The 62,197-nt window shown below is 43.6% G+C and overlaps 1 protein-coding gene across 3 annotated transcripts; it reads right to left on the bottom strand.

The window, feature by feature from the left end:
• Positions 1-1,480: 1,480 nt before the first annotated feature.
• On the bottom strand, positions 1,481-55,729 carry LOC117356888 (sialic acid-binding Ig-like lectin 15). Of its 3 annotated transcripts, none has more exons than XM_033936759.1 (9): positions 55,608-55,729; positions 32,547-32,963; positions 24,970-25,335; positions 16,017-16,047; positions 11,181-11,239; positions 7,043-7,102; positions 5,055-5,093; positions 4,864-4,939; positions 1,481-3,734 (listed from the first exon to the last, which is right to left on the bottom strand). In XM_033936759.1, exons 1-8 carry the CDS (start codon positions 55,666-55,668, stop codon positions 4,899-4,901), a joined length of 1,074 nt encoding a protein of 357 aa, XP_033792650.1. In that variant the 5' UTR covers positions 55,669-55,729; the 3' UTR covers positions 1,481-3,734; positions 4,864-4,898. The 3 variants fall into 3 exon arrangements, with proteins under 3 accessions (XP_033792650.1, XP_033792660.1, XP_033792670.1); XM_033936769.1 differs by lacking the exon at positions 55,608-55,729 and adding an exon at positions 33,843-33,952; XM_033936779.1 differs by lacking the exons at positions 1,481-3,734; positions 4,864-4,939; positions 5,055-5,093; ... (1 more) ...; positions 11,181-11,239; positions 16,017-16,047 and adding an exon at positions 23,063-23,186.
• Positions 55,730-62,197: the final 6,468 nt, after the last annotated feature.

The raw sequence follows: 62,197 nt of genomic DNA, 5'->3' as shown, positions 1-62,197 counted from the left end.
TCTCTGAAAGAGATGAGTTTTCAGATTTTTCCTAAAAAGTGATAGAGATAATGACGTTCCGATAATCGAGGGAAGATCGTTCCAAACTTTGGAATGTGAGAATTTACCTAGGGTTTTAATCCCTTTAACAGGAGGGAAGAACATTTTAAATGTATGTGTATTCCTGGTAGTGTGAAACCGAAGAGAGTTAAATGATAGAGGTAATAAAGGTGAAAAAATTCCATGTAAAATTTTTAAAATGACATTGGCACACTTAAATTGAATTGGCCAGTAAACAGGAAGCCAATGAAGTAACCTCAACAATGGAGAGGCATGATCACAATTATGTCTTCCAAAAATTAATTTGGCCGCAGTGTTCTGAATGACTTGTAGCCTCTTCAGATTAAATTTGGTTAATCCAATATACAGGGAATTAGCATAATCCATAGGCAGGTAAGGCTAGACTCTGGTCTTTGACCTAAGGGCCGCCATGGGAGCGAACTGCTGGGCACGACGGACCACTGGTCTGACCCAGCAGCGTCAATTCTTATGGTCTGATGAAATGAAAAAGCATTACTACGAAAGCGTATCATTCCCAACAACTCATTCTAAAGTAGCTGAAAAAACATCCAGCAACATTCTCTTCTCTGATCTCAATATACTATTCAGTTTAGATATTTTCAAACATTTGAACAGATAATCTGGCAAAATATCATATATCCCTTGATGGACTATTTTCAGAATCTTAAATTGCACTCGACAGCAGATTGGAAGGTTTATTTTCTTTGTTGTCGGGTTCTGTATGAGAGAAGAATGCTCAAGGATTTATAGGGTTACCATATGGCTCCAGAAAAAAGGGGATGGATTGAGACATCCGGGTTTTACTTCCATTGAAAGCAATGGATGTCTCGATCCATCCTCCTTTTTATGGAGTCATATGGTAACCTTGTTAAGGATTCTCAAAACTTACCGTTCCCTTTACACTGCTTCCAGCTGGTTTAGCGTGCCAGTGTTTTACCGGCCTTTTCGGAGCTTCGTAGCAGTCTCCTACTCAAATGTAGTACAAGGAGGTCATTACTATTAAAATGGTAGTAAAATGGGCTCCTCAATATTTCCAAGTACCTAATTTTTTCTACTTTTACTTTTATTTTTATTTTATTGTAACCTTTTCTGGGCTGTTGGGAGGACGGGCTTTAAAAATAAACAAATAAATAAATATTTAAAGGAACACTTTGGGCGATTAACTGTCATCACCAGGTGATTCCCTAAATTTGTTGTGCCACATTTGCGGCCAAAATGTTCCGACAGTATCTGAGCTGTCGTAGCCTTACTTTCCAGTCAGTACCTGAACACTGATTGGCTTAGTTCAGACCCCCGCCCCTCACAAATAAAAAAAAAAACCCACAAACACAAAACCCCGAATTGAAGGATGGCAGGAGGTATGCCCAATCCCTCCCATGGCCAGGGTTCCCGTGTCCCTGACAACCCCAACACCCCCAGCAGAAGAGATGCCTGCTCACTCCCAACACCAGTGATTCCGACCTCGCTAACAACCCCCCCCATCAGGAAGGATGGCCACTCACTCCCGCCGCAGGGGTCCCCCCCTCCCCACGGTACCTTTCTGACGACAGCCAGAAGGAGGGATGCATGTTCCCTCCAGCTGGCAGGCCCACCTCTTAAAACTGGCAGATCTTCTCCTTCCTGATGCATCCTTAGGGGAGGGGCCTAAGGCGTTTGGGCCAATCAGGGACTTAGGTCTCTTTCCAGTACATCCTGGGATGTGTTGAGGAGGGACCTAAGGTGCTGATTGGCCCAGGCACCTAAGGCCTCTCCCATAGGAGTTTTGAGAATCTCTAAGAGTCCAGTCTGATAATGTTATGGAGACAACAGTGCTAATGAGTTTAAGCTCACTGATATCCTCTGGAAGAGCCAGTGACACATCCCAGTGTGAAAAGTTGTTAGACACATCTCCTAAGATTCATGGCTGTTATTGATGCTAAAGGGCTTCCACCAATTACGGTATCAAAGGCTGTAATGTCTTATGCAAAATGAATTTTCCTTTCATGTGGCACTGTAACAATTCCTACTTTAATGCATTTTGAATTATAGTTTTGTTAGACAGAAGAAGGTGAAAAATGTGCAATGGTGTGAAGGTTTTTACAAGGCCCTGTAGATGAGGTCTGTTGGAAAGTCCAGCGGTCTTCCAGTTTGAAATCCAACAATGGCGTAACACAATCCAAGACTAGACACTCTAGGACAAAAATCGGGGCTTGGCTTTGGAAGACAGAAAATGCAGGAGTGGTCACAGGTCTGTGGTCAACCTGCCCCCCTGATGTCATCCATCTGTTGGGAACGGAGACTTGTATCTCTACTAGGGTAGAGAAGATGATGAAGTTAGGTAAAATGAAATCTTCCACAAATATAAACGAGCCCACTTCTGAGTGGACTGTAAGCAGGAGGGGGGCCAATATATGTATATATAATGTTCAAGTTCAAAGGGTTGATATCTTATTGTTTAACCCTTAACACCAACGCCTCCTAGATGTTGTGCAAAATTCTTACTGTTATCTATTAACTGCACAGTTAAATTTTGAATAAGACATGGTCACAGTAAGTTTTGTCACTTTTATCTTTATTATGCAGCATTACTAGCCAGCCACCTTTTTTGTGGCTTTGGCACTCAAAGCTGACGTTCAAGGCATTGGGCACTGGAGGATTACGTGACTTGCCCAGGGCCACAAGGAGCAGCACTGGGATTTGATCTCGCAACCTCTACAAGCGAGCCACACCTTCCCTGTTCTGGGGTGGGGGACCGGCAGAGCTGACGTTCACGCACAAGGGAGTGCTTTGGCCAGAGGAGGGGATTCTCCACCCCAGGTACCCACCCAGCCAGGTACACCACTGCTAATAGTTCAGAATTTCCATGGGGGAGGGGGGGGGGTTGAATGCATAAGTGGAAGTTAACACAGATGAATTCTGGTAAGTTATCCCGAACACTTTCACATGGTGTTTCCATACAGTGCTTGTTAGATGGTCAGAGTAAGTGTGTTTGTGTGATTTTGGAGAACTGGGATGTTAGTAGACCTGTTGAGTTTCCCACTTCCAGAGGGAGATTCCTGATTTTGTGGGCCATCTCCTACTTTCCTGCCTAGGAGCTGGGATCTCCAGCTTTGCAGCCTCCCCTTCCAGCGGCAGCATGAAAGGCCTTCCTAGAACATCATGTCCTGCTGCCACAGGACCAGCGGCAGTAGGAGACGACAGTTTAGGAAGGCCTCCCCTGCAGCCACTGAAAAGGGAGGCTACCGCTGGTGTAGCTGTAGGCAGGGCTGGGTGGAGCAGGCCTTAAACCCCTATATAGGAGGTTGGGCCCCTTGGCAGCTCTGTTTAGAGCAGGGGTGTCCAACTTGCGGCCCCATGAAGCATTTTGTGCGGCCCCGGTCGAGGGCGATGCAGTGTTTTCCTCTACTGCCCCCGGGTGTTTACTGTCTTCCTCCTCTGTCTTGCTGCAGCGTTTGCGGCCCCAGAAAATTTTTTTTCAGCGAATGCGGCCCAGGGAAGCCAAAAGGTTGGACACCCCTGGTTTAGAGGATGGAAATAAATGATTCTGCTCCTCTGCAGACAGAAAGTCATTTCAGATTACTAAATGCGTCCCACAGCTTCCACCTGGCTCGCAGATGCTAATACCCTCCTGCTTCTTCTCTGCTAGCTCCTTCAATATACAAATCATTTCTTCTGGAAATTCAGCATGCCTCCTGCTGTGGAAAGAGAAATCCTACTTGTGATACCAGTACAGACTTCCTTCCTCCCCAGCTTAAAATTGGCTTTGTTGGTTCTCCTTTCTTTCGTAGTTCAGACCTGTCTAAAGAACCCCAGGCCCTGCAGGCACTGCAATAGCAGGCATTTGGTCAAATAGTCAGGTAAGGAACCATAAATGCTCTGCTGGACAATTTTCAAAATTTTAAACTGAATTGGAAAATGAGTCGGTACTTGTGGCCTGGGTTGGCCACTGTTGGAATTGGGATACTGGGCTTGATGGACTTTCGGTCTGTCCCAGTATGGCAGCTCTTATATAGGACATGTAGTAACCATATGCAAGGGAGTTGTAGGCCTCGTTTCAGCAAGGCTTCAGAGCTGGGCACACTAGCCCTGCAATGTGTTTGCTGAAAGCTTTGGGCCTTGGATTTTAGAGAGAATCCTGGGAAAGGGGTTCTGCTGAGAACCTGAGGTAGCAATTGGGCTCCTCTTCCATATAAGTCAGGTGTCGGCCACTTTGCTTCGATTTGCATATTTTCCTATCATCTCTCATTATAGCTTCTTCCAGTCATGCAACCTCTGTGTATCATCTCTACAGATTGCACTCATCTGTCTCTTTCTACAGAGCCCTGAGACTTAGTTGTACCTTTCTGTGGGGCCTTCTCTCTTTCCTACTTCTCTGACAGCCAGGCATTGCTCTCTGTCCATGCAGCATTTTCTCACTCATCGGCCTTTCACTTGAGTGCTCAGTGCAGGGTCTGCAGAGACAGGTGAGTGAGCACTGGAGTTCTCAGTGCTCACTCAGCTGTCTCTGCAGAGTCCCAGCACTGACTGGTTTCACTATAATTCACCCACTTTTCTGTAAGGCAGCTGAACTCACCTGTTTCTTTGGAAGATGCCTTCGCTCATTTACATGTCTCTAAGGCTGTCTCTGTGTAGGACCTCGTCACTCATTCACATGTTTCAAGGCTGTCTCTGTATAGGATCCCGTCACTCATTTACATCTTTCTAAGGCTGTAGTACTTATCTGTGCCATCCACCTCTCTATGAGACTTCTGCACTCACCTTTGGAGAGTCCCCCCCCCTCCCACCCCTCATTTAAATACATTTCTGCAGAGTCCCATCACTCACCAGCTTCTCCCAGCAGTTCCCAGAGGCACCAATTTCTACTTTTTGGTCTGGGTCACCACTGTTGCATAGGTCACATCTAAAGAGAGGAAGACAAAGGAGGAATCCTGATGAGACACAGCATCTCTCCAAGGAGAAACTTTCGTTCTTGGAGGAAGGAAGCTGGCAGGAGAAGATGCACTGTCTGTGCTTACCTTCTTTCGTGGGAATGGGGGTTCTTCTTTTCTCATTACCTTAAAGGTAAGAAAGATTAAAATCATTAAGAAGTGGCATAATCTTGGGTGAAGATAAGGAAACCTAGGAAATGTCCAATAGATCAATATAAGACGCAAGATAGTGAGGACAAAACCTGCATCAAGTGAATTTTTTGCTAGATCTCAAACATCCAAGGCACTACTTTTTGACTCTATTCGTGCCCTTACTGGAGTGGTGTTCTCATCATTGGTCTTAGCAAATGACATATGCAAAAAAATTATTTTGTGTGAATTAATTTCAAACAAGCTCTATATAAATTATAAAGTGCACTTTTTTATGTATTATTATATTAAGAATGAAGATGAGGAAGGGAGAAAATGATTGTTTAATGTAATAATTGTATAGTGAATAGTGTGTTTTGTGCAGTTTTTCTGATTTAGCATTTGTATTGCATTATCGAAGTTTGAAAATCAATAAAGATTTAGAATAAAAAGAATTTTTTTATGAGATCCCAGGAAAACAATATTACAGTAGTCCAAAATAGACAGAATTGATGAATGAACCAGTAACCTACGCCACTTCGCATGGCCTTTAATTCAGGAAATGGGAAAATCTGCCATGGCACAAGTGCCCTTAGCACACTGGAATGACCCATGTAAGTGTAGTGTTTGGTTGAAACAAATATATATACAGGCTATCTACCTGCCCCCTAATTCTTCCATACACTCCTCAGTTCTTAATTCTATCTCAGGGGAGATCAGATAAAGAAATCTCTCACAAAGTTGTGGTTAATTTAGTCAAAGCTTTGAGAAACGTTTCTGCATCCTCCTAAAGACAATTTGCTACAGCTTTAGTAAGAGCTCTCTATTGGACTGGTGTCAAAGTCAAGACTGATTTCTGAGACTCTAAGCCAGGGGTGGGTAACTCTGGTCCTCGAGGGCAAGAATCCAGTCGGGTTTTCAGGATTTTCCCAATGAATATGAATTGAAAGCAGTACATGCAAATAGATCTCATGCAAATCCTGAAACCCCGAATGGATTCTTGCCCTCGAGGACCGGAGTTGCCCAGGTTTGAGCTCCCACTCCAGGCTGCAAATCTCTATTCCGGCTGTCAGGGTGACAAAATGCTCTTAGGTGGAGAAATAACTGGTTTTTGGGCCTTCGTGAAAATGCCACAGCACTTGCAGTAGAAAAAGCAGCAGAGCTTTAGCCCCCTGAGATTGTGCCTCCACTCATGCCAGGTAATCTTTGCCACAAAACAAGGCGCAGAATTTTGAATAGATGAGAAAACAAGAAGGCAGCTGGTCTACTAAGGGAAAGCAAAGAAGCAGACCAATCCTCAGGGACATCTGAATTTGCAGCTTTGATGTTTTAGCATTTCATTCACCAGCTAGTTTGCCCATGAGGCAGCCATATAGGCAAAACATGGCCATGTTGGGCACATCATTGTGTTTCTGGGAGGACTTCTGATCAAGATTTTATATTTGGATTTTGAATAGCCAACACTCCTTCCTCTTTTGCGTTCACCTTCTTCTCCCCACTCCCCAGAACAGGGTTGCCATACATCCGGGAAAACCCGGACATGTCCTCTTTCTGGAGGACTGTCCAGGTGCCAGGAGGGATTTCCAAAACCTGGAAGTTTGTCTGGGTTTTGGAAATCCTGAGCTCAGAGGCTGCATCTGGAAGCCTTTGTGCATGCAAAGCCATCACCGTGATGATGTCATACGCACGCATGTGATATCATTGTATTGACGTCCGCGCATGCACGAAGGCTTCTAAATGCGGCCCTCAAACTCAGGGAGGTTTGCGTGGGGGCGGAGCTGGGGAAGGAACAGGGCGGAGTCAGAGGCGAAACGGGGTGGGACTGGGAGTGGAAGGGGGCGTGGCCAGGTGACCTCTTTTTCTCAAAGAGGAAATCTAGCAACCCTACCCCAAAACACCTAATACACGGCCAGACGATGAAAACGCGCACTTTCCAAGTAACTTACCTTTCTTTTCTTCGGGGCTGAACTGGATATCTGCGTAGGTACAGCTGTCTTCACTTTTTCCTATTAGACAAAAGGAAAAAAATGGGGATGGGCTTTCAGAAATCTCTAATGATAAATCAGGTAAGCTTATAGGCTAAGAGTTTTGTTTCTCATCCAGAAGCAGCACAATTTTTTTCCCTCTGATTCAGAGAAGGAATTGCAAAGTGACCAGAAAATAGTGGAGTGAATTTTGTACGAGAAAGAGGGAGCTGGAGAAGAGGTCATCGAATAAGGTCTTTGACAGGTCTCCTCGGATTAAATGTTCCTGTTTTGGACACCATGCAGAGAGCAAAATTAGCGAAATTGGGACTTGGCCTAGTGTGGGAACAGATTCTTCAACTGGACTAAAAATGTCCAGATCAGTGGCAGCGAATTTTGTATCTGGGATTCTAGAAACTTGTTACTCTCTGGGATTCCAGAATCTTACTATTGTTTGGGATTCCGTATGGAACGCTGCTATTATTTGAGAAGGTCATGGAATAATTATAAAAACTCATTATTCCCAAAAGTTAATAATTGCCCCAAACAATTTCTGGTTTCATAACTTCATCTTAACATCCAAAAGGATTTTTATCCTACTACACTTAGATTTTTCTATAAACACCAAATTTTACTAAGGGAGATGAGCATATCATAAGATTTAGGAACTCAGATCATAGGACCTCCTAGGATTAAATACCATCCTGTGCTCCATTTTTTATTCATATATGCTCACTCCTCCCACCCTACCTTATAAATTAATTGTGTGTGCTATCTGTGTTATTAAAACATTCATTTTTATCAAACCACTGGTTTCTTGCATAACATTAGGTTCTTTTTTTTTAATCTTTATTAAATTTTCAAACTACAATTATGCATGCAAATAATTAATGTAGATATAATATTACAAGAAAAGCACAATAAACTTACAGATATTAATAAGCAATTATTCCCCCCCCCCACCCTCCCACCTAGTAATCAAGAAAATAAATACCCACAAGAAACTGCCTAAAATAATCCCCAAATTAATTCCAATGCAAACCCCTCCCCCTTCCCTCCCACCCTGGATGGGTATGTTTAAAGGTCAGTAAAATAAAATCCGTTATCATTCCTTACAGAACTTAGTCAATGGCTCCCAAACATCCATAAATTTCTTATACCGTTCCTGTTGTACAGCCATCAAACGTTCCATTTTAAAAGTATAACAAAGAGATTCCCACCAGAAAGTGTCATTTAACCTATCCCAGTTCTTCCAATTCTTCAATATAAGTCATATGGTGAAGAGAAGTTTGTTGTTCCTAGCATTAGTTTCTGTCAGAACGCTGCTTTTTTGAATGTCACCATAGCAAAGGTAAAGGAAGCCAGACATAATCTTATGGTAGAACCAGCCACGATCAGGGCTGAATCTATTATATATAGGGAGAAACATAGAAACATAGAAATAGACGGCAGATAAGGGCCACGGCCCATCAAGTCTGCCCACTCCAATGACCCTCCCTATCTATCTTTGCGGATAGATCCCACATGTTTGTCCCATTTGGCCTTAAAATCTGGCACGCTTCTGGCCTCAATAACCTGAAGTGGAAGACTATTCCAGCGATCAACCACCCTTTCGGTGAAGGAGAACTTCCTAGTGTCACCGTGCAGTTTCCCGCCCCTGATTTTCCACTGATGTCCCCTTGTTGCCACGGGACCCTTGAAAAAGAATATATCCTCTTCCACTTTGATGCGACCCGTGAGGTACTTGAAAGTCTCGATCATATCTCCCCTCTCTCTACGTTCCTCGAGTGTGTAGAGCTGCAACTTCCCTAACCGCTCCTCGTATGGGAGCTCCTTGAGTCCCGAGACCATCCTGGTGGCCATTCTCTGGACCGATTCCAGTCTCAGTACATCCTTGCGGTAATGTGGCTTCCAAAATTGCACACAGTACTCCAGGTGCGGTCTCACCATGGATCTATATAGTGGCATAATGACTTCAGGTTTACGGCTGACGAAACTCCTGCGTATGCAACCTATGATTTGCCTTGCTTTGGATGAAGCTTGCTCAACTTGGTTTGCAGACTTCATGTCTTCCCTGACAATCGCCCCTAAGTCTCTTTCTGCTTCAGTTTTTGTCAAGATCTCGCCATTTAGGGTGTAAATCTTGCATGGATTTCGGCTTCCCAGGTGCATGACTTTGCATTTTTTGGCATTGAAACTGAGGACCTAAAGAAAAAAGATCTGAAAAGTCCATCCAGTCTGCGCTTTCCTGGTTTTCCCAGTTCACGTTTTATCAAGCAAATACATCGTCCAACAAGATGAATAAAATATTTATCTTCAAACTCTAGTCGAAACTGTCCTTGATCCTTCTTGACAAAATATCCCAATTCTCCAAAAAAGCTGCCCCAGAAGACCAAAACGTTACTTTTCACTCTTTAAAAATCCGTGTGATCCAGCAGCATTCGTCAGTAACGGCTTTGGTCTTCTAAAGCAGGTTTATTGGCAAGATGGGAGCTATAGTTAAGGGGGCCACTAGGTTTTGGACTACAATTTCAAGCTAAGTACTTTATATTGTCAGACTGTTCATTTTCTTAATGAAAAGTATGAAGGAATGCTTCGGTTTATGTCTCCACACTGAGGATACGTTTCACTAAACATTTAGAATTTATATTCACGGTTGTTGACTCTTAGGGGCTATTTAGCTTTGAGTGTTGTTTTCTCTGAAGTGGCCATTTGGCACAGCTGCTATTTTTTGTGACTTTTAAGGACTTTGTGCAGCATTTGAGATTTTTTTCTGATAATGTGTTGACCAAAGCAAACAGAAGAAGAGGAAGAGGAGAAGGAAGAGGAAGAGGCTGGTGCAGCCCTGTGAATAAAAGCAAGAGAGACCTGCAAGCCTAGTGACTGAATGGGGAGGAGAGAGAGGGGGGTCGAAGGGAGGTCCGGACAGCTTTTCAAATCCCGGCACTTTGTCCGTTTTTTGAAAAGCCTCTAGCAACAAGCGACATCGGGACAGCATCTGCGCATGGGAGGATGCAACGCGGTGACGTTACCTCCATGCACGTGACATCATCGTATCACACCAACACATGCGTAGATGCCATCCCGACGAGCTAACAGGTTGAGGGGGGCGGGGTGGGGCATGGCCGGGCATGGGGGCGGGGCCATGGGTCCAGATTTTCATTTACAACAATCTGGTAAACATAAGAGGAACTGAAGTGGATAGGGCCAAATGTTGAGGGTGAAGTGGGTAAAGGAGAGAGCTACACCTTCTCTCCACTCCTCCCACAGCCCCCTCCAGTCTCCCCAATACACTCCATTTCAACACACAGAGGCCCCGCCTCTTCTCTTCCCCCCCTCACACACACTTCTTCCTTCCCTCTGTACACACACACACTGCCAGATGAGGAAAAGGTAGCACATAATACATCAGTTAGAAAGCTCGTGTTTAGAGCAACAAAATGGTTAGGGTTGCCAAACTTTACTATTCTAAAATCCAGAGCCATGGCCCTGCTCCAGCACCGCCCAGCCCTGCCGCGTCAACCTGTTCTTATGCTCGGAGCCTCCCCCCTTCCACGTGAACACTTTCCCTTCCCTCTTCATGTACCTCTTTAACTCTTCGCCGGTGCAAGCAGCATCTCCAACCTGCTACCTGCGCTGGCCTCAGCTCTCCCTATGATGTCACTTCCTGGAAGTGACTTCAGAGGGAGAGCCGAGGCCAGTGCAAGCACCGGTTTGGAGGTTCTGCTTGTACCAGCGAAACGTTAAAGAGTTATGGGGGCAGAGAGGAGGAGAAGTGCCAGCACCCCCACCAAGATGGCGCCCGGGGAAGTCCGCCTCCTCACCCCCTTACTATGTCACTGGTTGCACCTAAAAGTTTTGATCCATATAAGCCTTAAGCATGATTCTATAAAGTGCCTGCAACTTGTACAGAATCATGCTGATTTTGCAAGCGAGATATAATGAATCGGGCCCTCTGTGTATAACGTCTGTGAATACAAAGGCGGCAGTGTTTGTGACGTGTTCTCCCATCTTCTCATCATCAGTAAGGTGATGACCCATAGTGTTGCTAATGTACTGTGCTCTTCACTGCCCCTTGGGACCCGCCAATGAGATTCCCAGTGTTCTGTATCATTCCTACCTTTGCTGGCTACTTCCGAGGGGCCATTGTGGTGGGTGTTGGCTGGATTCATTTGGTCTCTAGGAGAAAGTGACTTGTGATTAGAAAGCAATGGCATGCCACACACACTGTTCCAAGTTTCCAAGTTTCCAAGTTTAATATGTATTTGATTGATCGCTTTATCAATTTCAAAGCGATTAACACATGATTAAAATTACAATATATAAAAGTTGCAATATATTAAAAACATAAACTAATTACAAGACAAATTGGAAACATTAGGATAAGTAGGGGGAGAAATTACAATATGTTTGAGCAGAGTGGGAAACAAATTGAGGAAAACACATATGGGTGGGATAAGAGAGAAGAAGATTGAAAAAATATTCTAGCAATAAAAATGAATTGATTTCGAAACTTGTAAAAATATAGAAGAAGAAGCCGAATAAAATTAAATAATAAAAGCGTCGTTAAATAAAAAAGTTTTAAGATTACTTTTGAATTTGTCCAAATTAGATTCTTCACGTAAGTGGATGGGGAGAGAATTCCAGGTTTGGGGCGCTGTAACTGAAAAGATATATTGTCGACGCGTATTGATTATTTTTAATGAGGAAATTGTTAATAAGCGCTGTTTCTCTGATCTTAAAGTTCTGTTAGAAGAATAAGGAATTAGTAATTTATAAATGAAAGCCGGAGATTTAAATAGGAGGGATTTAAATGTAAGTAAGCAAAGCTTATAGATTATTCTGTGGGCCACTGGGAGCCAATGGGCCTCCTTAAGCAGAGGAGTAATATGATCTGTTCCTCTGTTCAGCTTTATTGCATGCAACCACCTGGAACTTTTTCTGAGACTGTGTCCTGGCCCACAAGTAAACCAAGAAGAGACTGGGCATAAGTGAGATTTCATTTCAGTGTGGACTCCGTCAATTTAGCTGTTATTTGCTTGGAATTAAATTGCTGATTTCACAAAAAGACGGGGCTTACTGAAGAGTCTTTATCCCCTCCAAAAACACCACATTCATCAAGATAAAAGGGTGATAGATGCTTGGAACAGTCTCCCGGAAGACTGTGTCCGAATTCAAGGGAGCGTGGACATTTCCAGGAGCTTTACAATTCCCTAAAATTCTAAAGCTCCTGGAAATGTCCAGCTTTCTTAGTTGTTATCCTATTTGTAATATTGCCTAGAAATGTCCAATACTTATTTGTTATGAAATTCGCAATATCTCCTAGAAATAGCCAGTATTCTTATCTCACTTGTAACCAAAAAATTGTAACTATCCTGGAAATGTCCAGTTAGCTCTTTTGTAATCCGCCTTGAACTGCAAAGTACAGGTGGAATAGAAGTCACTAATGTAATGTAATGGAATCTCTTAGGGCGAGGAGGAGACAGTGGATGCTGCGGATGGGCAGACTGGACGGGCCATTTGGCCTTTATCTGCCATCATGTTTCTATGCTAATTTTTGTTCTGTTACGCTGGGTTTTGTGTGTTATCTGTTCAATTGAACTTTTTTTTTTTTTTTTTCTCTTTGGAACTAGCACCCATGTGCCCCTCGAATAATACATTTCTTCCAGTTTTTACGTTTTCTCATCGTAGAGTGTTCTGGTAACACAGGAGCCCAAGGTGTACACTGAAAATGTCAGTGGTGAGCATAAGAATTAAGGTGTTTTCCTACCCAGAGAAACAAAGAGGTAAAATCAAGAAATGAAAAGGACCTTGAAAATCAAGGCAAATTCATTTGGCCCTTTACAGTACGGGCAGCCACTGCAGTTTTTGCAGGAAAAGGGGGATGTGCTTGTGCCGCTTACTGCCTTCCATCAATCAGTTGGAGATGGTGCATTGCAGTAGTCTAGCCGTGACATCATCATGAATATGCAAGAAATGACTCTTCTCTATATGCAAATTGATCTCATTCATATTCACTATGGTAATCCTGAAGACACTGAACATTGCACTTCAGGGACTCTCCATCTCATTTAGAGAACACACCTCCTTTCGCCTCTCCTCGTCACTTGCTGTTGCTTGTCTCCTTGATCCTGTCCCTCCCCTTCACCTGTTCCAGGGGCCTAGGCAGAAGTTGATTAGGGGAGGGGGGGCAAAGATGGTCCAGGGGACAAGCATTTCCTTTCAGCCCCCCTGCTACTGCTATTGCCACCACCGCTACTTCCCCTCGCTATAGTCACGTAGCCCCTCCCTACACAATCATAGCTTTGTTGGCGGGAATGCTCAATCTCTGCCAGCTGAAGAGTTTCCTGCCAGAGCCCAGCCACGCTGCCCGAGCAGCAGAAGTCAGAAGGTCGTTCCTGCCTCATGCATTCAACATTTCCATGCGTACTCAGCTACATATTATACACATGAAAATAAGAAAAAATCACTCCGAGATATATTAACAGACTTTGCAATGGTGAAACAGCTGTTAATATATCTCTTGGAGTGATTTTTTCTGATTTTCATATGCTTCCGTTCAATCACTCTTCTTAGTAGAGTACCAAGCATATTGGTGGGGGGGGGGGGTTCCCCTATATGTAGCAAGCTTATTGGTTTTCCCCTATATATAATTGGACCTAATATGCACAGGCTACAATCTATGTTGACACCCTATGATTTCATATCAGTAGTGCAAGGGTTAACATTGTCAAGATTAGATTACTGCAACTCACTTTATCTCAGTATAGCCAAGACAAAATGTAAGGCATTACAATTGCTGGGGTCTCTAGAATAACCCACATTACACCTGTTTTGAAACAGTTACAGAAGAGAATGCAATATAAAGTGTTATCCATAGTACATCAAGCTGTATATCAGACGGCCCCAGCGTATTGTCAAACGTTTCTGGAAATATTTTGACCAGGAAGAACGTTGAGGTCCGAGGTTGGGATGAGATTGACAGTGACTAGGGAATTGGGAGTGCGCTATTCTGTGACGAGGGCTACAACGTTCTCAATAGCTGGAGTGAAAATATAGAATACACGAACAGGGAACTTGCGACTCTGGGCTGATCGTGTAAATTTCAAGCAGTTATTTGTTAATGCATTCATCTAATATATCTCAGTAGTTAGTCATGAAGAAGTAAAGTAAGATGTTCTCGTCTTTGCAATGATATTTGTCTTAATGATATGTGTGTTTAATTGGAAACTGCTTGGTAACAGGTGGTATATACATTTTTAAAACAAATATTTATTTACTAGTTTTTGAGCCCGTTACATTAGTGGGCGCTAGAATAGATGTGTAGACTTAGGCATTTCTTTCTATCTTTCTTTATCTTTCTGTCTCTCTCCCTGGCCCACTGTCTGTGTGTCTTTCTTTCTTTCTGTCTCTCCCCCTGTGTCCAGCAGTAGCTCTTTTCTCTTCCTTTTACCTCCCCCCTGTCCAGCAGCACCTCTTCCCTGCTCCCCCTCTACAGCAGTAGGCCTTCTCCCTTCTTTTTACCTCCCCCCTGTCCAGCAGTATCTCTTCCCTGCTCCCCCTGTCCAGCAGTAGGCCTTCTCCTTTCCCTGCTCCCCCTGTCCAGCAGTAGCCCTTCTCCCTTCCTTTTACCTCCCCCCTGTCCAGCAGCACCCCTTCCCTGCTCCCCTTGTCCATCAGTAGCCCTTCTCCCTTCCTTTTACCTACCCATATTCAGGCTTCTATTTCCCCTTTTACCTTCCCTATTTCCGTCTAGCACTGGTAGGATTCGGGCTCTGGGGGAGTTGACTTGTGCATCAGATGCCAATGCACTCTGGTGCGGGGCCTCTGCCAGGCCACGGGGAGCTGGTTTGCCCACACTGCGTGTCTGTGGATCTCAAGTTTCAAGTTTTTATTAGTATTTGATGGATCGCTTATTTAGTTTACTAAGCGATGTACAACTTATTAAAATAGGGTGTGAAAACAAACAAAGTAACTTCAGACTTGTTGGGTAAAACTTATATGAGTCGTGGAGGAAAGGGGGGAAAAGTTACAATTCTTTGTTAGAGAGAAAAACACAAAATAGGGAATGGATGAGAGGACTTGAAACTTCTGATCATTAGACAGAAGATGAAAGGTTGAATACGTCTTTAAAAAGGTAATCTCGGTGTCCAGGGTTGTCGGGTAGGTGTTCTGGGCCACGGGAGGAGTGGGTTGTGTCTGGGAGCCGACAGGATAGCGCCGTGGCCTTTGACTGCCTCCGGCTACTCTCCCCCGTGCACAGGTGCTTTGGCGGGCCTTTTCGGGGGTGGGTCAGGTACCCATGCGGTCGGTAGCGTGACCCTTGCAGCATCGCCGAGGGAGAGCTATGGGGAAACCGACGCAGGCAGAGTTCTACTGTGCATGTGGCGACATGGAGACACGGATCACAAGGCACAGCCACATGGAGTTTCAACTGCGCATGCGCGCTAAGGGTTATATTATAGTGGATTTTAAACATTTATACACCGCCTAAAAACCTAGGCAGTTCACAAAGCACCATGCATAACAGAAATAAAAACAATCAAACCTTACAAACCAACAGTCAATCAAGAGAATACGGCACTGGAATTCCATCGAAATCCTGGGAACTGAACACGTGCGAAAGTGCTGTATTGGCTGCTAGAGCAACCTGCTGACTTCCAGTTCCTGAGGTAGCTGTGGTCTGGGCTCTGGCAGGGAAACAAATCAGCTGGTGGGGCTTAAGCACCCCTGTCAGCTGTGTACTGGATGTAATAGTGTTGGAGGGGGCTAACGTCTGACTTGGGAGGGACCCAGGCGCCCTGTGGCTAAGCAACTGGTCTACTCACATTCTCCAGTCTTTGGCAGTGACTGAGAAAAAGGTATGGTAATACCTCAATTTTCCATTCACTGACTTGGCTTTAGTGCTAGAAGAAGATGTGTTTGATTTATAAGATAAAATGAGAGAGAATCATACCTTGTGGTGACTTTCCAACATGCCAAAGAACCTGTAAACCCAAGTGAGAAAAGAAATATTAGTGACGAGCGAGTGCCAGAACCTATTAGTCCAGGCAATGAATCTTTTCTTAATGGGATGTCACTGGGAGGGGAAGGGTTCCTGGACTATAATACAGGGAACTGGGTGGAGGAAGGGAGGTGACAAGCAGGATGGCAGGGGTCAGTTCTATTCAGGGGTCTGTGGGATGGATCTCTTAGCAAATGTCTGCAAAAAGGGACTCATCTCATGCGCTTTTATGCCTCGTAGGTATTTAAACATATTTATCATATCTCCCCTTTCCTGCCTTTTTACCAAAGTATATATATTGAGTGCCTATTCCAGGCCCTTTTGAATTCAGACACAGTCTCTGTCTCCACCACTTCTTCCGGGAGACTGTTCCACGCATCTAACACCCTTTCCTTAAAAAAGTATTTCCTCAGATTACTCCGGAGCCTGTCACCTCTTAACTTCACCCTATGCCCTCAATGCAGAGTTTCCTTTCAAATGAAAGAGACTTGACTCATGCGCATGTACATTATGTAGGTATTTAAACGTCTCTATCGTATCTCCTCTCTCCCATCTTTCCTCCAAAGTATACAGATTGAGATCTTTAAATCTGTCCCCATGCGCCTTATCATGAAGACCACACGCCATTTTAGTATCCTTCCTCCGGACTGACTCCATCATTTTTATATCTTTTTGAAGGTGAGGCCTCCAGAATTGTACCATTACAACATTTATAAGTGCTCAGTCACCAACCAAACAGTGTCATATAAAATGCCAGCTATGGTTGCATAGAGGGACCATCATCGCACTCAGAGAGTCCCTCTACCTGCCCTCCTTACAGCAAAAACTGTAAACGTCCTATTCATATGAGGGCAGAAGCTTGGCAAAAAGTGCTTTCCACATCCATCAATCACATCTATTAAGCTGTGTCAACCCTTAGAGATCCAACTTCAATAAACTAATGGCCTCCCTTCGACTCGAGTTTCGCCGGAAGCGTCATCAGGAAGGGGGCACTAAAAACAAACAAAAACACATAAAACAACCCCTAGTGAATTATAAATCATCAAAAACTATAGGCTGTTGGTGGCGGTCCATTCAAACAGTGCTCGGCTCGAACACCTACTATATCATCAATCATATATATATTATATTATATCATACAGAATCACTTACTTTGGTGGCCATAAGGGTCATTGGAACTCGGGGGGAGCAGCAGAAAAGGCAAAGGACGCTGTCTTTAATTAAACTGATTTAAAAACGTCACAAATGACGCATGGATAACATCTAACCAATAGAAATAATTAATAATAATAATAGTAGTAATACTGCTTCACACAGAGAGTGGTGGACATCTGGAATACTCTCCCAGGGGAGATTATTGCGGAATCGACAGTCCCAGGCTTCAAAAGCAAACTAGATGCATATCTCCTTGAGAAAGGCATATAAAGATATGGTGGCTATAAATAAACCAGGTGTATACCTGGCGGGGCCTCCGCGTGTGCGGATCGCCGGACTTGATGGACCGAAGGTCTGATCCGGAGATGGCGCTTCTTATGTTCTTATGTTCTTATTTGATGTTTTGCAGTTAAAAGTAAAAGTGGACGGGAGATGCAAATGACAATTCCTCAGTAAACTAAACTAAACCTTAAGTTTATATACCGCATCCTCTCCATAATTATAGAGCTCGGCACGATTTACAAGAGCTTAATATAGGAAGGAATAACATAATGGGTTTGGTGGTCGAGTATAGGGGGAGGAGAGCATAGTTTTCAGGTGCTTACGGAATAGTTGAAAGGAGCCCTGATTCCATAGTGGGGCAGTAAGATTATTCCAAAGCCCTGTGATTCTGAAGAAGAGAGATTTTCCCAATTTTCCCGCATAGAGGATACCTTTTAGCGAGGGGAAGGATAGTTTAAGTTTTTGGGTGGGCCTGGTGGTGTCAGGACTCGAGGAGTTCCAAGATAGTGGGATTAGGGGAGGGAGAATCTTAAAAGCTAGGCAGGCGCATTTAAAATGAACCCTGGAAATTACTGGGAGCCAGTGGAGTTCGGACAGAAGTGGGGAAACATGATCAAATTTGCGTTTTGCGAAGATCAACTTGGCCGCGGTGTTCTGAATTAGCTGAAGTCTTTGAAGACTTTTTTAGTAAGACTTAGATAGATGGAATTACAGTAGTCTAGTCTGGAGAAGATGATAGAATGAACAAGGACGGCAAAATGTTGTTGGCGAAAGCAGGATCTCACTTTCCTCAGCATGTGGAGGTTAAAAAAGCATGATTTTACCAAGGAGTTGAGATGGTCATTGAAGGAAAGAGAAGAGTTGATAATGAACTTTGCTTGAGAACTCAAGCTTCAGTGTGGCGCCAGAAGGCAGTGAGAAGGGGGTAGACAGCTGTTCTAATTTTGGGCCGAGCCAGAGTAGTTTTGTTTTGGACTCGTTTAGTTTCATTTGTACTGAAAGGATTGAAGTTTCGTTATGCATGCTGTTATGTTCTTAGAGAGGTTGGTAAGGTTCAAGTCTGTCTCGAGGAGGACAAGGATGTCATCAGCATATGTAGATGGAAGAGTTTCAGGGAAGACATATAGATGTTGAAGAGAATAGGGGATAGGGGTGATCCCTGCGGAACTCCGCAAGTCATTTTCCAAGGAGCGGACATGGTGCCATTTGTGTTGACAGTGTAGAAGCGGGAATGTAAGAGTAAACCACATGAAACGGCAAAACTGGGAATAGGGAGGATGACTTGGTTCTCCCTAAGTCTTCTTGGCGTCGCCTTTATAAATTTTTGTTTGCCACTTCTGTGTCTTATGTTTTTATCAAAAATGGATATAAGCTTTATTATCGTTGGTATTACACCCCTGTTTGGTTATTTCAGATCTATCATTCTGGATCTGTGCTTTGCTTGCGTGGGTGTGGGCAGCGAGGTGATTTTTGCCATGTCTGGTGGTGGTGTCCTGCTGTGAAACGCTTTTGGCAAAAGGTGCGTAAGCTCTTGGTTACTGTTGTGAGAAAGCATTGCCCTTTGCTGATGGCTTGCTGTTTGTTAAATGCCCCGATTCCAGGTTACTTCTCTTCAGAGCATAGATTTTCTCTCCATATGTTAACAACAGCACGTCTTGAAATTGCTGCTAGTTGGAAACGCAAGAGTTTACCAGACATGCAAAGAGTTTGTGCTCGCCTGGACTATTTAAATCTGTCCAAATTGACGGCGCTCCGACGTCACACTATGCCCCTTTATCATAAGATGTGAGATCCTTCCCTGACTTGGAGGGCGACTGTTTGATTGACATCTGTTGGAGTCTCTTAGTGGGAGCAGCTGGGTTATGGGGGTATTTCCCCTTCCACTTCTCTTTTCTTGCTTTCCATACTGCCTGAGAGCTTCTGTTGGATGTTTACGTGTTGGATTGTTCTGAAGGAGGGGGATTTTAGGAGGGGAGAGGGGCTTAGTGGGTGGGGGATTGGGGGTTGTGAGGATTCACAAGGTGATTTTATGTGCTGATACTTTGGAATTAACTTTGTTGTTTGTTGAATTGTGAATCTATGATTTTGTTTTTTGGGTTTCATAGATAAAAAATTAAAAAAAACAAAAAACAACTGGGAATAGAATTTTGCTATTGCAAACCTCATCATGCCAACAGTACATCATTTCATCCTAAAGTTTGCTGTTCAGTGAATACAGCCTATGGAGCTCAGAATCAAACAATAAAGATGTCCAAAAACCATCCTAAGTCGCCTCTTTGACATCCTAATCGCCAGGACATCCAAATGCCAATTTTCGAAACCAACTGTCTAGATGTCTGTTGGGTATCCAGAGATCTAGGGGGTGTTTTGGGAGGACTTTGGGTGGCTTCGACTTGGACATCTTGTGGCGATAATCGTACCTTTCCCAGGACATTTTAGACAGAACAGATGTTTTGGGCTAGACCTGTTTTAGATGCATCTAAGTGCCACAAAGGTACCCAAACTCAGCAAATGACCCCCCACACACTCCCCCAGTGGTCACTAACTCCCTTCTACCCCACAAAGATCTGAGTGAAACAGTGCATAACTGTCTTTAGAACAGCAGCATCTGGTATGGGAAAGGTTAGTGGAGCATCACAAAGGTGTCTTAATGAGCCATAGAGAGGAGGACCCAGGCCCATAAGACACTCCAACCACTACACTTAGGGTGGAAAGTGTGAGGCCACCAAAACCCTACCTGCAGCCATGTCTGTTAGGGTGGTAGATAGGTGGGTATAATAGATTTGGGGGGAGTTTTGTAGGGCTCACCATAAATAATAAGGGGTATATTGTGAGATGTATGTCTGGAACCCTTTATTTGAAGTTCACAGCAGTGTCCTCTAAGGTGTCCCACTGCTTTGTTGGGATGTCTATGTGGCCAGTCCATTACAAGGCAGGCTCTTCTCACGCCCAAATAGCTGGGTTTGGACGTCTTGGACTTGGCCATTTCTGTGGTTGAAAATGGAGTATAAAGTTAGGCGTCCTAAGGTTGGATGTCCTTTGGACATTCTGTTAGTCAAGATGTTGTCGTCATGCGACCGGGACGAGCGGTAACACTTGTCACATATCCACCCCCATGCGCCTTGATTCTCTGTTAAAACACAACACAAACATACAGGGTTAAATACACACACTATACATTTCCTTAAAATCCTGACCAGGTATTCCCAGCTCCTCATGATCATTCTCAAGTCCTCCCTGGACTCCATCTCTCCAGGTCTTCTCAAGAGTCCTTCCTCTGACCCCCCATTGGCCCTCCAGGTCTACAGCAGCTTCCGGTGCCATTTACTGATCACTCCACTGGTTACCACTATCCCAGCCGGTCCCTCCACTGGATGCTTCTCAGAACTCTGGCCAATGCTCCCAGGATTTTCAAGGCTGCCTTCAGACTTGGATTCTTCCAGCACTTCCATCTTCCAGCACTTCCATCTTATCTTGATGGACTATTGGTCTGACCCAGTAAGGCTATTCTTATGTTCTTATGAGGGTTCTCCCACCTCCTCAGCCGTCTTATTGAAGACACACGCCCTAAGGACTCTCTTCACTGGTCCCACCACTGGTTGTCAAGCCTGAACCACTTAAGAACATAAGAATAGCCTTACTGGGTCAGACCTATGTTCCATTAAGCCCAGTAGACCGTTCTCACAGTGGCCAATCCAGGTCATTAGTACCTGGCCAAAACCCAAGGAGTAGCAATATTCCATCTCAATAACAGACTATGGACTTTTCCTCCAGGAACTTGTCCAAACCTTTCTTAAAACCAGCTACGCTATCCGCTCTTACCACATCCTCTGACAACCGTGTTCCAGAGCTTGAATATTCTTTGAGAAAAAAATTTTCCACCATTTGGTTTTAAGAGTATTTCCCTGTAACTTCATCGAGTGTCCCCTTGTCTTTGTAATTTTCAACGGAGTGAAAAATCAATCCACTTGTACCCTTTCTACTCCACTCAGGATTTTGTAGACTTCAATCCTATCTCCCCTCAGCCATCTCTTTTCCAAGCTGAAGAGTCCTAACTGTTTTAGTCTTTCCTCATACGAGAGGAGTTCCATCCCTTTTACCATCTTGGTCGCTCTTCTTTGAACTTTTTCTAGCACCGCTATGTCTTTCTTGAGATAAGGAGACCCGAATTGAACGCAATACTCCAGATGAGGTCGCTCCATGGAGCGATACAGGGGCATTATAACATTCTTAGTCTTATTAACCATCCCTTTTTAAATAATTCCTAGCATCCTGTTTGCTTTTTTGGCTGCCGCTGCACATTGGGCAGAAGGTTTCATCGTATTATCTACGATGATACCCAGATCCTTTTCTTGGGCGCTGATCTCCAAGGTGGACTCTAGCAGCCGGTAACTGTGATTCAGCATGGGATTTGATCCCACAAACACAGGGTGCTGAGACTGTAGATCTAACCATTGCACCACACACTCACCTCAGCCAGGCATAACACCCTCCACTCCCCTCCCCTCTCCCACTTGCCTTTAAACTTGTCTTCTATAAGAACATAAGAATTGCCACTGCTGGGTCAGACCAGTGGTCCACGTACCCAGCAGTCCGCTCCTGCGGCGGCCCTTAGGTCAAAGACCAGTGCCTTAATGAGACCAGCCCTACCTGTGTTCGTTCTGGTTCAGCAGGAACTTGTCTAACTTTGTCTTGAATCCCTGGAGGGTGTTTTCCCCTATGACAGACTCCAGAAGAGCGTTCCAGTTTTCTACCACTCTCTGGGTGAAGAAAAACTTCCTTACGTTTGTACGGAATCTATCCCCTTTTAACTTTAGAGAGTGCCCTCTCATTCTCTCTACCTTGGAGAGGGTGAACAACCTGTCTTTATCTACTAAGTCTATTCCCTTCATTATCTTGAATGTTTCGATCATGTCCCTCTCAGTCTCCTCTTTTCAAGGGAGAAGAAGCCCAGTTTCTCTAATCTCTCGCTGTATGGCAACTCCTCCAGCCCCTTAACCATTTTAGTCGCTCTTCTCTGGACCCTTTCGAGTAGTACCGTGACCTTCTTCATGTATGGCAACCAGTGCTGGACGCAGTATTCCAGGTGGGGGTGTATCATGGCCCGGTACAGCGGCATGATAACCTTCTCCGATCTGTTCGTGATCTCCTAGCATTCTGTTCACCTTTTTCACCGCAGTTGTGCATTGTGTGGACGGCTTCATTAACTTCCAAGTCTCTTTCCTGGGGGGGGGGGGTGTCTCTCCAAGTACTGCACCGGACATCCTGTATTCGTGCATATGACATGCATCACCTTGCACTTATCCACGTTAAACCTCATTTGCCATGTCGCAGCCCATTTCTCGAGCGTGTTTATGTCAAGTTGCAGGTCTTCACAATCCTTCTGTATCTTCACTACTCTGAATAACTTTGTATCGTCTGCAAATTTAATCACCTCACTCGTCGTACCAATTTCTAGGTCATTTATACATATGTTGAAGAGCACGGGTCCAAGCACCGAACCCTGCGGCACTCCACACGTGACGCTTTTCCAGTTTGAGTATTGTCCATTTACCTCCACTCTCTGTTTCCCAGTTTTTATTATTCACATGAGGATTTTGCCCTCGATTCCATGGCTCCAGAAGTAATTCATAGGACCCTTTCCTCTGCTGTGTCTTGTCTGTGAATCACTGCTGTCAGCAACCTCTAGAAAATAAATTTAAAGATAGATGTGGGTTGAGAGAGAAGGGGAGAGTTTGGACCATGGGCATCAGAACAGGGGAGGCCACAGGGGCCACGGCATCCCCAAAGTTTGGCGATCGCCGGTTGCTTATGCCTCTGCTTTACCACCAACTGCTGGTACTGTACTTTTAAATCTTTGGGCAGCCACCACGTAGCGTCAACGAGCAGACTTGCCCCAGAACCTTCATTCTACTTCCGGGGGCTCATTGACACTGCGTGGCCTCCAAAGATTTAAAAGTACAGCACCGGGAGCAAGTGGGGGTTGGGAGCTGGTGAGAGATCGTGCCGCAGGACTCCGCTAGGGCCTAGGGCGGAGCCTCTGGGTCCTCCCAAACTAAACAGTGTTCCACTGCCTATAGTTTGGACCACAGACGGGGGCAGAAGGGAAGACCATGTGCTCTTGGTTTGTTCTTACACTTAGAAAAAGCACTAACTCCATCTCCCTTTACAAAGTCACACTGCCGAGAAACGTGAGCAAGGAAAGCTAACAGAATGTTGGGTATCATTAAGAAGGGTATCACGACCAGGACGAGGGAAGTCATCATGCCGCTGTATCGTGCAATGGTGCGGCCGCATCTGGAGTACTGTGTCCAGTACTGGTCGCCGCACCTCAAGAAGGACATGGCGATACTAGAGGGAGTACAGAGAAGAGCGACTAAACTGATAAAGGGAATGGAAAATCTCCCATATACCGACAGATTAAAACAGCTAGGACTTTTCTCCCTGGAAAAGCGGAGACTTAGAGGAGACATGATAGAAACCTTCAAGATCCTGAAAGGCATAGAAAAAGTAGACAGGGACAGATTTTTCAAATTAAGGGGCACCACAAGTACAAGGGGGCACTCGGAGAAACTGAAAGGGGACAGGTTTAGAACAAACGCTAGGAAGTTCTTCTTCACTCAGAGGGTGGTGGATACATGGAACGCGCTTCCAGAGGCTGTTGTAGACAAGAAAACATTAAATGGTTTCAAAGAAGGTTTGGATAGATTCCTGGAAAAAAAAGGGATTGAAGGATACAGATAGATCTCAGGCAATGGGCTTGATGGGCCACCGCGGGAACGGACCGCTGAGCAGGATGGACCTCTGGTCTGCCTCAGCGGAGGCAACTTCTTATGTTCTTATGTTCTTAATTGCTGAGCTGCACATTCTATTCCTAAGAGCAGCTTGACATTTGTAAAAGGGGGTGTGATATTCTGAGGGCGGTATATGTTTGCATGTGGGATCCCTTAGAGGGTCACCAGGAGTGGGATCCCTAGGATACTAGACTTGGGGATGGGTCAGTAGAGTGGGCAGACCTGATGGGCTATGGCCCTTATCTGCCGTCATCTTCTATGTTTCTATGTTAATTGTGTCTCTTTTGCTCATAATTAAAAAAAATCAGTTGCGATTTTGGGAACTGAATAAGAACTACAAATTTTCATCACTGATACAACTAGAATTAAATAAGAATTAAAATTCTGTGTTTTGCACGTGAATAATTAGAACTAAAATTATTGTCTGGACTAAAATATCACTAGCATTGAGCTGATGTTTGGTTTTCTGTACACACGCGGGGAAGAACATTAAGACTGCGGGGACAGGGATGATAAACGCACTGCATTGGGTGGACGTGAGGGAACGGGGATGAATCCTTGTTCCCGTACCACTCTTTAGTCCGAAACCAACAAATCTGATGTGAGCCCCTTCCACCCAGCATCCAGGGTTTACACCAGGCAGCCGCCTAGTTGTGCCTCTTTGTTCCTTTTACCTTTGTATCTCCTGTGCATGAAGATAACAGCTGCTATTCCCAGACCCAGCAGAAGCAGTAGACCCAGCAGCAGCAGAATAATCGTTCTTTGGGTCTCACTGGGCTTCTCCCCAACATGGAGCTCTTCCGCATCCTGCCCGTACTCGTTTTGGGCTCTGCAGGTGTACGTCCCATTCTGACTCACAGAGAGCTTGCTCTGGATTTGGTCCTGCTCAGCATATTTGGTCTCTTCTGGCGTTGGCATCTCATTCTTTTCTGGCCTGACCCAAGTGATGCTGGGAAGCGGCAATCCTTCAACCACACACTCCAGCGAGCGCCCCACAGAGACATTCCCACTGAGCGTCAGGCGGATTATCCTGGGTCGTGCTGTAAAGACATACAGAAAGGAATTATTGCCTATACGGCGTCTGTAAAGTAAGAGCAGTGCAGATAAAATGTACCACATTCTGTGCAGCAAGACGGAGAGAAAATGTTTTTCACCTGCAGACCAACATTTTGGTTTGGGGGGAGACTTTAGGTCCAAGGGAGACGTCTCTCTCAGTTCTGGGGAAGGCGTTCGTCCCAAAGTAGACATCTGTTGGAGTCAATTTGAGAGTATAATGCTGAGGAAAGTATCTCTGCAGGATGGTGTGTGTGAGTGGGGTCTCCATTTGGGGATAATCCAGTAGCATCTCTGTGGATTTGGGCGTGTGGAAAGGTTGTTTTAGGGGGCAATTCTAAAGTTGGGTTAGGGTCAGTGACGTAGCTAGGGTATGTGACACCCAGGGCCGATCATTTTTTAAACCCCCCCCCCATATAAAAAGGGATCAGAGGAGCACCTCCTAGGATCTGCACCTGGGGCAGACTGCCTTTCCCCCACCCCTTGTTATGCCACTGCCTGAGGTAGAGGATTTTGGTCTCCAAACACGGGGGGATGCCACTCTTGACCTAATCCTCAATGGGCTAGGGGGACCTGCAAAGGAGGTGGCGGTGCTAGGACCCCTAGGAAACAGCGATCACAACATGATCCAGTGCAAGCTGGAAATTGGATCATCAAACGTGAAAAGAACCACAGCGACAGCACTCAACTACAGAAAAGGGAATTATGATGGCATGAGGAAAATGGTGGGAAAGAAACTCAACGGCAGCGCAAGGAAGATGGAGTCTGTAGAAAAAGTCTGCTCCCTACTCAAGGGCACGGTGCAAGAGGCACAGAACCTGTACATCCCCAGATTCAGGAAGGGGTGCAAAAAAAACGAACAAAAAACCCAGCGTGGATAACAACTGCAGTGAAAAAGGCGATAAGTGACAAGAAAGCATCGTTCAAAAAATGGAAAAAGGACCAAACAAAGGACAACCAAAAGGAGCACAAAGAACACCAAAGGGAGTGTCACCGTGTGGTTAGGAAAGCTAAAAGAGAATATGAGGAGAGACTGGCAGGGGAAGCAACAAACTTCAAATCGTTCTTCAGATATGTGAAGGGGAAGCAACCGGCAAGGGAAGAAGTGGGGCCATTGGATGATGGAGACAAAAAAGGAGTGGTAAAAGAGGAAAAAGAGATAGCTGACAGGTTAAATAAGTTATTCACGTCAGTCTTCACGAGGGAGGACACATCCAATATTCCGGAACCGGAGGACATCGTAAATGGGGATCGGGATGAAAAGCTGGTCCAACTAGAGGTAAGCCAAGAGGATGTCCTCAGGCAGATAGACAGACTAAAGAGAGACAAATCGCCAGGTCCAGACAGCATTCACCCAAGGGTACTCAAGGAACTAAGGAACGAAATAGCAGAGCCACTTCGCCAAATATGTAACCTATCCTTAAAAACTGGAGAGATCCCGGAGGATTGGAAAATTGCAAATGTCACGCCCATCTTCAAGAAGGGTTCAAGGGGGGACCCGGGAAACTACAGGCAGATGAGCTTGACCTCGGTCCCGGGAAAGATGATGGAAGCACTGATTAAGGACAGTATCTGTGAACACATAGAAAACAATGGACAGCTAAAGTCGAGCCAACACGGCTTCTGCAAGGGTAGGTCATGCCTCACAAACTTATTGTACTTCTTTGAGGGGGTAAACAGACAGGTGGATAAAGGGGAATCCATTGACATCATTTACCTTGACTTTCAAAAAGCCTTCGACAAGGTACCGCACGAAAGACTGCTTAAAAAGCTGTGGAAACACGGGGTGCAAGGGGAGGTCCACCGATGGATCAAAAACTGGCTGGAAGACAGGAAACAGAGGGTTGGAGTAAAGGGCCATTACTCAGACTGGCATTGGGTCACGAGTGGAGTTCCGCAGGGATCGGTGCTGGGACCGCTCCTGTTCAATATATTTATAAATGACCTGGAGGCGGGAACAAATTGCGAAGTTATTAAATTTGCGGATGACACCAAACTCTACCGCAGGGTTGAAACCATGGAAGACTGCGAAGATCTGCAAAGGGACCTAACGACCTAGAAGAATGGGCCAAAAATGGCAAATGAGCTTTAACCTAGGGAAATGCAAGGTCATGCATGTAGGGAAAAAGAACCCGATGTTCAGCTACAAAATGGGGGGATCACTGCTAGGGGTAAGTAACCTTGAAAGAAACCTGGGAGTGATGGTAGACACATCTTTGAAGGCGTCGGCACAGTGCGCCACAGCCTCAAGAAAAGCAAACAGAATGTTGGGTATCATTAAAAAGGGTATCACGACCAGTACAAAGGAGGTCATCCTGCCACTGTATCGTGCAATGGTGCGACCTCATCTGGAGTACTGTGTCCATTACTGGTCGCCGTACCTCAAGAAGGACATGGCGGTACTTGAGGGAGTCCAGAGAAGAGCAACTAAACTGATAAGGGGTATGGAAAACCTCTCATATACTGACAGACTGAAAAAGCTGGGGCTGTTCTCCCTGGAAAAGCGGAGACTTAGAGGAGACATGATAGAAACCTTCAAGATCCTGAAGGGTATAGAAAAGGTAGACAGGGACAGATTTTTCAGATTATGGGGAACCACAAGTACAAGGGGGCACTCGGAGAAATTAAAAGGGGACAGGTTTAAAAAAATGCCAGAAAGTTCTTTTTCACCCAGAGGGTGGTGGATACATGGAACGCGCTTCTGGAGGCTGTGATAGGCCGGAGCACATTACAAGGCTTCAAAGAAGGTTTGGATAGGTTCCTAGAGGATAAAGGGATTGAGGGGTACAGATAGGAGTAGCGGTAGGTTATAGGGATAGTCTGGGACCATCGCTCAGGCAATGGGCCTGATGGGCCACCACGGGAGCGGACCGCTGGGCGAGATGGACCTCTGGTCTGCCTCAGCGGAGGCAACTTCTTATGTTCTTAAAAGTTAGTTAAAAATGTATTAAAATTAGTCCAATTGGTACCTTATTTCCATTTTCTATTTAAGTTTATCAATACAGCTACAATACTATTTTATTCTAAAGCAAAAAGAAGAATAATCTTTTTTTCTACCTTTTGTCATCTCTGATTTCTACTTTCCTCATCTTCTCTTCACTCTCCATTCCATCCAGCATTTGCCCTCTTTCTCTGTGCCTTCCAATATTCTCTTTCTGTCTCCACTTTTTCCCCCATGCTCTGGCATCTCTCCTCCTTACCTTCACTTTTTCCCACCCCAACTCGCCCCATGGTCTGGCATCTGATTCCCTGCCCCCATGCCATGAGATCTCTCTCCTTTCTTCTCCTTCTACCTCTGGCATCTCCTTTCCTTCCTTTCCCTCCTTCCCAACCTTCCCAATGGTCTGGCAATCTCAGTCTCCATCCCTTCTCATCCCTATACACTGGTATCTCTCTCTTCGCCTTCCATCTCTCCCTCCCCCTCCTGCTCTGGCATCTCCTCTCTTTCCTTTTCCTCCCTTCTCAATCGTCTGGCATCTCTGTCTCCTTCCCTTTCCTCCCCCATGCCCCCTACATCTCTCCTTCCCTTCCATCTCTCCCCCCTCCATGCTCTGACATCTCCTTTCCTTCCTTGAAGTCTACAATCCTGAGTGGAGTAGAATGGGTACATGTGGATCAATTTTTCACTCCTTCAAAAATTACAAAGACTAGGGGATACTCAATGAAGTTACAGGGAAATACTTTTAAAACCAATAGGCGGAAATTCTTTTTCACTCAGAGAATAGTTAAGCTCTGGAGCACATTGCCAGAGGTTGTGGTAAGAGCGAATAGTGTAGTTGGTTTTAAGAAAGGTTTGGACAAATTCCTGGAAGAAAAGTCCATAGTCTATTGAGAAAGACCTGGATCAGTAGCATGGAATGTTGCTACTCCTTGGGTTTGGCCAAGTACTAGGGACCTGGATTGGCCATCGTGAGAATAATAATAATAATAATAATTTTATTTCTTATATACCTGGGCTACTGGGTTTGATGGACCATTGGTCTGACCCAGTAAGGCTATTCTGATGTTCTTAGCCAGTAAAATGCCCCTGCTAACAATTTGCCTTAGAACATTGGGCCACCAAGCTGGAGCCTGATGCTTCTGGGTTATTTCTTAAAGGGGCTCAATTATCTTAACATTTAGGCTGTTCATAGACTGCCACTTAAAAGTTTCTCCCCCAACGCCATCATGAAAGTGCCTTGTGTAGTCACTAGCTCAAGACAGTTGTTTATTCAAAGATTTTACTTTCAAATATAACTAAACTGTAGGATTTTCTGACCTATGATTGAAACAGGAGTTGATGCCTCTGAACTCAGAGGTTGTGGGATCAAATCCCAGTGCTGCCCCTGGGCAAGTCACTTAATCCTCCATTGCCCTAGAGACAAAATAAGCACCTGCATATATGTAAATGGATTTATATATATAATATGATTAATATACAAGTGGGCATTGTTACGCAGTCTGATAAGGCATGCATGCGATCACAGTCTCCCAGAAGAAGTGGTGGAGACAGAGACTGTGTCTGAATTCTAAAGGGCTTAGTATAGGCATTAGAGAATGACACAGGGACCGTTTACCGTGGTAAACCGTGAGTCACCGCAGTAAATCCATAGGAATGGAGACATGTGCAACTGGTTTAACGCAGGAATGGGGACAAGACCTTTCACCGCCCCACGGGAACGGGGCCAAGACCTTTTACCACTCCGTGGGAGCGGTGAAAAGTCTTACTCCTGTGGTAAAAAAAAAAAAATTGCGCCCGTATAAGCCTCAGCATCTCCTCCCCAGCTCCTCTTGTGCCTATTTTACCTTCAGGAGCCAGTCATGCCACAATGAAAACAGAAGGAACCCAAAGCCAATGAGACCAATGTGATTTGAAGAATAAAATTACCAGACAACAAAAGGTAGAAAAAAATTCATTTATTTTATATTTTGTGATTAGAATATTTCAGATTTGAAATATGTATCCTGCTAGAGCTGGTATTAGACATAACTGGGGACCGCAAAGTCCAGGCTGTGCTTCTTTAGCTTCCAGCTGGCTTAGAGCTCTCTCTCTCTCTGGCCAGGGGGCAGTTACCCTAGTTGCTCTCTCCTAACACTATTCCTGCCATGTGCGACTGAAATATTCTGTTAGCTTGATTTTTCTATGTAGCATTCTGTAGTAATTTGGTTTATTCAGTTTTCACAATAGTGGAGGAGATATTTGTGAAAGGGAGGGGAGACAGGGGTTTTGTTGATCCTTGTTTCTCTGTATTATTTGTGTTTATAAAATGACAATTGTACGGAATATTATCTCTTTTTATACTTTAATAAAATAAGTTCAGTATAAAATCATAACTATTCGAGGCTTATGCAAATGGGATCTGACAGTTTGCAGGGCGGTGAAACTAAAGTAGATAGAATAGAATTGTTAATCAATGTGATGGATATGCTTGTTTTTGAATGCAAATTAACTCAAAATGTGGCTCGATAGTTGACAAGCAAACACGCATTTCATCATCCAGTTTGTCTCTTTTTTCGATTTAATTTCTGTCAGAGCTGAAAATCCAAGTTTGCAAAGATAAGAAGAGCCAAATGGTAACAAAGCCTTGATTGCTTTGTTGCTAAAGTTAGAAAAACTATTGCATAGAATATAAAACTGAAATTACTTGCCATTAGTTTTGAAGGACCAATCATATTGAAGAATGATGTTTGTCTGGGCGATTGTATCCTTACACATGCAGATACTCATAACATTGACAGACTCTTGTGCACGCAATGTACATGTCATCTATTCTAGAGTATACTTATAAAAGGAATTTAAAGTAAAATTCTGGATTCTCTTGTGGAACACCTGGAATCTCTTTGGGGCCCACAAGTTGAGAGACACGGTGTTACAGAAATAGTAAAATACCAACACTTCACGGTAGCGTTATTGACGAAAATGATATAAACACAAACTGAGGCATAACTTAAAAACAGGATGTGATAAGACGAAAACTATTGTTAGATTTAGAGTCAACATGTGGCCCTTATTAAGGTACAGGTGACATAGAAACATGATGGCAGATAAAGGCCAAATGGCCCATCCAGTCTGCCCATCCGCAGTAACCATGATCTCTTCCTCTTTCTAAGAGACCCCAGGCTTTCTTGAATTCTCCAGGCCTCTCCTGGCCTCAGATGGCTTGTGGTCTATTGATTTGCCTCTCCATTTGTTCTAAGTCTCATGTCTGATCTTCCGTTGCACCATAAACTCCATATCCTCTGCTTGGTTGAGACCTGGCTTCGTCCGGAAGAGGAATGTCACTTGTTTCAGAGCCTAGCCCCTACTTACCAAGCGTACCTACTCTAGCAGGAAAACAGACCTCCAGGGGTCACTATCTCAGGACATTTATTTAAAAATGTATAACCTGCATAACCTGAGCAAAAAAGGAAATCCAACCAAATATGCAGTAAAATCACCAAACCAGGAAAACCAAAAAAACTGCAGACAGAAGATGCAGGCAAAATTTATTGTACCAAAATTAAGATGCAGTAATATAAAAACCTTTTTACCAACCAAGGGACCCGACACGGTCCGTGTTTTGGACAACACACTTTCGTCAGGGGTCCATGGTAAATAAGGTATAAAGTATACCGCAAAAAATAAAGGTAACAACAAAAGCCTGTATGATTAGTTCGCCAAGGGTCGCAGCCAAAAGTGAAGGGTCTCAAAAGACCCTTATTTACCATGGACCCCTGACGAAGGTGTGTTGTCCGAAACATGGACTATGTCGGGTCCCTTGGTTGGTAAAAAGGTTTTTATATTACTGCATCCTAATTTCGGTACAATAAATTTTGCCTGCATCTTGTACATTGTCTGCAGTTTTTTTTGGTTTTCCTAACCTGCATAACCTAAAATTCTAAGCGGGTAACAACATTACATACACAATAAATTAACTTACCAATCCTACAACATAAAAGAACATAAAACAGCATTACAAAATAACAATAATCATTTACAACACAATTAATTCTGCAAACCTCGTTCAAAGCTTTAAAAAATAATGCTGAAAACCAGACTATGAGAAAAAACTTGCTCACATATGTGTGAGACAGTGTGCACATTTGGATCTTTCCACAATGCACCAGTTCCTTCTCAGCACTGGGCAGTGTGTCCTGTGACCCACCAGCTCCTGACCCAAAAGTTGCCATTTTAGCCACTTTTGGAAATAAGAGTGTGGTCATGCCAAAAGTCTCTTACCTACTACAGTGAAATTGGTTCCTGTTTTGTCTGTCCAGCTTTCCCCTCTTATGTTGCGGAGTTCGACACGACAGTAGTAGAATTTCTTGTCATCATATGCCACATTACGGATCTGCAGAGAGAGGTTGTACCTCCGAGGATCTCCCACCAGTCGGTAGCGATGGGTCTCTCTGTCCCATTCTGTACAGTTATTAGAGCTGTGGTTTCCAGAGGTGCTGTTCATGATGGAGCACTGGAAGATCAGTGGTCCAAGAAACGCTTTCTTTGTCCTCCAGATCACCACAATTGTCCCGTTATAGGATGGAGTTCTGCTTGAAAAGGTGCAGGGTAGCATCGCTGATTCCCCTTTTATTCCCACCTCCTGCAGTGAAGTATTCGTGTAGAAGCCTGGAGAAGCTCTACTGCCCAGTGACATTCCTGGAAGAGACACGAGGCTTATAATGAGATGAGACTTTTAGTAGAAATGGAAAAACGTGAATTACTTTAATATTCCCTTGTACAATAAATGCGCAAAATCTGCATATGACCTAAATAAAAGACCAGAATTTGTATGAGCTCCAATATTATTGTTCTGGTCTCTTAAAGCCAGTGTAGGCTCTATTATCCAGCACCCATGGGGATTGGTGGATGCTGGATAACTGTGTTGCTGGTTGCTTGAGAGTTGCTGTAAAAATAGTTTTGTCTCCGTTCCCATCTCATTCTATCATCCCCCATCCCCACTTGTATTTTTTTTTTTTTTTATTAGAGTTTAATAAATTTACAATATCATACTGATATCAAGGAAAAAAAAGGTTTCCATACAAATTTTCATTACAACAAACAATGCAAAATAAACAATCCTTTACAAGCCCACAAAAAGGGGGAGCATATTGCTTATTTACCAACGAAATTTTAAAGGAAAGCAAAGAAATGGGTTGAATTCCAATGAACCCAAATCATTCCCTACTTAATTAGGACATGGACATTCCTAACCTAATTTATCATCAAAGAATGAAAAAATAGAAAAGAAAAGAAATCTCACTTCTGTTCACGTGCTAATAAAAATTGTTGCAATTGAATGGGATCCCAAAAGACAAATTCGGTGTCTTGTGACTTAACCAAACATTTGCAAGGAAACTTCAAATAAAATGATGCCTCAAGTGCCAATACTCTAGTTCTTAATTTCAGAAAGTATTTTCTTCTAAACTAGGTAGCTGTTGAGACATCAGGAAAAATACTAACCCAATCCCCACAGAACTTGGTCAGTCTATTTTCAAAGTAAAGTTTCATTAACAACATTTTATCTGTCTCACTCACACGTTAGAATCATTGTGGACCGAGTCTGAGTAACATCTTGAGAGTCTTCCAAAAACTCCGTCAAATTAACATCATCAGTTACCAGATGGTCCACATCCTGTACAGTTTCCTTTTTCTTCTGGGGAATATGATAACAATTATTGGAAAATCCCAGTATTTCCTTAAAATATTTTCTTAATAATATTTCTGGTAGTAACAAATGAGTCACTGGGAAATTAACCAAGCGGAGATTCTTCCCCCGATGCATATTTTCTAACATTTCCATTTTTAAATGCAAAGACGTAGAATCTTTGACAGCAGATAGTGAAACAGATTGCAATGGGTTACTTTGAGTTTCAATCACACCTAATCTAGTTTCCAAACAACTTAAATTGGCGTCCACATTCTCAAACTTTTGAACCACAGACTGTGAGAAATCAGATGTTTGTTTCATTGATTCTCTGAGAAACCTCTCAACTCTAGAAATACCTAACCATAAATCCTTTAAGGTGATATCCTGTTTTTCCACTGCTAGTGGTTGTTCATCCACTACACTGGTAAACTCGAGTGGTTTAGGTATATCTGTGAAAATCAGTTTATATGCTTATATGTTTGCTTATATGTTTGCTACCGATATATTATCTTATTGTGGTGATGTACTTGAAAGGAGCTGTCACTTCTTTTTCTTGTTGGGCTTTCTCAGAAGCCTATTCTTGTTTATTTTATACCTATAAAATCAATAAAAATATTTTGAACTAAAACAGAATCTATATATATAAAATCGGATGTATGTATGTATGTGCCGCGATCACGCAAAAACGGCTTGACCTATTTGAACGAAACTTGGTATGCAGATCCCTCACTACCTGGGGTGATATGTTCTGGGGGTCTCGCGGCCCACCTGCACACGTGGACGGAGCTACAAACAGAAAATCAGATTTCACCCATTCAAGTCAATGGAAAAAATGTAAAAAGCTGTAGCACCGATTTGAACGAAACTTGGTATGCAGATCCCTCACTACCTGGGGTGATATGTTCTGGGGGTCTCGCGGCCCACCTGCACACGTGGGCGGAGCTACAAACAGAAAATCAGATTTCACCCATTCATGTCAATGGAAAAAATGTAAAAAGCTGCCATTCTCACAGTAATGCAAAAACGGCTTGACCGATTTGAACGAAACTTGGTATGCAGATCCCTCACTACCTGGGATGATATGTTCTGGGGGTCTCGCGGCCCACCTGCACACGTGGGCGGAGCTACAAACAGAAATTCAGATTTCACCCATTCAAGTCAATGGAAAAAATGTAAAAAGCTGTGGGACCGATTTGAACGAAACTTGGTATGCAGATCCCTCACTACCTGGGGTGATATGTTTTGGGGGTCTCGCGGCCCACCTGCACACGTGGGCGGAGCTACAAACAGAAAATCAGATTTCACCCATTCATGTCAATGGAAAAAATGTAAAAAGCTGCCATTCTCACAGTAATGCAAAAACGGCTTGACCGATTTGAACGAAACTTGGTATGCAGATCCCTCACTACCTGGGGTGATATGTTTTGGGGGTCTCGCGGTCCACCTGCACACATGGGCGGAGCTACAAACAGAAAATCAGATTTCACCCATTCATGTCAATGGAAAAAATGTAAAAAGCTGCCATTCTCACAGTAATGCAAAAACGGCTTGACCGATTTGAACGAAACTTGGTATGCAGATCCCTCACTACCTGGGGTGATATGTTCTTGGGGTCTCGCAGCCCACAACTCTATGTTGCTTGCTCAAGGGTGGGTTCACCCAAGAATTTATATGTTGTTGCTCCAGGAGGTGACACTAAAAATGTTGTTTATAATCACGTTTTGCGTTAGTTGTATTGTATTCATTTTGTCAAATATTTCAGATTATAATTTGAATATATGTGTGTGTGTGTATGTATGTATGTTCCAGCATAACTCTTCAATGCATGGACAGATTTCAACCAAACTTGACATACACATTACTTACTATCTGAGGACAAACACTGTGGGGGTGGGAAGGGGGGGATATGTATAAATGATTGAAAATGACAGATTTTAGTATCTACCCCATAGCGTTTTCGGGCTCACAGATGAATACTCAGCATAACTCTGAAACGCATGGAAATATTTCAACCAAACTTGGTACACATATGACTTACTATCTGGGGAAAAATATTGTGCAGGTGGGACGGGGTAAAATACTGTGGGGGTGGGAAGGGGGTGATATGTTAAAATTATCAAAAGCGACAGATATTAATGTCCAACCCATAGTTTTCGGGCTCGCATAGATGAATACCAACACTCCCGATGCCGTTTAAGTCTAAGTTCAGCCCCATAGAGAGGGACATTCCTTTGGGACATGTGGAGGGTAGGGGGTTGGGACATGGGGGTGGGGCATATGGGACATGTGGGGGTGGGGGTGGGACATGTGGGACATAGGAGGGTGGGATATGTAGGGGGTTGGACATTTTGGGATAAATAAATATCCGGGCAACGCCGGGTAATCAGCTAGTAGTTAATAATAAGCGAGAAAAACAAAACGCAGAAAAGCAGGAAAAACAAAAAAGAAGTAAACAAATGCTCAGTAGCGCTGCAGTTTAATCAGTAAACATGACGGAGAGATATAGACAGTAGTAGCTGTAAGGGAAGTGCACAGAGAAGGGGGAAATAAGAGTAAAATGCAGAAGCAAGGCACCCGAACTCGGCTAACCAGTACTCAGTATTGTGAAGCATAGCCAATAATTGTTAACTACAAATAAGGAGCATATTGTGAAAAAATAACACTGCAGGAAAGTGTTAGAGATACGAGGCAGTTAGCAGTAAGGAGTTACTTACAGAAAAGAAAGGCAAAATCGAAGTAAAGGTAGGGACAGAAGAGCAAAATGGCCGAGGTGGATGATCCTGCAGAGCAAAGTCACATGGCAGTAAAGAAAAGAGAGCGAAGAACATGAAGAGAGGACCAGCACACATGGCAAGAAGGCAAATGAGGTAGAAAGAAATATAGAAAGGAGCCATTCAAGCAGGTTAAAGCAAAAAGAGAGAGAGTCATGGTATAATATTTATGCAATTTAAAATTTGAAAACAAAGGTATAAAAGTCACTTTTCAAAGGCAGCATGAGAGACGAGCAGCAGGCACAGCAGGGGCAAGCTCATACAGAGTCAATCGGGGTCGGCAAAGTCTCCTCGATGTAAGTAGCCAGGAGCTCCGGGTCAGAGAAGTCCCGCGTTTGATTCAGGAAAGTAACCCTCATTCTCGCCGGATAGAACAGTCCGTAACGGGCTCCCATCTTCTTCAATTGCGGTCTGAATGCAAGGAGTTGCTGGCGGGCTTTAACGGTATTCTTGTGAAGATCTGGAAGGAAGAGGATTTTATTTCCCTCGTGGGTCACAGGCGCCATGGATCGGGCTTTTTGTTGAATTTCGATGACCTGTGGGTAGCGGAGGATCCGAAGCACAATGGGTCGTGGACGGCGATCACGCGGGAACCGGGAGGATGGTGAGCGGTGAGCGCGCTCAATCTCAAAATCATGTTTAAAGTGGAGGTCCAGTAATTTGGGAATAAAGGACTCTAGGAATGCCACCATATTATTACCCTCTTGACCTTCCGGGACCCCTAAAAGATGCAGGTTATTTCGGCGCGAACGGTTACTCACGTCTTCCATCTCTTTTTCTAGGGCCAACGTGCGTTTCACGTGGCCCTGCAGTGCCTTAACATTGGCATCTGTAGTCGCTGATTTTATTTTCAAATCCGCTATTTTTAATTTGAAGGTGGTCAGTTCATTTTGTATTGTGGAAAGGTCATCCTTAAGCTCGGAGATGGCATCTTTGGTCTCAGTCATCAGATCTTGGACCGTTTTAATAGCATTCCACAAATCAGACATGGAGGGAGCCTCAGGGCCATCATGTGTCTCCGATTTTGAATCCTTTGCAGGAGAGGGAGGGTCAGGTTTGTGCCTCTTGCCCTTGGTAGCTGCAGCCATCGTTTACAGTGCAGATGGAGTTGGATTGAGGGGTCTGACACCAGCCAGATAGAAGAAAGATGGTAAAGGTTGCTGGAGCCGGTTGTTCAGGCGACCATCTTCGTCGGGCTCAACAGCGCCCCCCAATAATAATTATAATAATTAATAATAATGTTCGAGTGGGTGCTCACCTGGAAAGTAGCGATCATCAAACGGTTTGGTTTGATATAACGGCTAAAGTGGAGAGCGGCCGCACGATACTTAAAGTCCTAGATTTCAAACGTACGGACTTTAATGCAATGGAAAAGTACCTGAAGAAAGAGCTGTTAGGATGGGAGGACATAAGAGAAGTGGAAAGACAGTGGTCTAAGCTGAAAGGAGCGATAAAAATGGCTACGGACCTTTATGTGAAGAAAATCAATAAAAACAAGAGAAAAAGGAAGCCGATATGGTTCTCCAACCTAGTGGCTGAGAAAATAAAGGTGAAAGAGTTGGCGTTCGTGAAATATAAAAAAAAACAAGAAGAGGAGAGCAGAAAGGACTACAGGGTGAAACTGAAAGAAGCCAAGAGAGAGATACGTCTGGCAAAAGCACAGGCAGAAGAACATATGGCTAAAAATGTAAAAAAGGTAGACAAAAATTTTTTCAGATATATTAGTGAAAGGAGGAAGATGAAAAATGGAATTGCTAGGCTAAAAGATGCTGGGAACCAATATGTGGAGAGTGATGAGGAGAAAGCAAATGTGCTAAACAAATACTTCTGTTCTGTGTTCACAGAAGAAAATCCTGGAGAAGGACCGAGATTGTCCGGCAAAGTTACACGAGAAAATGGAGTAGATTCTGCGCCGTTCACGGAGGAGGGTGTTTATGAGCAACTTGAAAAACTGAAGGTGGACAAAGCGATGGGACCAGACGGGATCCATCCCAGGATACTAAGGGAACTCAGAGAGGTTCTGGCGAGTCCTATTAAAGACTTGTTCAACAAATCTCTGGAGACGGGAGTGATTCCTGGGGATTGGAGGAGAGCGGATGTGGTCTCTATTCATAAAAGTGGTCACAGGGATGAAGCAGGAAACTACAGGCCGGTGAGCCTCACTTCAGTTGTTGGAAAAATAATGGAAGTGTTGCTGAAAGAAAAGATAGTGTATTTCCTTGAATCTAATGGGTTACAGGATCCGAGGCAACATGGCTTTACAAAAAGTAAATTGTGCCAAACGAACCTGATTGAATTTTTTGATTGGGTGACCAGTTAGCTGGATCGAGGACATATGCTAGATGTAATTTACTTGGATTTCAGCAAAGCCTTTGATACGGTTCCTCATAGGAGGCTGTTGAACAAACTTGAAGGGCTGAAGTTAGGACCCAAGGTGGTGAACTGGGTCAGAAACTGGCTGTCGGACAGACGCCAGAGGGTGGTGGTTAATGGAAGTCGCTCGAAGGAAGGAAAGGTGACTAGTGGAGTCCCTCAGGGTTCGGTGCTGGGGCCGATCCTGTTCAATATGTTTGTGAGTGACATTGCTGAAGGGTTAGAAGGAAAAGTGTGCCTTTTTGCAGATGATACCAAGATTTGTAACAGAGTAGACATCGAAGAGGGAGTGGAAAACATGAAAAAGGATCTACAAAAGTTAGAGGAATGGTCTACATTACATTACATTACATTACTGGCTTATATTCCGCCTGTACCTTTCAGTTCTAAGCGAATTACATCAGAACGATAACTGGACATTTCCAGGAAGAGAAATACAAATTACATTAAGGCGTAAGGTCTAAAGCAATTTTGATGAGTGGGTTCTAAAAGGGGGAGAGAGGGGGAAAGGAAGGGATTAGGACGTTTGGGTGAATTTCTTGAATAGTAGGGTCTTGATTTCTTTGCGGAAAGCCTTGAGGTCAGTTGATGCTGTCAGTAGGTTGGTGATGGAGGGGTCCAATTTAGCTGCATGTGTTGCAAGTAAGTTGTCATACATCTTTTTGCGTTTAGTTCCTTTAAAAGGGGGGAAGGAGAAAGGGGATTGGGTTCTCCTCTGTCTGGTTGAGAGGTTCCTGTTTAGACGGTTGTTTAGGTGGGTGGGTGCCGTTCCGTTTTAAGGTTTTGAATAACATACAGTATAGTTTGAATTGGATGCGGGCTTGTATTGGAAGCCAGTGTGAGTCTAGGAAGGCATTGGTGATGTGGTCAAATTTTCCAAGGGAATAGATCATTCTGAGGGCAGTGTTCTGCATGGTCTGTAGTTGTTTTATTAGGTAGGTAGGACAAGAAAGGTAGAGGATATTGCAGTAATCCAATAGACTTAGGACTAGGTATTGAACTATGAGTCTGAATTGTTCTTTTTCAAAGAATTTTCAGATTTTGCGAAGGTTGCGCATGGTGAAGAAAGCTTTTTGTGTGATTTTGTTGATTTGCACCTGAAGAGTGCAACCTCTGTCTACTGTTACTCCAAGGAGTTTGAGAGTGGGTTGTAGGGGATATTTGGTGGTTTTTATTTCTAGCTCAGTTATAGAAGGGGTTTTGTCCTTTTCAAGCAGTAGAAATTTAGTTTTATCTGGGTTGAGCTTGAGTTTATGTTCTGTCATCCATTTTTCCACTGCTTCTAGAGTTTTTTCCAGGATGCCTGATTTGGTGGGGTCTTGTGTGTCAAAGGGGAGGAGTATGGTGATATCGTCTGCATAGCTGAATGAAGTTACGTTGAGTTTGTCTAATAGGGTACCGAGGGAGGAAATGTAAAGATTGAAGAGCATGGGTGACAGTGGGGAACCTTGGGGTACTCTGCAGGGGTTGGTTCAAGGCTCTGATATAAGATCCTTTGTTTTTACTCTGTATGTTCTTGTTTTAAGGAATCCTTGAAACCAGTTGTATACTTCGCCTGAGATCCCTATTGCTTCTAATATCTGAAGAAGTATGGTGTGGTCGACCAGGTCGAATGCGGCAGAGAGGTCGAGTTGAATTATCAGCATCCTTCTTCCTTTGCTAAGGTGCTGTCTGGCTATATCTAGAAGGGAAGCTAGCAGTGTCTCGGTGCTGTGGTTAGATCTGAACCCTGATTGAGTTGGGTGGAATAGGTTGTGGTCTTCAAGGTAGTTGGTGAGGTATTTGGCAACCAGACCTTCTATTAGTTTAACATATAATGGAATTGAGACGATGGGTCTGTAGTTGGAGAGAGTGTCTATTGGTCCTTTGGGATCTTTCAGTATTGGGGTGATTATGATTTCCCCTAGGTCTTGTGGGAATTGGCCTTCCGTGAGAGTTGTTTGTATCCATTGCAAGAGGCAAGCTCTAAATTTGGGGGATGCATTTGTCAGTAGATATGACGGGCAGTTGTTCAGGTCGCATGACGCTCGACTGTATTTTCTGTAGAGTCGGTTCATGTCCAGCCATTGCACCTTTGTAAAGTTGGACCAGTGCCTATCAGCTGCAGTGGCTTCATCTGTTGTAGGGTTTATTATGATCTCGTCTAGGAGGGACGGTGAGTTGTTGAAGGAGGCTCTAATATTGGCGATCTTATTCTTGAAATGGTCCGCTAGTTGGGTGGCCGTTGGAGGGTGGATTCCTTGAGTGGTTAGGAATGGTTGAGTGTCGGTGAGGTTCTTCACAAGTTGGAAGAGTTTCTTTGTGTCTAAGGATTCTGTGCCTATTAGTTTGGAGTAATAAGCTCTTCGTTTTTCCTTAAGTTTGATCTTGTATTGTTTTATTAGGTCTCTCCAAGCTACTTTGGTCTAGTATTTGGCAACTAAAATTCAATGCAAAGAAATGCAAAGTAATGCATCTGGGGACTAATAATTGGAAGGAGCCGAATATGCTGGGAGGTGAGAAGAGGGACCTTGGAGTGACAGTATCCGAAGATCTAAAGGCGAAAAAACAGTGACAAGGTAGTGGCTGCTGCCAGAAGGATGCTGGGCTGTATAAAGAGTGCCGTGACCAGCAGAAGAACGAAGGTGTTGAAACCCCTGTATAGGTCGTTGGTGAGACCCCACTTGGCAAATTGTGTTCAGTTTTGGAGACCGTATCTGGTGAAGGCGAAGTTCTTATGCTTGCGTGAGGTTACAGTAGTGAGATGGGCAATGTTCCAGAACATAAGGTAATCATTGGAGGCAGTGCAGCTTGTGCGCGTGTCCAGTGCTGGAGGAGGTGAGAGCTGAAGGCAGTTGCAGACATGACCACCGGACACTTAAGGCACAAGTTTTCTATAAAGAAACATTCTTTATAATACCAAGGGCCTCAAAATAGTTGGTCCAAAATCTTGTCTCTTGCAGTTGATACTTTGCTAGTTTTTCACTTTCTGCATGTTGCACTTCTTTCAGCTGTGTATAACTGAAATTATCAGAAGCAATTAAGGAAAGATTTATAAACTATTGTTTAGAAATATTTCCTTAATTGTTTCTGATAATTTCAGATTTCAGATAATCCACATTTTGGATTTGTAGGTACTTACCTCATGCAAAGTTGTCATTTCTTTAATAAGACATTAACTATATTTTCTGTAGCCCTCCAAGTACCTACAAATCCAAAATGTGGCCCTGCAAAGGGTTTGAGTTGGAGACCGCTGCCTTAGAGGAAAGGAGGGGCAGGGGGAGGTATGATTCAGACGTTCAAAGACTTTGAAAGGTATTAACGTAAAACAAAATCTTTTCCAGAGAAAGGGACATGGTAAAACCAGGGGACATAATTTGAGGTTGAGGAGTGGTAGATTCAAGAGCAATGTTAGGAAATTCTACTTTACGGAGAGAGAGGGTGGTGGATGCCTGGAATGCGCTCCCGAGAGAGGTGGTGGAGAGGAAAACGGTGACTGAGTTCAAAGAAGCGTGGGATGAACACAGAGGATCTAGAATCAGAAAATAATATTAAATATTGAACTAAGGCCAGTACTGAGCAGACTTGAACGGTCTGTATCTATATATGGCCGTTTGGGGGAGGAAGGGCTGGGGAGGGCTGCAATGGCTTGGAGGGTGTAGATGGGCTGGAGTAGGTTTTATCGGAGATTTCGGAAGGTGGAACCCAAGCACAGTACCGGGTAGAGCTTTGGATTCTTGCCCAGAAATAGCTAAGGAGAAGAAGAAAAAAAAAAAAAAAACCCAACAAATTTTTAGATTGAATCAGATTGGGCAGACTGGATGGACCATTCGGGTCTTTATCTGCCGTTATCTACTATGTTATATTACTAAGTTCCTTCAGCACCCTCGGATGTACACCATCTGGCCCCATCGCTTTGTCTACCTTTATTTTAGCTAATTCCTCATGAACACAACCTTCTGAAAATCGATCAGGGTTTATTACTTCTCCTCCAAGCATAATTCCCCATCTGTCCCTATGGGGGTCACAATCTATCTGATGTACCTGGGCAATGGGGGGATTAAGTGACTTGCCCAGTGTCACAAAGAGCAGTGAGGGTTTGAATCCAGCTTTAACCAGTGCACCACACTTTCCTCGAATCTACAATGGAAATTTCCAGTCCACCTCTAGTAAGTTGAAATTAAGCAACAACAATATCTTTTGGATATCTGCAGTCAGATCTTTGTCAATTTGCTGGGATTGAGTTGAAGTTCTGTAGACAACTACGTAGATAAAAGTTTCCTTATCACTTCTTCCTCTCCCCTGGTCCCTTGCATTTTAGTCACTTGGATATTGACCTTTGCATAGAGAGTTACTCTTCCACCTTTTTGACCATCTTTGTCCTGGTATATTTGCATCCCATCCATGTGATAGCAACAATATCCAGGTTTGCCTCTAACATCAGGCCTTACAGATCATTAATTTTGTTGCTTAGACTGCAAACGTTTGTGGTCATTGCTTTCCAGTTATCTTCCTGTGACAATCTCAATTTTTGTATAGTTTCACTTCCTGTTGCATTGCTGAGAAGTGAGTCGCTAAGATTGCTAGCTTTACTACCATCACATCTTATCTTTTGCTGGGGGGGGGGGGGCCACCATAATTGTCCTGCTTACATATACCACCCCCACCTTCTAGTTTAAATACCTAGGAACACATTGCCTGAATTTCTCAGCAAGGATTATTTTTCCTGCTATAGTAAGATGTAGCCCATCATAAGAACATAAGAGATGCCATACTAGGACAGACCGAAGGTCCATCAAGCCCAGAATCCTGTTTCCAACAGTGGCCAACCCAGGTCCCCAGTATCTAGCTAGATCCCAAGTCATAAAACAGATTTTAGGCTGCTTGTCCTAGGAATAAGCAATAGATTTCTCCAAACCATCTCAATAATGACCTATGGACTTCTCTTTTAAGAAATTATGCAAGCCTTTTTTTTTTTTTTAATTCTTTATTCATTTTCAAATTTACAATATATCCAAACAAATTAACAATAAATATAACACTTAATAATCATCAATGGTACAAATAATATGCTCTTATCTCCCACCCTTTCTTATCATATAATCAATACCTTATACAATAGGTAACAATAAATTTACCCTCCCCTCCCCCCTCACAATCAAACTTGTAAATTTAAGGGGAAAAAAATAAAATAAAATGTCATCTAATCGGTACATACTTTGTAAATGGCTCCCACACATCCTAAATTTCCTGAAAAAACCGCGCTGTATTGCAATAAATCTTTCCATTTTATAAACATGACATAAGGAATTCCACCAGAAATGATAATTTAATCTACTCCAAGCCTTTTTTAAACCCCACTAAGCTAACTTCTTGTCATTTTTGGTGATCTGGAACGCTGAGTTTCCCAGGCCTTCTCTGGCATCCACAGAATAGACCATTTTGCAGAGTGTCTGGTCAGAGATGTTTGCATTTTTGGCCTCCACCACACATTGGGCAGAAGGTTTTATTGTATTGTCTACGTTGACACCCAGATCCTTTTCTAGAGCACTAACCCCCAAGGTGGATCCTAGCATCTGGTAACAGTGATTTGGGTTATTCTTCCCAATGTGCATCACTTTGCATTTGTCCACATTAAATTTCATCTGCCACTTGGACGCCCAGTCTTCCAGTTTCCTAAGTTCTGCCTGCAGTTTTTCACAATCCACATATGTTTTAACAACTTTGAACACTTTAGTGTCATCTGCAAATTTAATCACCTCACTCATCGTTCCAATTTCCAGATCATTTATAAATAAGTTAAATAGTACCAGTCCCAGTACAAACCCCTGCGGCACTCCACTGTTTACTCTCCTCCATTGAGAAAAATGACCATTTAACCCTACCCTCTGTGAACTTTGCCACCTATCCCACTACTTTTTAATTTTTCTTAGGAGCCTCTCATGAGGAACTTTGTCAAAAGCTTTCTAAAAATCTAGATACACTATATCAACTGGCTCACCTTTATCCACATGTTTATTCATACCTTCAAAGATGTCAAGCAAATTTGTGAGGCAAGAGCTCCCTTGGCTGAACCCATGCTGACTCCGTCTCATTAAATCATGTTTGTCTATGTGTTCCTTGTGTTATGGCCAGGTACTAGGGACCTGAAATGGTCACCGTGAGAACAGGCTGCTGGGCTTGATGGCCATTGGTCTGACCCAGGAAGGCTATTCTTATGTTAATTTTATTTTTTATAATTGTTTCCTTCATTTTGCCCGGCACTGAAAGCAGCTGCTCTGAACACGCTGCTTGTGGCCTACTTCATCAGGGCCTTCCTTCTGCCGTGTCACTGATGATGTCACTGATGCCACGGCAGAGGGAAGCCCTGGCTGAGTAGGCCACAAGCATGTTGGTTCACAGCAGTTGCCTCTAAAGGCCCGGCCACTGCTGCTGCTTTAGGAGGCAGGCCCGGAGGTATGTCAGATCTAATCTAATCTAATCTTCAATTTATATACCAGATCATTTCCCTAAGGAACTCGATTTGGTTTACAGTTCATTAAAAAATAGATAACATACTAATAGGCCATATAAAATGGATATTATTAGTTAAGATTAGATAGATGATAAAGGATTAAAGCAGAATATACTTAATTACTGTTCATCAGCTAATAATCTTGGATAACTATTGTGCAAACAACCAAGTTTTTACATTTTTTCAAAACTGCTATAGTTGACCTAACAGTCTTAAAGAATCTGGGAGTCTATTCCAAATTTCCACCAATTTAAATGCCGTAGATTTACTGAGCTTCCCAGAACATTTACAAGATGGAAATCATAATTTATAGATTGTTGGAATCCTTGAGTGGCTGGATCTATTCTTCCATAGAGGAATTTAAAAGCAACACATGCACGCTTGAACTGTGTCCTATGACGCATCGGAAGCCAATGAAGGTTTCTCAACCATGGGGGATACATGATCATACTTTCTCTTTCCAAAAATAAATTTTGCCGCTATATTTTGTATCAACTGAAGTCAATCTAAACTACCCTGTTTAATACCCAAATAAACAGAGTTACAATAGTCCAACTGAGCAAGCGCATGTTCCTGATAGAATAGTGACCTAACTTTTCTTAGCAAACGTAAACTGAAAAAACATTTCTTTGCCAAAGTGTCATTAAAAATAAGAGAAGAATCCAGAATAATACCCAAGACTCTAGAGGTGAAATCAAGCTGTAATGAGATACTTGACTTCAATACAAAATTAACAGGAAGAATTTCTAATCTAGGCCCGATCCAAAGCAATTTGGTTTTTGAGGCATTCAATTTATTCAATTTACCTCCTCTGGAGCTTGGAGATGCAGCTATCTATGCCTGTAACCAGGTCACTGAGATCATGTTTAACTTCCAATAGGATAAAAATATTGTCCGCATAGGTAAATATGGTCTCTACAGACGAAAGCCAAATTTTTTTTTAATGAGGTCATACAGATGTTAAACAGGTGACAAAGAGGTGACAAAGTGGAACCCTGTGAAACCCCACATTTGGGTGTCCAAGAAGATGAGGCCTCACCCTCTAAACATACCTCATAAGAACATTGCAAAAGAAATTTGCTAAACCAGTCCAGGACCAATTGAGTCAGTCCTATGTCTGCCAGCATGTGAATCAAAATATCATGATGGACCACATCAAATGCAGCAGACAGATCAAACTGTAACAACACTGCATACTTGTCCTGCAGCTGTAAATTTTGAATCTTTGCAATTAATATCAAAAGAGTTTCTGTGCTGAAATTAGGGTTGGAGGTGGGGTCAGTTGGGAGGTGCTTCACAGGGGGATGGAGGAAGGGATGGAAAACAGTTGCACATGGAGGAAGAGAGGAAGAATTGTTGGACATGAGGTAAAGGAGAGGAAATGCAACAAAGGAGATGCAACAAAGAGGTAGAAAGGGGGGAGAGGGAGAAATCCTGCATTTGATGGAGGGGAAGGAGACATGCATGGAGAAGAGAGAAAGAAATGTTGGATATAGGGTGGAGAGCAGGGAGAGATGGTGCATGGGGAGAGAGAAAGAAATGTTGCACATGATAATGGAGGGAAGGAATAGAGAGGTATGACTCAGGGCACAAGGTTAAGGAGAGAGAGAAAGAAATGGTAGAAAGTGGGAAAGAAACAGAAATGGAGATGGAAGATGGATGGTGAGCATGGAGAAAGGAGAAAATGTCAAATGGGCAGGAGACCCTGGTGAGTGAGTTGAGAGAAGATAAACAGAATCCAGAGCCTGGGACCATTCAGGCATGTTTTGCCCAAATGCACTTGTTGCACCGATTGAAACCAATGCTCACATCATATGACTTTTGAACTGTTGTTCAGGCCATGGTCTTGTTGCGGCTTGATTACTGCAATGCTCTATACCTTGGAATAACAAAGGCAAGATGCAGAGCACTGCAGGTTATACAAAATGCAGCAGCACCTTTGATAATGGGAGTGTCTAAATATGACCATATTTCACCATATCTCCAAAAACTCCATTGGCTTCCGGTCGCCTTGAGTCCAATATAAAACAGTGATGATTTGCCATCAATTTTTGTATAGAAACATCCCAGAATTACTTAAAAGTAATATCCTCAGCTACACAACAAAAAGATCTCTGCGTTCTGAGAGTTTAGCTTGACTGAAGACATCCGTGAATCCAAGACTTGCTGAGACAGGTCAAAGGTCTTTCTGTTGTGCGGGGCTTAAGTTATGGAACTCCTTAGTGGGTCAGATACGAAACTGATGTGAAAAGGGTAGATCCAGGAAATTACCAAAGACGCAGCTATTGGTTGATGCTTTTTTTTTTAATTATTTCAGCTAAAATTGATGAATTATCTATGAGCTCTTCTTTCCACGTTATGGTATTTCCCTGAGGATTGTATGTATTTCCTTTTTATTATATGATTATTTTATCATGTATTTGTATTTGTTTTTGTTTTTATTTTTATTTATCTATGTGTTGGAGATTATTTTGTCATCATTTTAATATTGTATATGTAAACAATGTAAACCGTTTAGTTTCAAATGGTATATAGATTTTTAAAATAAAATAAATAAATAAAACATGATTTGAATAATGACCAGAGAACAAAAGGTAGAAAAAATAATTTTATTTTCTGTTTTGTGATTACAATATGTCAGATTTGAAATGTTTTTCCTGCCAGGGCTGGTGTTAGACAGTGAATAGGACATAGGACTTAACAAGGAAGCGGAAAAGTCATTTTGTTTACACCACAGCGCTGGCGTGGGATTGGAGAGGTTGTCATATTGTAACATTGTGAATATTAAACTGTAACCCAGTTTGAGCTCTTTGGGGTGCACGGAATATAAAACAAAATAAATATAAATTAGTAAAAATATTTTTTTATATATTGGGGGGGGCAGTTAAAAAATTATCGGCCCTGGGTGTCACATACTCTAGGTATGCCACTGCCTCTGCTTAAGGTGTTTGTTTCCCTTGGCAGTGAAGACTGGTGGGAGCGAATCCACAGGACTTAACGCAGGATCTGGGTCTCCGAAAATGTTAGAGTTATAAGTCAGAATTAAAAATACTTCCCCACAGAGACCTTTTCTGTAATTCAGGAAACTCGCTGAGCAGAGATCCAAAAATAAAACCACAGAACAGAGAGAGGACATAGAATAACCCAAAGCAAGCTACAATTAAGAGGAAGTAAAATTTGCATCAGTGAACGTGGAAATAACTGAAGGGGCCATTGTAGAGAAAGGGGAAGAATCCAGACTGGGAGAGGTGGGGGCTTGCAAGATTGAAATTGAACACACTGAAAGATGTAACAGATGAGAGCTGGCTGTACCCATGACTGAGAAGAAGGGACATAACCACTGCATTCATGGTGAAAAATGTGAGTCCACCAAAAAAAACCCAAACCCTATTGCACTGCCATTTAGGTGGCACCTGCAGCCATAAGGGCTATTGAGGTTGTTGACAGGTGGGTATAGTAGGTTTTAGGGGTGTTTGGGGGGGTCTCACCATGACCTGCAAAGGTGTTGTGGTGAGATGTTTAGGTGGCATCCTTTCTGTGAAGTTAACAGCAATGCCCTGTAAGGTGCCCCACTACTTTGTTGCCATGTCTAGGTGGCCAGTCCATCGCTTTGCTGACCCCTTCCACATCCAAAAGGTCTTGTTCCAGGCATTTGGGACTTGGATGATTTTTTGGACGAGAATGAAGTATAAAAATAGACAACTTGGTGGTCTGGATGATCAAAGAGCTGGACATAGAAGTAGACGATTTTCAGAAAAAAAATTATTTTGGATGTATTCTTCGAGAATGGACTTTAGATACTGCCAATTTTGGGCGACTAGCGCTCTAGGCCTATAACGAACTTAGATGTATTTTTTGATTACGCCCCTCCACACCTTGAAAATGGCACTTTAGGAGTGTATCTTGTTGGGTAAACTGGATGGACCGTACAGGTCTCCATTGTTAGGAAATATGAAGTTTGCGATGTAGAACTGGAACTTCAGGTTTTATGTAGATATTCTGGAAGAGATCAACTCAGCTATGTCACTCGAAGCCCAAATGTTGAAGTTACGACTGTCTTATTTTGGTCACACCATCAGAAGAGGAGAGATCACTGGAGAAGGACATCACGTTTGAGAAGATCGAAGGAATCAGGCGAAGAGGGCGACCTGCAAACAGATGGCTGAACACGTTGAAAACAACAATGGGGATAACCCTGGAGGACCTTTCCGGACTAGCACAAAACTGATTTCTTTATAGATCTGCAAGTCATCAAGTCACTAGGACTCAAACACGAGTTGATGGCACCTAACAACAGCAATTCTGACCAATCCTGTAGAAAATACAGACTACTCCCACAGAGAAGAATTTATTGAATGATGATGTAAATTATTATGTTAGATTTAAAAGCTTGGCCCACTGATGGCGACCCCAAGTATTTCTGTCTAGAGCAGTGGCGTACCTAGCATATGTGACACCCGGGGCCCATCATTTTTTGGCACCCCCCCATCTGTACGAAAAACATGATTTTTAGTAACAAGCCACATGACACACATGAGTACCTAGGAAAAGGCAGCATCTTACATACTGCAGTGAGCAGTACAACATCAATATACCCATTGTAAAACTAAACAAGCCAGACCAGCACAGATCAATCCTACACCATCAATCCTAACAGAAAACCATGTCTTTCGAACACACAGAACACAGAAAACACCTTCGCCTAGTATGGAATATGTCATCACAAACTAACCCCTCCCCCTTTTACAAAACTGTAGTGTGGATTTTAGCCACGGTGGTAACAGCTCTGACGCTCATAGAATTCTGAGCATCAGAGCTGCAACCATCACGGCTGGTGCTAAAAAATGCTCCACAGTTTTGTAAAAGGGGGGATAAAATAGAAATACATAGACATAGGTTAAATTGAACCAGCAAGAAGCTGGACTCTGCTTACAATGCAACACCACAGAAACAGTGACACATGTCTCCTAAAGCAATAAATAAATAGAAAATTTTTGTTCTACATTTGTCTTCTCTAGTTTCTGCTTTCCTCATCTTCTTGTTACTGTCTTCCTTCCATCCACTGTCTCTCTTCTCTTTGCTCTGTTACTGTGCCTCTCCCTTTCTCCCTCCTTCCAAATTGGTCTGGCACCAATCTTCTTCCCTCCGCTGCTCCCATAGTCTGGCATCTCTGTCTTCTTCCCTGCCAGCGTCTTCTCCCAATTCTCTCTTCCCCATTTTCCTGCAGCATCTTCTCCCCACTCTCTGTTCCTCATTTCCCTTCAGCATCTTCTCCCCACTCTCTGTTCCCCATTTCCATTCAGCATCTTCTTCTCACTCTGTCTTCTCCATGTGCTTTCAGCATCCTTCTCCCCCCTCTGTTTTACCCTGCTTTCCTCTCCACCCCACCTTTTCTCCCTTTCTCTCTCTCTGCCCCTTACCTTCGTGGCGCTTTCTCCCCCCCCACCGCTGGCCTGGACAACAGGCCCGGTCCGACAAATCTCCCTGCCCTGTGGCCGGCGATGTCTAAACTGCCTTCTTACAGCAGGCGGAGCGTTGTAGTTGCATATGGCTGCCGTAAAGGTCGTTTCTGATGCAGCTTCAACGCTCTAGCTCAGGGGTGTCCACACTTTTTGGGCTTGCGAGCTACTTTTAAAATGACCAAGTCAAAATGATCTATCAACAATAAAATTTAAAAAAAAACCCACAAAGCACACTGTACACTGAGAAAATGTTAATTATCATTCCTATTCAAGTTTCAAGTTTCAAGTTTATTGTATTTTGATTAAACGCTTAATCCAAATTCTAAGCGATTTACAAATTACTAAAATTACAAATTTGAGGGAAAAATACATTAAAAGACAGACAATACATTAAAAAACAAGATACGTGAGGAAAAATATGGGGAAGAGTTACAATATGTTTAAAGAGTAAGGAACAAATAAGGGAAGCACAAAAGGGGAAAGGGAAAGAATTAAAGCTTCAATGAAGCTTATGAGTAAATAATATACTGTGATAAAAAATTAGATGGTTAATTAGCAAAAACATCGTTAAAGAGAAAACTCTTCAGTTTACCTTTGAATTTTTCTATATTGGATTCTTCCCTTAAATAGATAGGGAGAGAATTCCAAAGTTGGGGAGCTGATACAGAGAAAATTACCTGCCGACGGGTGCTTATGATTTTTAGAGATGGGATTCTGGGGTTTTTTCAAAGAGGTCAAGGCAGATGACTCTATGCACTGTCACCTCAGTAACAACCATGCAAAAATAGACAAATATACCCCCTTCCCTTTTTACTAAACCACAATAACAGTTTTTAGCGCAGGAAGCTGTGCTGAATGCCCAGGGCTGCTCTCGACACTCATAGGCTCCCTGTGCTATGAACCGCTATTGTGGTTTAGTAAAAGGGGGGCCATAGTGCAAAATATAGACAGCAGATATAAATTCAGACACAGTTTGATAACTAAATTTAAAATAAAATCATTTTTTCTACTTTGTTGTCTGGTGATTTCATGAGTCTCTGGTTGCACTTTCTTCTTCTGACTGTGCATCCAATCTTTCTTCCCTTCTTTCAGCCTGTATGCTTTCTCTCCTCCAGACCTCATTCCCTCCCCCAACTTTTTTTTCCTCTCTTCCTGCCCTTTCTTTCTCCCTGCCTCCCTTTATTTTTTCTCTCTTCATGCCCCCTTTCTTTTTCTCTGTTTCCCTTCTTTCCTTCTGTCTCCCTACCTGCCCCCTTTCTTTCTTTCTCCCTGCCCTCCCCCAAGCCATTGCCGCCGCCATTGGGTAACATGCCCCAAAGCCGCTGCCGCCCCAAGCTCTCCTTCCCTGTGTCGGGCCGACCAGCATTCCTCTCCCCGACATCAATTCTGCCGTTGGAGAGGAAGTTCCGCCCAGCTAGGCAGCGATTGTCTGGCCCGAACTGCCACTCCGACGGCAGAATTGACATCGGGGAGAGGCAGGTTGATCGGCCCGGTAGAATTTTCCTGACCTGGCTGGCTGTGCATCCCCCTTAAGGCTGCACCAGGGGTGGACTTCCCCCCCACCTTCCCCTTGGTAGGCCACTGGGCTAGAGATGCCACTCGCCCTATGGAGGACCGTGCATATGCTTGTGGACTGAGGAGGGGAGTGTGGCTTACTCAAGAGACTTTGAGGCATTGCAAAATTAGGCCATTTTGATTGGTTCAGCCTTAACTTTGCAGGTCAGGCAGTCTCAGGAACAAGTCCAGTGCTGCCACCTAACCACGCTCCCTTTGGGCTTCGGCGTCATTCTGAGCCAGGGAGAAAGGCGGCAGTCTGGGAGGCTGCTTAGCAGTGACATTTTTTTAAAATCACCTTTTAATTGGTTTTAAACGCTGCGGCCAATTACCATGGTGGTAATAGCTCCAATACTGATAGAATTCCTATGAGCGTCTGAGCTGTTACAGCTGCAGTCAGCGTGAAAAACCACACTACTGTTTTGTAAAGGGGGGGGGGGGGGGGTAAGGTAGGTGAAAGTAGGATGCCTACCACTGCCTAACTTTCAGTGGCCTGATGAGAATCAGACCCTTAGTGGATTGGATTCATTTTTCTTGATTTATCAGTATTAATACAAGTGAACAAAATGAAACATATGTTTACAAAGTATAGTCTCTTTCATGATATTACAGTTCTGATGACAAATAAATCATCAGAACAATAATGTCTTACTCAAGATCTATAGTGCAGGCTTTTCCATTCATATAGCCTGATGGCATTTCCCTGCGATAGGCTTTTTTATTGGTGGCCACGGAAGTGTTAGCTCTGAGGTTCATAGGAATTCTATAAGCGTTGGAGCACATACCTCCGCGGCTGGCGATAAAAAAGCCTAACGTGGCTTTCTAAAAGGGGAGGGGGGGAGAGCAAACAAGGGAGAACTCAGAAGACCCGTTCAGGAATTTTGAATTTTCCGCCAGCAGCATCTACCAAGAATTGTCAAGGCTCAAAGTGGATAATAAATTGCACCCCAGAGTGCTTAGGGAATTGAGAGCCATTAGCCGCACTCTTCAATCTTTCTCTGAGCATGGAAAAAGTTCCATTAGACTGGAAAACAGCTAACGTCATTCCGCTCCATAAAAAGGGATGCAGGTTAGAGACTGCAAATTACAAACCAGTAAGTCTCACATCAATAGTGTGTAAACTTATGGAAACATTGATTAAACACAAATTAGATACGGTTCTGGATGATGAGAGACTGAGAGATCCCCACCAGCATGGATTTACAAGGGGGAGATCCTGCCAATCCAACCTAATCAGCTTTTTTGACTGGGTAACAAAAAAACTAGATAAGGGAGAGTCCCTAGATGTAGTGTATTTGGACTTCAGTAAGGCTTTTGATAGCGTCCCACACCGTAGACTTTTGAACAAGATGAGTTTGTTGGGGCTAGGAGAAATATTAACTGCATGGGTTAAAGACTGGCTCAGTGGCAGACATCAAAGGGTGGTGGTAAACGGTACTCCCTCTGAAAAGTCGGAAGTGCACAGTGGAATACCGCAGGGCTCGGTCCTAGGTCCAATCCTATTTAATATCTTCATATGAGATCTGTCTCAGGGACTTCGGGGTAAAATTGCATTATTTGCCGATGATGCTAAATTATGCAACATAGTGGGCGGAGGTACCGTGCCCAACACTATGCCACAAGACATACTTTTACTGGAGCACTGGTCTACTATTTGGCAGCTGAATTTTAATGCCAAGAAGTATAAAGTTATGCACCTTGGTAGCAGAAATCCATGCAGAACCTACACTCTGAATGGTTAGACCTTAACTAGAACTGTTGCAGAACGGGACCTGGGAGTAATCATTAGTGAAGATATGAAGACAGCCAATCAAGTGGAGAAAGCCTCATCCAAGGCAAGACAAATTCTGGGTTGCATCCGGAGAAGTTTTGTCAGCCGAAAGCCCGAAGTGGTAATGCCGCTGTACAGGTCGATGGTGAGACCACATCTGGAATACTGTGTGCAATTTTGGAGGCCACATTATCAGAAGGATGTGCTGAGAATAGAATCGGTTCAACGGTCGGCCACCAGGATGGTCTCAGAACTCAAGGATGTCCCATATGAAGAACGTCTAGGTAAGTTGTAGCTATACTCTCTCGAGGAACGCAGAGAGAGGGGTGACATGATAGAGACGTTCAAATACGTTACTGGCCGTATTGAGGTGGAAGAAGACATCTTTTTCCTTACAGGACCTACGGCGACAAGAGGGCATCTGCTAAAAATCAGGGGCGGGAGATTTTATGGTGACACTAGGAAGTACTTCTTCACCGAAAGGGTGGTTGACCATTGGAGTGATCTTCCACTTCAGGTAGTTGAGGCCAATAACGTGACTGACATTAAGAACAAATGGGATCAACATGTGGATCACGTCAAAGAAGAGCTTAGGGGGGAGGGTTATTTGAGTGGGAAGACTTGTTGGGCCGAAGGCCCTTTTCTGCCATCATATTCTATGTTTCTATGTTTCTTAGTAAAAGTTTTCACACCTGTTTTAAAAAACTTCCAGATAAATTTGATTAATCTTAACATGAGAAAGACATGGGGGGAGCTTCTGCTTGCCCTGGATCAGTAGCATGGAATGTTGCTACTCTTTGGGATTCCGAATGGTATAATGCTACTCCTTGGGTTTTGGGACCTGGATTGGCCACCGTGAGAACGGGCAACTGGGCTTGATGGACCATGGGTCTGACCCAGGTCTTACGTTCTTATGCTAATGTAATTTCCAAAGTCTCTTCCTCTGTAAACTGCTCTGAACTGTTTGGGGTATTGCGGCATATAAAAATAGTTATTATTATTATTATTACTATGCCCTCTCAAGTGTCCCTGTCATTTGCATTCTATTAGTCTGCAGTTCTGCGAATTACGTGAGGTTTCATTTTTCACATGCATTAAGCAACCGTATTGCTTTTGACTGCACATTCCTTCTTAACACAAAGCTTATAGCATCAGAGCTCGTGAAAGCATCTGATCGAAGCATAGCAACACATCAGTGAAAACACAGAGCTCGCAGTTTCAGAACCTACCCATGATGAGGAGACACAGGCCGAGCAGGTTGGACATCCCCCTGACCATCCTTTCATTCATCCTCGCAGTGCTGGACAGGACGAGGCAGAGCAGAATCAAGAAGCTGGCTGCACATCTTATCAGGAAGTGGGTTCAATCGGAATGGGAAGTGCAGGGCTGCCTCTGACAGCTCCGTGAAGTGACTCACAAAGCTTCATCTCAGCAAGTCCAGCACAGTCATGGAAAGAGGACATAGATAACAGAAATGCACCATAACCCACCAATAATTTCCACATGGGTGATCCCTGCATCAGGCCAAGATAACCAAATGCACAGCAGGAAAGTGACACAGATAATCTCTATATAATTCTGAGACAAAAGAAATGGTACTATTCGAAAGGGTCCAGAGAAGAGCAACTAAAACGGTTAAGGGGCTGGAGGAGTTGCCGTACAGCGAGATATTAGAGAAACTGGGCCTCTTCTCCCTTGAAAAGAGGAGACAGAGGGGACATGATCGAAACATTCAAGATAATGAAGGGAATAGACTTAGTAGATAGAGACATGTTGTTCACCCTCTCCAAGGTAGAGAGAACGAGAGGGCACTCTCTAAAGTTGAAAGGGGATAGATTCCGTACAAACGTTAAAAAAATTCTTCTTCACCCAGAGAGTGGTGGAAAACTGGAACGCTCTTCCGGAGTCTGTCATAGGGGAAAACACACCCTCCAGGGATTCAAGACAAAGTTAGACAAGTTCCTGCTGAACCAGAACGTACGCAGGCAGGACTAGTCTCAGTTAGGGCGCTGGTCTTTGACTTATGGGCCGCCACGTGAGTGGACTGCTAGGCACGATGGACCACTGGTCTGACCCAGCAGCGACAATTCTTATGTTCTTAATCCTGATATCATCCAGGAAAATCCATAAGAATAATCTTCTAATATAAAGAGCTAAACTTTCCTCTTCTTGTCTGTCCCTGTGATCATCAGCTCTCAGCCCTGGTTGTTAGAGGTATGTGGGCTGAAAAACCAAAGTTACATCTGACCAGCCGGCGTCTGTGAACACGGGGAAGAGTCATGTGATCATCTCATAAGCTACGGTCTTGCCAGTCAACCCTCCTTCTAGGGCAGTGGTCTCCAACTCAAAGCCTTTGCAGGGCCACATTTTGGATTTGTAGATACTTGGAGGGCCGCAGAAAAATATAGTTAATGTCTTATTAAAGAAATGACAATTTTGAATAGGTAAAACTCTTTATAATCTATAAATCTACCCCCTCCCCTCGAAGTCCAGCATGTTCCCCCCTTCTTTGCAGCATCCTCTAATTTCCCCCCTGGCCTTCCGGTCTTAATTTCAGCTAATTACCGCAGCCTGCAGAGAGGATCGCCAGTGCTGTGGCGTTCCTTGCAGGCTGCCATCGGCCTCCGCAGCACATTCCCTCTGCTGCGGTCCCGCCCCTCCTCTGACATCAGGGGCAATATCGCGGCAGAGGGAACGTGCTGCTGAGGATGATGGCAGCCTGCAAGGATCGCTACAGCACTGGCGATCCTCTCTGCAGGCTGCGGTAATTAGCTGAAGGTAAGAGTGGGAGGCCAGAGGGGAAGCCGGAAGATGCTGCAAAGAGCGTTCAGCACTAGTACAGACCGCGGGCCGCAAAATAGTACCTGGCGGGCCACATGTGGCCCCCCGGGCCACGAGTTTGAGACCACTGTTCTAGGGTTACCTGAATTTGTTAGCTGGCATCACAGACGCATGGCCACACCCCATTCCACCTTCAGCCCTGCCCTGTTCTGCCCCCAGCCACACCCCACACAAAACTCCGGGGCATTGGGGCATGCGCAGATATTGGCATGATGACATCATGTACGTGTGTGCATGCATATGACATCATCGCGCCAACGTCCGTGCATGTGTGGAGGTCCTCCACATGTTGCTCTGACATCAGGGACTTCCATAATCCGGACAAACTGCCGGGTTTTGGAAGTCCCTTTGGACACCCGGAAGTCTCGTAACCCTACCTCTTTCTTCCCCCATGCAGTTAGCCAGCATCATACTCTCTCTCTCCCCTCCCCCATTCAGGCCATTTACAGCACTTTTCCCTCCAACTAGTCGCTCTCTCTCATCAGCCCATGTGCAACCACACTCTCTTTTTCTCCACTTTTTTTCGCTTTCCCTAATTTCTTCTAACTCCTCTTTCCTCTTTGTCCTCTTTTCCCACTCCCTACTGCCCCCTGCAGTTTTTAATTTTTTCTTCCTCCATTGGTATTATTTGATTTTTTTATATTTGGGGACAGACTGCCTGATATTCAGCTCTATTTAACTGGCAGTTAGCACAGCTAAATTTAAAAAAGGTTTGGACAAGTTCCTGGAGGAAAAGTCCATAGTCTGCTATTGAGACAGTCATGGGAGAAACCACTGCTTGCCCTGGATCATTACATGGAATGTCGCTACGATTTCCGAACCTTACTATTCTTTGGGATTCTTTGGGTTTTTGATAGGTACTTGTGACCTGGATTGGCCACTGTTGGAAATGGTAGCCTAGGCTTGTTGGACCATTTGTCTGACCCAGTACTTCTGCTCTTATGTTACAGATGACCTTTAAGAGGCCTGGAGGAGTTTCAGACCTCCTGGGTGAAAACCATCTGATAACGCTTTAGTTTTGACTTTGCTCCGGTAATTTCCCAGGTTATACAGTAACAGAGTAACAGACTGCAGATAAAGGACTAGCAGAGTTCATCTCCATGCTCAGTGATGCACTTCAGTTCCTGGCCGGTTTACAAAGCAAAAAAATAATGTTTAAAACACATTTTAGAAGGGGGGTAGGAGGAGAAAATGTGAATATTAAATAGACAAATTATGAATATGAACATGAGTGGAGGGTAAAAAGGGAGGAAAGTTAATAATTACATCATTAAAACAAATTAATTAGGGGAAGAGGGGGGGCAGAATAAACACCAGGAAGGGGGATCGCTTTTTAAAAGCGGTTCATTTAATATACTGCTGTACTATTGGAAAGGAAGGCATTTAGACGTTTGGAATAAGAATATTTTTAGTTTACTCTTAAATTTGTCGAGTGAGTTTTCATGGCGGAGTTGAGGTGGTATGGCGTTCCATAAAGTTGGAGCTATGACAGAAAAATTAGTATTTCTAGTGTAGTAGAATTCCTTGATAGAAGGTACGGTCAATAAATTCTGGTCAGCCGATCTAAGGGTCCGGGAAGAGCAATAGGGGATGATGAGTCTGTCAAGAAAAAGTGGGAGGCGCGAAAGTTTGATTTTAAAAACCAGCAATAAAGGTTTGTACGTGATACAATGTGTTATGGGTAGCCAATGTGCTTCTCGCTGCAGAGGGGTGACGTGATCATATTTTCCTACTTTAAAGATGAGTTTAATTGCCGTATTTTGAATGAGCTGCAGACGACGTAATTCTTTTTGGGTGATTCCATTATAGAGGGAGTTGCAATAATCTAAATTAGAGATAACCAGTGAGTGAATAAGTTTCCAAGTTTATTATAAGATTTGATAAATCGCCTATTCCATATTCTAAGCGATGTACATCTATAAGTTTACAAAGTTAGGGTAAACATACAAACTAAAAGAACTTAAAATTAAACAGGTTAAAATAACATAAAAGTACTTAACATAAAATCGCATGACTAGACAAAGGCAACAAGACTGATTAACATGTTTGATCAAAGAAGGGTAAAATTATGGGGAGAAATACAATTCAATATAAAAGAAACATTTAAGGTTAAAAACATTAGGAAAAAGGGAGAAATTTAATATAAGATGTAAAAAAGAAAAAAATCAATTAGTCACTAAATGCGTCTTTGAAAAGAAATCCCTTAAGTTTACTCTTAAATTTATCTAGCATTTTTTCCTCTCTCAAATAAATTGGCAAAGCGTTCCAGGCTAGAGGGGCCGTAACTGAAAAAATGGATTGAGGTTAAAGGCCGGATGAGCCGGAGTTTGTAAAAACAGCTTTTTACGATGGAGCTTATCTGGTCATGATAGCTTAAATCTTTATCTAGAATGACTCCGAGCAATTTTAGTTTTGATTCCATTTTTACCGTGGAGGATTTAACAGAGATTTGTCCATTTATCATTTCATTGTTCCTGATTGGGAAGAATATGCAGCGGGATTTATTTCTGTTGAGGGAGAGAATATTTGTACAGAGCCAGTTGCTAATTTTGTCAAGTTTAGTGTTAATTTCTTGTATAACACAGATATTGGAAGGATCAATGGGGTGGAGAAATTGAATGTGAATCCAATGGACTGGGCTTGAGTGAGAAGAGGGGCTAAAAAGATATTAAATAGTAAAGGAGAAAGTATAAGAGCCTTGGGGAACGCCAAAAGTTTGAGTAATTGGAGATGAGGGTTTTTTTCTTTCGAATAGACTTTGAAATTACGGTCTTTGAAGTAAGAAGTGAACCATAAGAAGGCGGAGCCTGTGACACCACAGTTTTTAAGACGATTAATGAGAAGGTGATGGTTGACCGTGTTGAAAGCGGCTGATAAATCTAGAGAGATAAGAAGAACGGATGTTTGGTGATCATGGAAGTAATGTATAGTGGAAGTGAGACCGAGTAGGGATAATTCTGTGGAAAAGTAGGAGCGGAAGCCAGTTTGGTATGAGTGAAGGGCATTGGTTTTATCGAGGAATTCAGTAAGCTGGTTCAGTACTACTTTTTCCTTAAGTTTTGCGATGAGAGGGAGGTTGGCGATAGGACGATAGTTTGCTGGATGTGTTTCATCTAGGTTTTGATTTTTTAATTTAGAAAAAACTAGTATAGATTTCCAGGCTTTTGGAACAAGATTAGAGTCATTCTCATCAAAGAGCGAAAGGTGTTCCTGGTGGGCTTTGCTGACATTTTATTCAGGAGACTGAACCAGATCATTCATTTAGCTTTTCTGTTATGAACGTGTGGTCCTTGGCTTCCCCCATGTCTGCATAGGTGGGAAATGTCAGAGAGAGGGCTTGGGGTTGGTGTGAGCAGGCTATCTGAACCACTGCCACCAACCTACAGAAAAAGGTGAGGCACAAGCCAGCAGCACAGTGAGTGAGGTGGTTCTGAATAGATTTGAGCTCAACCAAGAAAAGAATAACATGCAGGCCCGAGGTGCAGCCGGTACATCGCTCCAGGGCCTATGAAGCTCAAGAAACATCACGAAAACCAAAATGTGTCATTGTTTCAAGAAAGAGATGTCCTTACAAACTAAGACAAAGAACGGCGTGAGATCTTTCGCATACAGGATCATGAAGCGTCGTGAGTGCAAAGCAATAGAAGGCCATGACAATAAGAACATAAGAACATAAGCAATGCCTCCGCCGGGTCAGACCATAGGTCCATCCCGCCCAGCAGTCCGCTCCCGCGGCGGCCCAAACAGGTCACGGCCTGTCTGAGTCACCAGAAGGGGCTCCCTTGCCACCTTGGTTTCTCATTGAAGTCCTATCTTCCCATCGAAGTCCTAACCCTCCGGTCTTGCACATGCACGACCTGGTTGGATTTCTATACTTATTACTTGGTTTGCTTTCTATACCTGTGTTACATCCCAGCACCTCTCTCAGTATCCCACGATCCCCCTATCCCTCAGGAATCCGTCCAATCCCTGTTTGAATCCTTGTACCGTACTCTGCCTGATCACTTCCTCCGGTAGCGCATTCCAAGTGTCCATGACCCTTTGGGTGAAAAAAAACTTCCTTGCATTTGTTCTGAACCTATCTCCCTTCAGTTTCTCTGAATGCCCCCTCGTACTTGTTGTCCCCTTCAGTCTGAAGAATCTGTCCCTATCCACCCTCTCTATGCCCCTCATGATCTTGAAGGTCTCTATCATATCTCCCCTGAGCCTCCTTTTTTCCAGAGAGAAGAGCCCCAGCCTATCCAACCTCTCAGCGTATGGGCAGTGTTCCAGCCCTCTTACCAGTTTCGTTGCTCTCCTTTGGACTCTCTCAAGTACCGCCATGTCCTTCTTGAGGTACGGCGACCAATATTGAACGCAGTATTCCAGATGTGGACGCACCATCGCTCGATACAATGGCATGATGACTTCCCGCGTCCTGGTTGTTATGCCCCTCTTTATGATGTGACATAATACCCATAATATGCCCCTCTTTTGAGTGACATAATACGGTGCATTCAAGATTTAACGGACAAAAATTTGTGAAAGTGACTATCAACAAGTGTTCATTCCTAGCTTCAAACGTATTGCTCAGACTCCTCCTCCTTGCTTTTCCACCGAATCCTGGGAGAAAGAAGAAAACGGGACACAAGCCAGGCTGATTCATCGTGGACTGCAAAGAAGGCTTCACAGGACAGCAAAGGAAGAAATAATTCCACAGGTAAAGTTCCCTGTAAATGCCATAACTGACATTGCGTGCCTTTTTGTCTACGTTATCGAGAAATTCGAGACCATAAATGGCTTGATGGTTAGCGGAAAGACAATAGCAAGGAATCAATGTAATCTACGATTGTGAGAAATAAATCATAATATACCCACATACATGTGTGTAGAATTTTGTATAAGGTCCCACTCCTTCTTTGTACCGGGGCCCAGATTCTCTCTCGGCGGCCCTGATGACATGGATACGGTTCAATCAATAATCTGAAACAATGTCAAA

This window comes from Geotrypetes seraphini, chromosome 1 (genome assembly GCF_902459505.1).
Source record: "Geotrypetes seraphini chromosome 1, aGeoSer1.1, whole genome shotgun sequence".
NCBI lineage: Eukaryota > Metazoa > Chordata > Amphibia > Gymnophiona > Dermophiidae > Geotrypetes > Geotrypetes seraphini.
This window is presented reverse-complemented; position numbering and strand designations above follow the sequence as displayed.

Coding starts and splice junctions, on each gene's coding strand:
- LOC117356888 (XM_033936759.1), bottom strand. CDS start 55,668: ATGAATGAAAGGATGGTCAGGGGGATGTCCAACCTGCTCGGCCTGTGT. Junction 16,048..24,969: donor CATGCACAGGAGATACAAAG/GTAAAAGGAACA, acceptor TTGGGTTTACAG/GTTCTTTGGCATGTTGGAAA. Junction 7,103..11,180: donor CTCGGAAGTAGCCAGCAAAG/GTAGGAATGATA, acceptor TTTGTCTAATAG/GAAAAAGTGAAGACAGCTGT.